The sequence below is a fragment of the Ovis aries genome, chromosome 18 (assembly GCF_016772045.2).
Source record: "Ovis aries strain OAR_USU_Benz2616 breed Rambouillet chromosome 18, ARS-UI_Ramb_v3.0, whole genome shotgun sequence".
Classification (NCBI taxonomy): Eukaryota; Metazoa; Chordata; class Mammalia; order Artiodactyla; family Bovidae; genus Ovis; species Ovis aries.
The window spans coordinates 65,667,289-65,738,513 of record NC_056071.1 but is presented as its reverse complement, the minus strand read 5'-3'; the positions used below and the strand labels follow the sequence as shown (position 1 = coordinate 65,738,513).

The 71,225-nt window shown below is 46.0% G+C and overlaps 2 protein-coding genes, 2 non-coding genes and 1 pseudogene across 4 annotated transcripts; 2 read left to right on the top strand and 3 right to left on the bottom strand.

Moving 5' to 3' along the window:
• Positions 1–2,704: 2,704 nt before the first annotated feature.
• EIF5 (eukaryotic translation initiation factor 5) lies at positions 2,705–11,315 on the bottom strand. Its single transcript, XM_015102061.3, has 12 exons — positions 11,246–11,315; positions 10,902–11,111; positions 9,607–9,886; positions 9,411–9,492; positions 8,744–8,916; positions 8,367–8,478; positions 7,194–7,336; positions 6,773–6,931; positions 6,144–6,305; positions 5,718–5,882; positions 5,286–5,420; positions 2,705–4,907 (listed from the first exon to the last, which is right to left on the bottom strand). The coding sequence occupies exons 3-12, from the start codon at positions 9,676–9,678 to the stop codon at positions 4,818–4,820; spliced, it is 1,293 nt and encodes a 430-aa protein (XP_014957547.1). The 5' UTR covers positions 9,679–9,886; positions 10,902–11,111; positions 11,246–11,315; the 3' UTR covers positions 2,705–4,817.
• LOC114109245 (small nucleolar RNA SNORA28) lies at positions 7,706–7,832 on the bottom strand. The gene has a single exon (XR_003585923.1). It is a non-coding gene; the product is annotated as a small nucleolar RNA SNORA28 (small nucleolar RNA).
• An 8,297-nt stretch (positions 11,316–19,612) lies between the features above and the next one.
• LOC101123501 (heterogeneous nuclear ribonucleoproteins A2/B1-like) lies at positions 19,613–27,039 on the bottom strand. The gene is given in 4 exon segments (XM_042234993.2): positions 19,613–26,682; positions 26,726–26,767; positions 26,769–26,863; positions 26,941–27,039. Coding segments are annotated over 4 exon segments (1,116 nt in total). The 3' UTR covers positions 19,613–25,802.
• TRNAF-GAA (transfer RNA phenylalanine (anticodon GAA)) lies at positions 22,236–22,306 on the top strand. Its single transcript has one exon. It is a non-coding gene; the product is annotated as a tRNA-Phe (tRNA).
• A 27,237-nt stretch (positions 27,040–54,276) lies between the features above and the next one.
• Positions 54,277–61,766, top strand: LOC101123240 (vesicle-associated membrane protein-associated protein A-like; annotated as a pseudogene).
• Positions 61,767–71,225: the final 9,459 nt, after the last annotated feature.

The window sequence follows — 71,225 nt, the reverse complement described above, 5'->3', positions numbered from 1 at the left end:
GAAGCCCGACTGCCATGAAAAAGCCACACACGGTTTTGGTGCAGCCCTGCAGGGCCGGGAACTCAGGTAGTGGAGGCAGTCAAGAGAAACCTTGAGAGCAGACAGGTGAGCAGCACCCGGAGAAAGTGCTTTCTTGCCTAGATGGTATCATCTGTGTCCCCAAGGCTGGACCTGCTATCTTTGGATCTGTGCAAGGCCACGCTTGTGCAATACAACCGTCATAAACCCTTGGGAAACCCGTCTCCCCCACACCATGACTTCGGGTTGTCACCAAATGAACTTGACTACTCATGACTGCTGATCACATCTGCAACTACTTTCCCTTGCTCTGTGAAGAATCCAACACTGCAACCACTTGATGGCTGCTCCCGACTTGGAACCCTTTCCTGGGTGCTGCCCTTACCCCAGACAGGAGATCTCAGTCTCGAGGGAAAATTCCATTACTCCTGCGCTTCCAGATTCTGCTGCAGGTGGGACTGGGGTTTGGGGTTGTTAATCCTTCCAACTTGACACTATGCCCTTAGAACAGCCAAGTTGCTTGGGGACCCCAGCCTTCCTGAGGCAATGTGAATCCTCGTCTGACCAGTCTACCCTTGAGGCAGTTGCTGGTTTTGTGAGCCATGGGATATAGATATCCACTCCCACGTCTCTCCATTCCCAGTGGCTTAGCACTCCCGGCAGCAGGATACAAATGCAATTCCATTTCTGCAGCTTGTAGACATTCAGCCCTCCAGGGCTCAGCTTCCAGGTCAATCATGTCCTCTCCTCCAGCCTCACCACCACCATGCACCACATTCAGCTAAGAGGAGCTTCTACTTCTCAGAAGTGCTCCCCTACTTACTTCTACCAGGCAAATTACTCTTTGAAATGCTACCTCTTAAAGACATTCCTCAAAGTCCCAATCATTTCCTCCCTTCTCCAGAGTTCCACTTCTGTGTGAACTGGGCACAGGGGTCCTGGCAGCTGAGTGGTAAAGACTCCACCAGCCAATGCTAGAGACTTGGGTTCAATCCCTGGTCTGGAAAGATGCCACATGGCCATGGAGTAACTAAGACCATGCATCGGAACTACTGAGCCCACCTGCTGCCAGCTCGTGAGCCTGGGCACCTGGAGCCCACCTGCCACTAGAGAAAGACCACATGCAGCAATGAAGACCAAGTGCAGCCATTAAGTAAGCCTTAGAGTAGAGACAAAGCTGGAGCAAATGTGAAATGCAGGCCAGTATAGGTAGGGCACGTGAGGCTGTCACTGGAAGCACTGATAACTGAAGCTACAGTATTCTGGCCACCTGACGTGAAGGGCTGACTCACTGCAGAAGACCCTGATGGTGGGAATGACTGAAGGTAAAAGAGGGCGGCAGAGAATGAGATGGTTGGATGCCATCACCAATTTCAATGGATGTCAATTTGAGCAAACTTGGGAGAGTGAAGCACAGCAAAGCCTGGTGTGCTATAGCCCATAGTGTTGCAGAGCTGGACAGAACATAGCAACTGAACAACAAAGAATTGGCAATCTGATTTCTGAAGACCTCTTTATTGGGCTAGGGCTAGAATATAGAACCCTGAACTTGAGCTCCCAACCTCCTATGAACAAAGGGCTCAAAAGGACAAATTCTGGAGGCTGTGCACTGGTCAGCCTTAACAACTTCAGCAAGTCTTTAAGAAGTGTCATTTGTGGAATGGCCTATACAGAGTACTGGGGATAGAGAAGATGTGTAAGCATAACTCAATTTAGGAAACACGGAACACAAACCACACAATAGTGAAGGGGCAGAGATTCAAGCGCTACGCTGTTCCTGGGACTGAGAGCACTCTGAAGCTTCGGAATGGTCAGGTACAGCTGAAACCTGTGCAACCACTGAGACTGACACCGCAGGAACTGGACAAGCCAGCATTTTGGAGCTACTTTTGGAATATTGGCAGATGAATACTAGCAATCAGAGTTCCTTGGATAAGGTTTGCCTGGTACAAAAATTTAAACCTCTAAGAGTTTGGTTTCATTAAAAGTAAAATTTACTTGAAATTTAAGTAGATTCCAGCAGAATCTTGTTTGGGCTTTAACCATGTTATCTACGCACTACAAGACACAGGAACCAGACTAGTTGAGTGACCATGGGGCAATACATCTCAGATACCACAAAGATTGAGCTAACTCACAAAATGTAGAAGGCTCATCCACACCAGTACCCTTTTGTTGTTTTTCTCCCCTTTTGGGAAGGCCAGCTTTTAAGTTATGTCCAGGTCAAAGGCTTAGTGCATTAAACAGTGGGAAGCAATCCTAACACAGCTGAACATAGAACACACCGGATTTCAGAGAATACCACTTCTCTCTCAAACCTTTAGGACCCCACATAGCACTTTGCAAGTTCATTACCCTCAGAGAATTATAGAAACATTCCTTTCTTAACTGAAGAGAAATGCTATACTGTTATTTAACTACATACTTGATCCACCTAAAGTCACTAATCAACTAAGAACTCAGATGAAGGCAGATTTTTTCAGTTTCTAATCAATTTGAGATACAGATTAGGAACACAAGATCTAAGGCGAGCCATTATAATTAGCAACATGTGTTTTCTGAGTAGGGACACAACGGCACAAAGAACATCCAACACAAATTTGAAGCAACAGCTACCCAAAGGGAGTTTTCAATTCTCCAACTTTATAAACAAAAATTCAGGTTAATATTAAAGCAGAGACAAAAATAATTTTAACATTGTTTTAATCAAATAACAGCTGTTTGAAACAGGAAATTTTAAGACAGTTGAATAGAGCAAAGTGAAAGATCACTCTATCAGGATAGCTGCTATGAATAAATTCCTTACTATGTGGATTTGAATCCCATTTTAAGTTTGGCACTAGACTGAACACTGGTCTAAGCCAAAATTTTCTCCTTAGTGTTTTAGAAGCCCTGAATGAAATCCTTCAGATTTAAGGGAGGCAAGGGGGACGAGGAAAAGAGGGAAAAAAACCCTTCTAGAACAGAACCTCATTAGCTTGATCATGGGTATCCTGAATCCAACTTGGTACTCCTCCAAATTACAGAAAATGGCAAGACATTTAACACCTAGGTAAGATGTGAATTTACAAAAGCCTCTTCTCTTTGGTGTGACAAAGCACATTCCCTCTACATAGACATGTGACTCTCCTTCAATCTCAACAAAATCTATTAAAAAAAAAAAAAAAAGGCAGCTGGAGACCACTTTGTATCTCCCCAGTGAGAATGCCAGTGTTTTTCCTTAAAGTATCAAGCTAACAAGGTTTTATTATACCAGATTGTATAATTTCAATGTGAAAAAAACTTACATACATTTGTTAACATCTTGTAATCTATGAGATGGATCACAAAGAGATGAATAATAAGCCAGTGTTCCAAACAAAATTCACTCCATGCATTTGATTCCCACACTCTATTTTCTGTGTAAATTTGTACCTTCAAGACTTCTAAGATGTACTCATAAGCCCTTCTGTCAAGTGAGTTTAGATCAGCAAGTTGGGCAAGCAATTCCCAACGATTTTATTTCCAAATCTAAAGCCCAGGACGGGCTGGGTCAGGCCCTAGTTGCCATCACCAGTCTTCTTGGGTATCTCACTATATTCACTATGAAATAAAAACACACCAAGTCTTACACCAAAATATAGGTTATGACTTAGAAACATGCTTTTAGCTTTTTTTTTTTTAAATAACACATTTTTGGGGGGTTGTGGCAGGGAGTTTGAGACACAGTTAATAATTATTTTGGCAAGATAGCAACAAAAACCAAAAAAGCTTAAGTTATGTATCCAAATGCAAAAATAAAAAGAACCATAGTATCCAGGGAAAAATTCACACTGAACAAAAGATACAGTATGTCTAAATATTCTGAAACTGTAATTTGAATCAAGAGTAAATGCTGAGAAGTTACGCTCAGTTTTTGCTTGAGATTAATTGCATCTTTTCCTATTTCCCTCAAATAAAATCATAGCTTATTAGTATTTAATCACTCCCCCATATTTCCATTTTCTTTCAGTATAAAGCAACAGCTACATACACATAATAAAATGCTTTTATGTTAATGTAATAATTCCCCTGGCTCATCCAACGTGCAATGCATACGACTTCGAGACTACAAATTGGGGCAAGTATAGACTTTTAAAAAAACAAACACAATTCAAGTTTGAAAACCTGCTCTTGAATTTATAGACACTCAGGTCGTTTTAGCTTCTTAGTAAGATACAGGTGCTGCACTGTCATTTGACTATCTGTCCACCTTGGCACGGGAAGGATATACATTATCAGATGCCAATTTCAGGGACTAGAGATAAGACTTAGAAAGCACTATGCATTTCCTAATGACTGAGTAAGGTATTTATAAGTTTATGTTCACATTCTGCTAAAGGACCTCTTTAAGTCTCGGCACCTAATATCGAACAGGCTCCAACAATCGTATCAGGTTAAATGATGGTGCAGCATTTTTAAAGGAGCCAATTATTTTAGCTTACTTAAGCCATTCAGAGTCAAAAATCTGAAGAATGACCAAAATCAAATCTTTATTTTTTAGAACTGTATAAATGTGATCCAAATGTGTCCACCACTAATTTTTCAAAAAGAAACATGCTATAAATAAGCAAACTACACCTGTTCACTGATATGTGTATGGACTCCCTAGATGTCTTGCTGGGTTTAAATACAGACCACTCACAGCAACACACTTTTAGTAGGAAAGTGTAGCATGATGTTAAGCCATTTTAGCTTCTGCACATTCATGTTGCACTTCTGGCCAATGATGCAAAAGGATTCTCAGCATTACACTGTTAAGCTAGGCTGCACCCACCCCTTTAAATGGCATCAATATCAATGTCATCATCTTTGTTGTCAGACTTTACAGCTTCAACTTTCGGTACACTGGCAGTCTTTGAATACACCACCTGGTAAAACAGAAGATTTTTCATTGTGAACTTTTATCCCAGCAAAACTGCTTGTAAAAACAATAGTGGTCAACAAAGGAGAAAAACTACCTAGAAACAGCCATTTGTTCATGAAAAATTTTGAATTTATGTAAAAACTAAGTTAATACTCTACATTTACAGATCCCTATATACTGAGGTGAAACAAACCCTCCCTTTGAGAACCCACACAGTATTTATTTGAAATCACGATGTCTGGGGGTAGGAGAGATTTCTAGCATCTTTTCTATTAATGTGATTCCCTTCCTAATTACATTTAATTTGCAATTATCCAATATTGGCACTTTGTAATTCTCACTTACCACTAACACGGTATTTAACAATTTCCCCAATGTTTACCTCAATATTCTCATCTTCATCATCATCTTCACCACCAGAAGATTCTTCCTCTGCTTCCTTCAACCATTTTATAAAAGGTTCCGCTTTAACACGAATCTCTTTGGCAAGTTCCTTTGAGACATATTTCTTAGAGGTCTAAAAAACGTTTAGTAAAACTTTTAGTTCAAACAACTTAACAGTAACTTGAGTTATACATAATTGTCTATACCCATCCTTTGAGGAGACTGGAATACATATTAATCTCAAACTCTCAACAGATTAAACGTATTCAGCAAAGAGCAAAAGATTTTCTTTGGTCATTACTAGAAGCTACCATGGTGGGGATCACCCTACAGGTTATACCAGTCAAGCAAGTAGAGACTAGGTGTTAGAAAACTTTTTCCAAAAAAGCCCCAATCCTAATCTTTAAGAGCTTATCAATATATTCCCCACCTTTTCCGACCAGCTAATGATGACCTCTTCCTCCAAAAGGTCTGCATCATACATCTCCTTCAAGATATGTGGAATCTTGGAAATGAGCTGAGATTGATGCATTGCTACCACACACTCCAAACCATGAAGAAGGTACCGCTGAGCTTTTTTGTTGTTGTGACAAAACTGCAAATAGATATTCTTGGTGTTAACAAGCTTTCTTAGATGCGACAGCCCTATAACAGTAAGGAGTCAATGCTTAAAGATTTCTAATTTACTTCACATATACAGGACCACATGTAGCATTTTCCAGATACTCTCATGCTTGTTAAGGTAGGTCAGTTATTTCCATTTTTTCAGGATGACAGAACAAACAGGAGGTTGAAATGGTGTTTCCAAAGTCACACATCTGCAAATCTCACTATGAACACAGAACAATTCGCTTACTCGTAAGAAATGGCGCCTGTATTTCTTAATTTGTTCTCTAATCTTCTCATTAAAAAGAACTTCAGTCAAAACAAGAGGGCCCATGGCTTTTACATCCAGTCTTTCTGCTTCAGCTACAATCTCTTTGTCAGATGAGTCAATAATACCTTCTTCTTTCTTTTTCTGCAAATAAAAGGAAGCAAGTTTAAAAAAAAAACCAAAAGAAGCAATTCAGTGAGACAGACGCGTATTTTGCACTGTCCCTGGGGCTTCCCTGGTAGCTCTGATACTAAAGATAATCTGCCTGCAATGCAGGAGGACATGGGTTTGATCCCTGGGTTGGGAAGATCCCCTAGAGAAGCAAACGGTTACCCACTCAGGACTGGACAATTCCAGAGTCTGGAAGGCTGCAGTCCATGGGGTCGCAAAAGAGCTGCACACGACTGAGTGACTAAGCACAGCACCATAGTCACTACTCTGATGAACCTTTCCCTTACTTAAGATTCTAGAACTTCTAAATACACACTTGCCAAAAACTGCCTGGAACCACCCTCAAAAAATTTTTGAACAAACAGCTTAAGGTAATAAATATCTAGTAAAACCTCAAGACTGGGTAGAAGCTGACTTACTGATCAACACAATGTTTTTACCTTCACAAAATCAAACAGGATATTGACTCGCTCTTCAATAGTCCTTTCCAAATCATCGCTGAGGGTTAAAACCTTTGCATGGTCACTGATCTCATCCATTCTACGCCTTTGAGCTTCCTCTGTTGTATCCTCCCCCCAGTCGTCATCCTCTTCTTCTTCCTGTTTTTAATAACAAAAATGCTTGGCCAAAGAGACCTTAAAGGTGTAAAAAAAAAAAAAAAAAAAAAAAAATCCAGATTTCTAGTGAAATTATCATTTTCTCACTAAATTTCTATTTACTTCTAATCAACCAATAAGCATCTGGAACCCAACGTACTGGTACGCTGTTCACAGAAAAGCAGTTTGTTTCTGCACACCTCAACCAAAGGTCACATTTCACACAATGTTAGTGCCCACCGCCCCCCTCGAGCCTCGCACTCACCACAGCATGTGGAGGAGGGCTGATCTCATGTGGTGGTGGTGGTGGTGGTGTCTCACTGGTGGAAACGGAGCCATTTTCCTTGTCTTTGCCCTTTCTATTTTTCTTTTCCTTTTCTTTTTTTCCTGTGCTACTGTCACTATTCTCTACACGGATAAAAAGGAAAGTTGAGTACCATGAGTTATATTATACCTCATTGCCCACCATTAACATTTAAAACCCTGCCCTCAGAAAGCCACAGAAAATGCTACCTATAATTCTAAAAGGGTTCATAAATCAAATTCATCCACTATGTTTCATAGGTAGGCAACTGAGTCTAAGAAAGAAAAGCCAGTAAATATCAGAGGTATTAGCTGTTTTAGTAAAATTAAGAGTTGGATGCCATGTAGCAACTCAACAATGAAAAACAGACCACACAAGTACTTGAAAGTTGGCACTCATGACCCTCTCTTTCCACTCCTCATAAACTGATCAACAAGGGTATTCTCAACTATGCTTCAGCCAAAAACTAGAACTGTGTTCAAGTCTATGTAACGGCTAGTCTCACAGAAAAGAGAACACCGGAATAGGTTAGACTTTTTTGCTATAGCAAGCTCAAATTGTGTCAGACAATTTTGATTTATCTGCCACAGAGTGTTGCTTGCATGCTCTAAAGCCACTCTGGCCTACTGAGCCAAGGCCCTCATGTACAAATGAGTATTCCAGAAGCAATCCATGGGGTTGCAAAGAGTCCGACTCAACTTAGCAACTGAACAATTCCAGAAGTAGATCTTTACTATGACCCCATCACAATTTGTCCAATATTTCATACATCCTAAAACGTCTTAAAAATTGAGGATATGGTTGAGTTTAATGGTAGCCTGTACTTGACCTTTAATAGTACATACAACAGCAGGTTCATCAAACAGCTGACTTTTGAATGTTAAGCTGAAACCACACCGATCCATTTACATGGAGTTCCCCACCCCCCAATAATTACATACTACAGTACTACACTATTCACTGTTGGTTGGTTGATCCTTGTATACACAGGGCTGACCTTATTATAAGCAAACTTTCACCTGCACAGGTGTTCAAGGATTAACCTTATTCTATATAGCGGTAAAGACACTTCCACTGTTTTCAACAATCAGTTGCTTTATGTCAAGGTTTTAGAAGTTCATCACACGCACTTACCAGGTGGGTTTTTGAGAATGAATGTGCAGAGTTTATGATGTGTGTCAAGCATGCCTCGATAGCCACAGGCTTTACAAGAATTACCTATTGTTTGCTTCTTTGGATTGACATGCTGTCAAAAAAGTAAAAATATGTCACCCATTAACACATGATGAAAATTCAAAAACAGTGTGAAACTAACCATCAAAAGCCACCTAAACACCAGTTTAACATCAAAAGAATTTTTTTAAACATAAGGTCAGTATGGAAGCATCTGTAAAATTTGAGGTTTTGCAATTTACGTAAGTCTACTCTGCCTTCTTGGAAACATGATTTGGTGACATCACAGAAATAAATACACTTTTTCTCCTACTGACAAGAACCTCAAAGGCACTCACCAGATCTGTTTCAGGATTCTCACACTCAGGACAGAGAACAAATTTTTTAATGAATCCATCCAACATGTCTTGCAGCTTATTCGCCTCATGAGATCCATTGACAATGTAACGGTCATTCTTAACATCAAACTGGGTCTGTGCTCCCAGCTCACAACCAAAATATTTGGTGGGATCTATTTGGGGGGAAAAAATTTTAATTTATTACAATTAACTCATCTCTGGATGAGTGCTAAGTCACTCAAGTCATGCCCGACTTTTTTTGACCCCATGGACTGTACCCTCCAAGGGTCTTCTGTCCATGGGATTTCCTAGGCAAGAATACTACAGTGGGTTGCCATTTCCTACTCTAGGATTCTTTAGCTCCTCACTCTCATTTATAGAATTATTACTCTTTTTAATTTTTATTTTTTTAACTTGTTTCACTTTACAATACTGTATTGGTTTTGCGATACATCGACATGAATCTATCAGTTTTTAAATGGACAAGATTAAGAAAGTGTTGCCCTGGTAATTTTATATACTAACTAATGCTATCAATCAGTTTTAAATCCAAGTTTCCATTTAACTCAAAAGCTAACTCAATTCAGGCAAGATTTGCAGACCAGAGAGCATCACAATTATGTCAATAAAATGCCTTCTCAGATTCCTTTCAAGAAGCATTACTTACACGTTGGAGGCCGATTAAGCGCTTTCGCTACGTCAACCATGTTGACTATAACTGTCTTGATTCCATTTCCTTTGCCCTCAACCTAAAGGAAGTAAAAAGTTTAATTTTTGCATTGTCCACACTGGGGGAGAAGTAACCTTTAATAATCCATGAAAAAAGCTTAGAACTTGTTACTAAAATGAAGATTTAGTATTACCTTGGCAATCAGACGGGGCATCTTGTAGCGATAGAACTGGTCTGACACGCTGCGGTTGACGTTGACAGACATTTTGGCTTATTAGTGACTTTATCAATAAGATGAAGAGATCTTTGATTGCAATTTTTTGGTATCCTCTGTCTGGAGAAGAAGGGATGACATAAACGACTGCAAGAGTTCTCGGTCTCTGACATGAAAAATTTTTCGCCGCTGAGGCTGTAAGCTTCTTGCTTGTATGCTATGTTTCCCCAATACAGGTGCCAGTGGCTGCGCAACAGCTCTGGAAGAGAAAACAAACCAACCCCCACGTTTAACAACTCCTGCAACGAAATCCCTCCCTGTCCGCTCTGTATAATTACGCCTACTTCCCCTACGTTAAAAACATGAGTTTATGTACAAAGAACAGCTACTAGTCTCACGTAACACGGGACACGTGCAGCAACAAAAAGCCTTCATTTTGACGAAGATGCGACCTTTTTTTTGGTCGATGCCTGACTGAAACAGGACAAATTACGCTGCATCAGCTTTTCATCAAACCAGTCATCACGTCGACGGCTTGCTTCCGTGGGTTGGCCGTATTTTAACAGAAGGACCAACCCAGACTGTGGTACCCACAAACTTCTCAGACACATCAACATCACTTCAAGACGGCAGGCTGTGGAGTTGATCTTCGAGGTCGAAGCCTTTGGCTGCAAGCGCTTACTTCAGAACCACACTTCCGTTAACTACGCCCGCGGAGCACGATCTTGCCCGACTGGCGCGCGCGGAGGGTGGACCCCTTCCCCTTCTCTATGCAAACACCCGGCCACCTTCGCGCCGGCCCCCAGCTGTCAGGGCTGACCCGGCGGCACCCGCAAGGCGGGCGCGGCGCCGGCGGCGACATCGCCAGCTCCCACGGCAGCTCCGCCTTTGCGCCGCCCGGGGCGCCCTCCGCCGACGCAGGGCCGCCGCTCCGCCGGGGGAAGCGAAACCGGCCGAGGGGCGCCGGCCCCGCCCCGCCCCGCCGCGGCGATGACTCATAAATGCAGCAATTAGGCCTGAGTCAGCCCCGGGCGGCGGCGGGGCCGCGCGGCGCGCTCCCGGGAGGCCGCGGTGGGGGCGGAGGAGAGGCGGGTGCGGCGAGGAGGGGACGCGGAGGCCGGCCCCGCCGCCCGCCCGAACTGCGCCACACACTCACACACACGCGCGCGCGCGCTCACAAACACTCACGCGCGCGCGCGGGTCACGCGGCGCGCCGCCATCTTGTGCGGCCGCCATCTCCCCACCGGCCCGAGCCCGCCCGCTCGCCGACTCACCGTTTTCGTCAAATAAAGACATAAACCCAACGCTGCTCGCCCGGGACTGGGATGAAGTGAGGCGCGCGAACCCGAGTCCGAGGAGCGGCGGCGGAGGCGGCGGAGGCAGCGCAGCGAGCAGCGGCCGGGCCAGGCGCCGCCGAGCAGCGGGGAGGGGCTGTCCCAGCGACGTCCGGGGTCCACACCCTTCAGCGCCCGGGGCCTGGCGACCTGGCGCGGAGAGACGGCGCAGTGAGCTGCGGGCGTCGGGGCGCCTTCCCCGCCAGCCAGCGGCCCGCGGGGGTCGAGGGGGCGGGGAAGACGGGGGAGGGGGCGCGGGGCTACCGCCCCTCCACCGGACTCACCTCTGGAATGTTCTCGCTCTGACTGAACAACGCCGCCGCCGCGCTCAAGCTACCCTCGGCCCCAGCGCCCGCCCCCCGCGCCAAGCCGCACAGCCCATTGGCTGGCGGTTCGCCCGAGCTCGCTCGTCATTGGCCTGCATGCCGCGTCTGTCGCGTTTTTCCCCGCCCTTTCTGCTTCCTGAGGCTCCACTCGCCGCCTCCGCCCGCCCCCAGCCCCGCGTTCCGGCTTCCTTCTCTCGCTCTCCCTTCCCCCGCTTTTCCCAGAGGCCTTCGCGGTCTCGCGAGAGTGGGCGGGCCTCGGCGGCAGAGGTCCGCCGCTACACTGCGCTTTGTCGGTTTGGGCGCCGGGGAAGATGGCGGTTGGTCCTTCCCCTCCCCCGCTGGCTGCGTCGCGGCTCCCGAGGCCGCGTTCCCTCAGGTGTTCCCGAGACGGGTGCGGGAACTCTCGGGGCTTCCTCTCTGTCCCTTCTTTTCCGGTGACCCTCGTCCTCCAGTCTTGAGAAAGAAGTTGGTTTTCTTCCACAATTCCCTAGGCCTGGGCAGAGGGCGAAGCTTAGAGGGTCTGCGTCTTTCGTCCCACGTGCCGCCTTTTATCCTCCGAAGCTCAGGTGTGCGTGGTCGCGGCGATCGTGATTCAGCCGTCCGCCTCGCCCCTTCCCCGGCGCCCGCTCTGCAGGCCAAGCTTGACTGGTGTCTATTGTCCACATGTTTTCTAAAGAGGAAAACACGAAAGTAATTCTTAACCCCTGGACCTCCTGGAAGTGATGTTGGCGTGGGGAATGTCTCCATGTTCTCGTGCTCTACCAACACTGCTCAAAATAAGCCTCGCATCACCTTACCGTTCGTGGAATCATTGCCCCCACCTCCCTCCCAGTGTTTCCGAATTGTGACCTCCTTGCTGGGAAAGCAGAGACCAAAGTGGGTGTACTAATGAGGTTCCAGGTCCAGTGTATTCACTTGCAAATGATTACAGTTTACCAGAGCTGCTCAAATTTTAGTTTTGGTGATTACAGAAACATTCTCATTCTTTCAGATACTTTTATTTTGTGTAAAATTTCGGTTGCGACTGTAAAAATGCAGAGTCCACCTTGAAATGTGGAAACATACTTCATTATAATAGAGTAAGAGCCAAATAACCGAGCGGTTGGAGCAGTGTCCTGGGCAGCTGTGTGGTTTCCCGGATCTGGATGAAGTAGCAGTGTTGCTGAGGACAGGGTGAGTGGATAAGGGGCCGACCTTTGATTTACACCATTCAAATTTGCAAGGTTAGGATTAAAAAATGTTGATTTTTAAAATCAAAGTTCAAGATTGCTCTTGCAAGGGTTTATAAGCTTTATAAATCATTTAGAACCCGACAGGGTCAGTGGGAAGAATAAATAAAAGGGAGAGAGTAAATAAAATGGATGATCCGGAATTGAGAGAAGTGATCTGTCCCTTGCTGCAGGGGCTTTTATTACAATCACACGATGTTAAACCAAATGCATAATGCTTTATGGATACCAGGATTCCGGTCACACAAACTGGAAAGATAGATCCAGACCTGCTTCTCTGGTTCACGCTGAGGCATGACTTAGCAGTATTGAAACTTTGAGTTTTGCATGACTGCACACAAATGACATTATTTTAGAAACTAGTTTATGAGCATGAAACTAGTCTGAGGCTAGAGGCCTGCTTCCTCAAAAAGTTTTCTAATAACTAAATACAAAGTGATAACTTTTTGGATCATGTTTGATGGCCCTGCATTTAATTTCATTGAAGTTAGTACTAATTTTAATTTTTAGTACATGTGTTATTCATTGTATCTAATCATGGACAATTTTTAAAAATCTCAAACATACCATTTGTTGAATGTTTTTCATAACCTAGAATTTTCTAAGTCCTTTGAATACACTATTTCACTTACTTCTTTGCCTCTGAGGAATCTTTATTCCCATTTTACAAATGAGCAAACTGAAGCTTACTGGAAAAAAGCAGCTTGCCCTAGATATATTACTAAGTGGTAGAGCTAGAATCAGATCTCTCTGCTCCCAGGGTCTGTTCTCTTAACCATCATACCACACAGCCTTTCCAGATGAATATAACCATAGAGAAATGTAGGATGTGTAACCCTAGTTATGCATGTGTAACCTCATTTAATTCCATAACATTCACATGAGGAAGTGTTGTTATGCCCATTTTACAGATGAGCAAAGAGACTCAGGAAGATTAAGTTTCCTCAAGTCACCTGTCTAGTAAATAGTGCAGTGTTTGAACTCCAGCTTGACGCCAAGCTCATTGCACAATTCCATCTCCCGCTTCTGGGTCTCCGCCTCATTTGGCTGCATTCTTTCCCCCAACCAGGTACTCACAGTTTACTAAATAAGGGTACTTGGTGCTATGAAATCCCTGTCGAATGTGTGCCTGAACTATGCATTTCAGGTAATGTCCTGGGCAAACATGATTAGCTACTGAAAAGGTAAATTATTAACTTGGCCTTATGATTGTTTAGTAATTGGTGTCTGTGAATCTGTTTGGCATGACTTAAGCAAGACCAAGTCTGTGTGCCCTGGGAACCTTGTGCTTCTGAGCTGAGGGCCACTGAAGGGATCAAGGCATTGCCCTCTGTGATGGGCCTCCCTCTAAGACATGCCTCTCTCAGCTGTCTCTACCTTCTAGCATACTCTTAAAGCTGTGCATTCGTAGTGACTTAAGCTCCTGCCTTCCCTCCTTGAGGATGGGCTACAGGGTTATGCATTATTCTTTTTCTAGCTCAAGTCTAAATGTATGCAGGCAGACATTCGAAGCTGCTGGAGGAAACAAGGTTATCTGGGGAGTACAGAGGTAGTGCGGGGCGTTGGCTGTGTTGAGGGCTAGCGTCCTAAGCCATGTTAATCTAATGCACCCATGTCAGCAAACATTCCTGGGTTACTAGGCAGAGAGGATGAAGGCCCTGCCTACATCTCAGGCCCTGCCAAGGGAGACCACATGTCAACAAGTTGGGGTTAATACCTTCCTGGTGGGTACCCAAGTGAAGCTTACCCCGCTCCGTGGATTCACCGACCTTCTGGGCAAGGATGTCTCCCTGCCTTTGTGACTGGCCCCACTCCCACCCCAAACCTCTGGCATTCACGGCACTTTATTCCGGTTGCCTGTTCACTTGTCCCTCTTCTTCCTTAGGGTAAGTAACTTGTGGACAGGACGGTTCTCCTTGAGAAACACGGAATCTGGACTTTGGCTGAGGACTAGGGACCTTCAGTTGGGGAAGAGGACAGGTGCGTTTGAGGGGAAGAGGAGGTATCCAGGCCAGCTGTCACTGGAGACTGATAGTCTGACCAGAGTCTATCCTGTGTCACTTCTGGGAAGAAAAGGAAAAGTGCAAAGTGGCATCGAGTCAGTAGATGACGGGGAAATATGGGCGACTTGGAAGGCAGGCCCTGCCCTTGGATTGGTTGTCCCAGTCACACACAACATCTCCGGATGGGACAGTGACCACATTGGTGGCTTCTGGTCACCTCGGGTTCTTTCTTCAGGGAAGCAAGGTGTGTGTGTACTGAACTGGACCTTCTCCTCAGAGATTTTAGTGGCAGTGGGCACAGCACTTGCTCACGGGGTGCCCTGCAGCTGGCTTTCCTGCTGAGACTCTGGGTTCCCATTCTGCTTCCTGACAGCCATTTGCAAACCTTTGTGAGAGAACGTATGTCTTTAAAAAATGTTTATTTTTTGGTCGTACTGGGTCTTAGTTGTGACATGTAGGATCTAATTCCTTAACCAGCGATTGAACCTAGACCCCCCTGCATTGGGAGTGCAGAGTCTTAGCCACTAGACCACCAGAGAAGTTCCAGTGAGAAACATCTTTACACGTTCCCGTTGCTGCCACATACTGCCTCTCTAGCTGGGAGTCGAGTTGGGAACAGTTTATCCACCAGCCGGCCAGTGAGCCCCCTGATTGCTGACAGGCTGTGGCCTAGGCCTTGGATTCAAGCCCTAGACCCACGCCCAGGGAAGCACATTCTTTGCTGAGTCAGCTGCCACTTGCAGTAGGCTTGACACTTAGGACTAGTTTTTGAGAGCAAACATCTGTGCTTACCTTCTGGGCTCTGTATTTCTTGAAGGTTTCTTAAGCTGCTTACCTGTGCATGGCCTGTTTTCCTTAAGACCGTGGTTCCCGAGTAAGGGTGAGCTTTAGAATCCTAGGAGAGCTCAGAAAAACAGATCCCTGGGCTCTCCTCAGACTGGCATTTAGTAGGTGTGGGTGGGCCCGGACTTTAGATTTCGACCAGATTCCCAGGTGCTGTGGGAGCTGCTGGCCTCTGGAAACATGTTACCTTAGAGCCACAGGACCATGTGACTTTGGAGTCTGGGTCCCTCTTTTCCCCCACACCAGAGTCCCAGTAGCTTTCTTCTGAGATAGTCCGTGTGCCCTAATTCAGGCAGTCTATCTGTGAATCAAAATAAAGAACAAAACTGATGCCCCATGACAGCACTGCAGCAGTGGTCACCTGGCCTAATGGTGGAGTTATGAGACTGGCTGTCAGAGACTTTGCCTTATGCTGACCGCACCCATTAGAGTTAGGCTAACAGTTCTGATGAGGCTGTGTTGCTGCTGAAGCCCTATCGCCTGCGTTCTCTCATTGGCATCCTGACACCTCTGGGTGGTGGCAAGCATGCACGGTACCCTCTCCTCGTGAATGAGAGAGGATTTACCTCGTTCTTGGGATCAGGTGTCCTGACTCCCAGCTTTAGGGCTTTTCCCATGTGCTAGAGACTACTTACCCTGCTTGGCGCATCCAGACTTGCACAGTTGGCTTCTCCTTTAGTCGGATTCCAGTGGCTCTAGTGCTGTGTTCTTTAGAGGAGGTGGGATCTATGAGTCGATAACATTTTCTTTATGCCACTCATTTAAAAAAATTTTTTTTTACTATATGAAAAATTTTAATTCTGTTCAGTAAAAGTCACCCTACGCAAAATGAACAAAGAAAAACAATGAACTTTTGCAGATTTTAATACATGCACACGCAGACAAAAGAGATAGGAAGGGACTAACATTCAAAACATAACAAAGAATCTTCTACAAATCAATAAAAAAAAAAAACAAATTGAAAAATGAACTAGAGAATACCAACAGCAGATTCACAGAAGAAATCTAAATGGTTAATAAAAATAGAAAATAAACAGTCTTACGGAAGTGGAGCCCACTTTGCCCGTCCGTCAGCAGAACTGTAAAGTCTGGCTTTGTCAGGTGTTGACCAGATCTTGGAAAAGTGCGAACTACTTTTTTTTCAGGAAAGCATTTTTATTAATACTTCTTGAAGATGGTATTAATTGTCTCCGACTACAGCTTGAAAAGTGCAAATGACTCTAAACCATGAATAGTTGTATAAATTTAATGAACAACATTGGAGATTATTCTGGCAATGACTACTGCAGTTCAAAAATTCCACTTCTAGGTATATATTCTAGAAATATAAGGCAAATGCTCACTGCATCATTGTTTCTAAAATTAAAAATGTTCTAAAATATCCATCGATACAGTATAGGATAATTGAGGTATATATACGTAATGAAGTACTCCATGGCAGTTAATTTACATAATATGAATATGCCTAAATTTCTCAAAAATTGTAGAATAAAAAATGCAAGTTATTATATATGCAAAACATTGTATGATAAATATATAATGTTTAATTTATAACACAGATATGTAAAGAGTAAAGGTAACATCTATGATTGTGGTAGCCCTTGAGATTAAGAAAAAAGATAACACTATTGTTACATACCAAAGAAAGAGTCAACTGAATCTGTATTGTCTGTGTTTCTTTCATGACTAATGGAAAAGATCTGGAACAAAGACTACAGGATATTGAAATACGTTAGTTCTATACGGGGATACATTGATGTTTAATGTATCATTCTCTGTAGTTTTCAATATTTTAAAAATATTTGATTCTATTGGGCAAGTACTTATTAGGTACCAGTTGCATCCTCAGTGCAGGGCTAAGCAAAGAAAAGTAAAAAGAGGAAAAGAAGGTAGTGATAAAAGAAATTTTCACGTATTGAGCTATGGGAAGTCATTCTGGCTTATACATGTTAAACTTTGAGTTTTATACTGACTAGAACAGCCTGTATGTGGCCTATCAAACATACATATGTTGTGCATCTGCTTTAATTATTAAAGAAAAGGGCATACTGACCAGAAGTAAATAATGTCCTGGTTAAAAATAAAGATTAAATGCCTCCCTTTCGGAGACATCCTCCTTTGATAATTAGACTCCCTCCCCAGGTGCCAAGGCCACGCTGACTCATTGGGTATGTACCGATTTGATTTTTGAAACCTTGAGGGATCATATTCTTGTGTGATGTTCTTTGCTCCGACCAGACATAAAACTGTGCTGAAAACCATATTTCTCCCGAGCAGCTTCTCAGAGTAATCAGAGTAGTCCTCAGTTTGGCTCAAACAAAACACTTTTCTCTACCAATTATAAGCTGTTCATTGATTGTTTTTGTCAAGGTCACTTGGCATAGTTGGCGGGATATCAGAAAAACCCACATAATGTCCCCCAGACTCTGCTTTGGACCAGCAGCTGGTACCAAGCCTGGGCCCCTTGCACCCCTGCTGCTTCTCAGTGCCCTTCAGGTGATCCTGTAAGTTGTTCCTGGTATCTGGTTTCTTTGTTGTTGTTGTTGTTGTTTTTTTTTTTTTTTTTTTGCTCATGCCGTGCAGCATACACGTGTCCAACTCTTGGCGACCCCATGGACTATAGCCTGCCAGGCTCCTCTGTCCATGGAATTTTCCAGGCAAGAATACCGGAGGGAGTGGCCATTTCCTACTCCAGGGGATTTTCCTGTATTTCGACCTGTATCTCTTGTGTCTCCTGCCATGGCGGGGAGATTCTTCACCACTGAGCCACTGCGGAAGCCCTTAAGACTTGCGCTTTATAACAAAATGAATCTAAATAAAAGGGAGAGTGCTTCCTTCATGGTCCAGCGGCTGAGACTCTGCTCCCGATGCAGCGGGCCCGGGTTTGATCCTTGGTCAGGGAGCTAGATCTCACATGCTGCCACCAACACCTGGAGCAACCAAATAGGTCAATAAGTATTTTTTAAAGGGGGAAATTGTGTTTCTAAAGCTTAGCAGCAGCCGGACAGGCAGTCATCCATTGGAACTCTGGCTGGCTTCTACAATTTGTATGGAAAGAATACTTACAAGTACTTTCCTAACCCTAACTAGCCAGGATAAAGCTTTTTGACATTCCAGAACTGATTTTTGCATGCACGACTAAAGAAAGCTGGCTTGATAAAAACATCTGTTCAAAATTCTGACCCTGAGAGAACAGAAGTACTCCCAGGAGAAAACAAAACTGTAACTCTTATCATGTCCTTGAAATGCAAACACAGCAGCATCGCCTGAGACTACAGCGTTAGCTCGATGAGTAGAAGCTAAAACCAAAGGGGGAAAGAAGCGGGGGAGGCTTCTTCTCTTTTTAAAAATTAATTGATTTTTGGCTGCGTTGGGTCTTCATTGCTGTGTGCGCGCTTTCTCTAGTTGTGCCCAGGGCTCTGCTTTGCAGCGCTGTGTGGGCTCCTCACTGCGGTGGTTTCCTGTTGCGGAGTGCAGGCGCTCAGGCGCTCAGGCGCTCAGGCGCTCAGGTGCTCAGGTGCATGGGCTCAGCAGTCGTGGTGCATGGGCTTAGTTGCCCTGTGGCATGTGGAATCTTCCCAGATCAGGGACTGAACCTGTGTCCCCTGCATTCCCACCAGGGAAGTCCTGAAGAACTTTTAAAATTCAAGTAGGAAAACTCTGAGATCTCCGTGTCTATCTAGATGTATGTATGTCTCTGTGTGTGTTATGAATGTGATGTTTCTACCTCTGGATGATATCATCAATATGAATTTGTAAAAGAGCTTTATTTGATTGACTTAAAAGTGACCTCTTATACTGTGCTTAGTTGCTCAGTTGTGTCCAGCTCTCTGCGACCTCATGGGCTGTATGTAGCCTGCCAGGCTCCTCTGTCCATGGTATTTTCCAGGCAAGAATACAGGAGTGGGTTGCCATTCCCTTCTCCAGGGGATCTTCCCGACTCAGGGATCAAACCTGGATCTCCTTCATTGCAGGCAGATTCTTTGCCATCTGAGCCACCAGAGAAGCCCAAGCTCTTACATTACTCAGCCATAAAAAACATTAAATAATGCCATTGGCAGCAACATGGATGGACCTAGAGATTAGCATATTAAGTGAAATAAGACAAATATCATGTAATATCACTTATATGTGGAATCCAGAAAAAAACAACACAAATGAACTTATTTACAGGACTGAAACAGATTCATAGACATCGAGAACAAACTTTGGTACCAAAGGGGAAACGGGGGAGGGATAACTTAGGAGTTTGGGATTAGCAGACACACACTGCTGTATATAAAACAGATAAGCAACAAGGTCCTGTTGTATAGCACATGAAACTATATTCAATATTTTTAAATAAACCATAATGGAAAATAATCTGAAAAGAATATATACTGTATCTATAGCTATATGCCTATATCTCTCTGAATATGTATGTATCTTTGAATCACTTTCCTGCATACCGGAAACTAACACAATATTGTAAATCCATAATACTTCAATTTTTTAAAAGTAAGTACTTGCAAATCAGATATTTCTAAATGTAACATAAAAGTAATCCAAATGCTTAAAGGATCATGTGATCCAGGATTAATCAAGATTAATCTTTAATAAATGGAAACAAGTTTAAGTTTTGGGTTTGATTAGTACAGGCATGTCTTTAGGGTCATCAGCATAAAGTATAATACCTTTTATTGTACGCCTGGAGGAGGGCACGGCAACCCGCTTCAGTATTCTTGCTTAGAGAATTCCATGGCCAGAGGAGCCTGGCAGGCTACAGTCCATAGGGTCTCAAAGATTCGGATACGACTAAAGCGACTTGGCACAAGTTTGCTGAAAGTCAATAAGTTCATGTTATCTATGTCACAAAATTTCTCAGCAAGAAAATTAACTTGGTGTGATGATATTTTCACAAGTAATGAAGTACAGATAAATGAGATAAAAGTTTTAGGTGAGCTCTTAAAGAATGATTATGTTTTATGGTATGTCTAAATGCAGTTTCTCCAGATTTTTGGTAATTTGAAACTCCAGAGTTTTGTTAAATTAGGATAGATGATGGGAATTTTTTTTGATATCCAGATCATTTCCAATTAAGATAAAAATACCAAACCTTCATTGCTAAACATGTCTAAATGTACCTACTTTGTTGTCTTACAAGAGAAAAAAACTAAAGATATTCAGGTTTATTAGACACATCTTGCACCACATTAAAGGGAAATTATGCTGTGAGGAAAAGGTATGTTTTTAAAGGTTATGGAGTATATTCTTAGGTTTGCTAATCAGGAAATACTGGTATGACAGTCAATTACTTGCTTCCTGATTTTCACTAAAGTTTTTTAAGGTTTAAAAATTATAATCTATGTAAGTAAAGATACTAAAATAATAAAGTAAGCATTTCAGTTATAAAAAAGTAGGCCATCTAATGTTGACAGAAAATATAAAAAATGAAATATCTTTGTTTAGGAGAAAAAAAGGAGTATAATTTTGTCCAAGAATGAGTTGTTTCTGGATGGGAAAAAAGGACAAATAAATAATGAATACAAGCAGTGATATAAGGTTATAGAAAAGAAAACTTGAGAATTTTGTATGTGGTCAGAATTGATTAAAATTAGATTGCATTTAATTAGGTAAATAAAATTTGTTATTAAAGGTAAGCTGAAGCAAGACTGGATTTGGTTTTCTCTCTGTTGAAAGAACAAAATTCTCTTGCAGTCCCACTCTTGATAACAGATTGTGTGAATTTCCTTGCCTTTACATGATCTATACTTGCTTTTGAAATCTTCTGTCACTTTGCTTAAGTAAATAAGTATTGTTTCACAGTAACCTATGATCCTATTTGATCAAGTGTTTTGAAGCTTTCTGATATTTTTGACAAACTTCTAGAATATCAAATTCTAATTAAAGTTCTTTTGACCTCCAGCTAACTTTGAGGTGCTTCATAGGGCCCCTGAGTCATCTCAGAAAAATATTAAACTAACTAAGCTTATTTGGTAGATTAAATTATGTAGGAAGCACTGTCAAATAAGATGTAACATTAAGCTTTCTTTATGTTATGTCTATGTAAGTATATGTTTTATAAGTGTTTTAGAAATTACATGAAATTCCTGGAAATCATACATGTTCTGACATAAAATGTTATCTGTCATCAAAATTGAGGCTCCCATTAAAGAACTGAACCCGAGTATTTGGGAAATGCCCTCGCTGACTTTCATGCCAAGGCAACGGCAGCCGACCATAGCAATGATGGCACGTGTAGATAGAGTCCGTCCTGCTTCTACAGAATTAACCCCTCATTGTCAGACTTCTGCCATCCTGAGGTCCTTAGAACAGTCTGCTCCTAAATCAGAGAAATTAGACGGTAAACGACAGCTGTGAGTTGAGCAGTTGGGGCTTTGGGAAACCCAAGGCGGCTGCTTGGCTCCTCCTGGCTCCCAGGCAAACACTGCTTTTCATTTGGTGGGTTAAAGCCTTCCTTTGCTGCAAGGCTAATGCCCTCACAGAGACGAATAAGCTGATAGAAATTGTGTTTTCCACTTAGGGTTATGCTTTCCACAATCTCCAGTGATCCAGGCACCCAGTTTATTGGGCAAATCATACTAATCTTGACAAAAGCCTCACAAACTTCTTAAAATGATCCCTGTGAGTGTGCTCCTCAGTGATCAGGCAGGGTCAACACAGTAATGGAGAAACTGGACTCGAGCGGAACAAAAATTAATTACCTTGGATTAAATGAACTGATAAATATGAAATATAGATAAAATTTTTGTGAATTTTTGTCTAAAATATTACTAAATTTTAATCTTCCAGATAAGGGAATCTTGCACTTTAAGCTATTTATGACTTACAGCAATTTGGTAAATTGCACATTTGTAAACAGATATGAGGGTTTCCCAGGTAGCTTAGTGGTAAAGAATCTGCCTGAAATGCAGGAGACACAGGTTCGATCCCTGGGTTGGGAAGATTCACTGGAGAAGGAAATGGCAACCCACTCCAGTATTCTTGCCTGGAAAATCCCATGGACAGAGGAGACAGGTGGTCTACAGCCCATGGGGTCGCAAAAGAATCAGGCATGATTTAGTGACTAAACAAACACACACAGATTGGAAGCATTTATCTTTTCTCTCTACCTGTTGTTTCGTTGCTAAGTCGTGCACTAGACTTGGTCTATAGAAAGGGCTGCTGGGTGAACAACCATGACTGCCTCCTGCTTGCTGTGTGCTAAGTTGCTCAGTCGTGTCTGACTCTGCGACTCTATGGACTGTAGCCTGCCAGGCTCCTCTGTCCATGGGATTCTTCAGGCAAGAATACTTGAGTGGGTTGCCGTGTCCTCAACCAGGAGATCTTCCTGACCCAGGGATCAAACCCAAGTCTCTTGAGTCTCCTGCACTGGTGGGTGGGTTCTCTACCACTAGCGCCATCTAGAAAGACTGACTGCCCTCTATTGATGGGTTATCTTCTTGCTTCTAGGAATGACTTACAAGAAACTCCCATTGACAATGCTGGTCTGATTTGGTTTACTGATGGGTCCTACTTAAAAGATGAACGAGGATATTACCGAGCTGTAAATATAGTAATGTCCAACTTGGACATAACTGAAAACTCTTGTTTACCAGAAATGAGGTCAGTAAAATCAGCTGAATTAACTGCTTTAATTCAAGCTTGTCAACTAGCTAAAGACCAGATAGCAACTATTTATACTGATAGTTCTTGTACATTTGGAGTGGCCCGTGACTTTGGGATATTATGGCAACAATGAGGTTTTTTACCTCTTTGGGACAACCTGCCAAAAAAAAAAAAAAAATGGTAAACAAGGGCTTCCCTGGTGGCTCAGTGGTAAAGAATCCGCCCGCCAGTGCAGGGGACATTGTTCGATCCCTGATCTGGGAAGACTGCACTTGCCGCGGGGCAGCTAAGCCCGTGCACCACAGCTGTGAGCCGGGGAGCCGCATCTGCTGAGCCCACGGGCCACAGCCACTGAAGCCTGCACGCCCTGGAGCCCGTGCTCTGCAACAAGAAAAGCCACCACAATGAGAAGCCCTCGCACTGCTCCCAGATAGCAGCCCCACTCGCCACAACTAGACAAAAGCCCGCGCTGCAAGGAAGCCCCAGCAGAGCCATCAATCGATCAATCAGTGATGGGAAACAGCGTGCAAAGTTATCAAATCTACACAATTACCAGAAGAGTTACCACCTATTAAAGCCCCAGGACATTTGAAATCGAAGGCTATGGAAGCTAAAGGAAATCAGCTTGCTGGTACTGCCACCAACAGCAAGCAGCTCTAAGTAATCATTCTGTCCAGCGTTGAGAATGTCCACCACTCTCTGTCAACCCTGCTCACTCAGTGAAGGATTTCCTCCTGCAAGCTCAAGAAACTGCCACTGAAGAACAGAAACAGATGTTGTAATAAAAAAGGGGAAATTTTTAACCCTGTCACACAAATATGATTTGGACCTGAGAGGAAACCTGTTGTGCCTGCTGGAGCCCAACTGCCACATTCTTTTACTCACTGGGTGCCTGAGAAAATGATTCTGTGGGGAAAACAATATGTTTAGAAGCTTTTCCCCCACAACTGGTTCATAGTGTATTTGCTTGTTGTAATGTATGTCCTGCGTATAATCCAGGAAAGTCACTCTGTGGGTCACAGGACCACTTTCCCCTTCCTAAGGGACCCTTTGACATATGGCAGTTGGATTTTGTCCAGCTGCTGCCATCTCAAGGAAATGAATATATGTTCATAATGATCTTCGGGTTTTCACACTGGCTTGAAGCTTTTCCATGCAGGAGAGCAATGGCTTTAACAATAGGTAAATTGCTATTCAGTTCAGTTCAGCTGAGTCGCTCAGTTGTGTCTGACTCTTCTACCCCATGGACTGCAGCATGCCAGGCCTCCCTGTCCATCACCAACTCTTGGAGTTTACCCAATTCATGTCCATTGAGTCAGTGATGACATCTAACCATCTCATCCTCTGTCTTCCCTTTCTTCTCCCACCTTCAGTCTTTCGCACCATCAGGGTCTTTTCAAATGAGTCAGCTCTTCGCATCAGGTGGTCAAAGTATTGGAGTTTCAGCTTCAAGATTAGTCCTTCCAATGAACACTCAGGACTGATCTCCTTTAGGATGGACTGGTTGGATCTCCTTGCAGTCCAAGGGACTCTCAAGAGTCTTCTCCAACACCACAGTTCAAAAGCCTCAATTCTTCAGCGCTCAGCTTTCTTTATAGTCCAACTCTCACATCCATACATGACTACTGGAAAAACCATAGCCTTGACTAGACGGACCTTTGTTGGCAAAGTGATGTCTCTGCTTTTCAATATGCTGTCATAGGAAAGATAATAATTCCTATCTGGGGAAGTCCTTCTGAATTATACAGTGATTGGGAAACTCATTTTATTGCACAAATAATTAAATCTATATGTGACATTTGACACTTATGTGGCATTTCACTGTGCATATCTTCAGCATTGGTAGAAAGGACTAGCGGTGCTCTCAGAATGCAATTGGCAAAACTTTTGGAAACATTTCATCTCTCATGGCCAAAACTCCTCTGCTAGTGCCTCTTGACCTTAGATCTATGCCTTTTGGTAAGCATGGGCCATCTCCTTTTGAAAGAATTAACAGGATGGCCTGTGATTAAATGAGGGAGTATATGGACCAACCTCACTCCAAGGAGATATATTACATTATTGTCAGGGCCTTATCAAAACATAAGGAAAATGAAAAATTAGTAGCTAACCCCTTTCACTGTGAGCTCTTGGAAGATGAAATCCTTAAAGATCATGGATTATAATCTGGAGATTTTGTTTATTGGAAAGGACATAAAGATCTGTTGCGGCAACATCAGAAAGGATCTTATCAGTTATTATTTACTAATCCATTAGCTGCCAAACTATTAATAGAAGGCAGAGACTCATGGATTCACATCTCTAATTTTATTTTTTATTTTTTTTCCTTTAGAATTATTCTATTAAATCATAAATGTACAACAGCTTCTTAACTCTACACACACTTAAATGTTTTTAAAGGAAAAACATTATGACTTATTACACCATGATCCTGGCTAATAGCTTTTCAAAACTTTGAGAAAAATCTTAAAAAAGGTTTCACATGTCACCTGAAATTTACAAATTTAACATTATCAAAGAAGGAATGCTTCTATACTCTTACAAAGACCACTAGAAAGAACAATTAAAAAGCTAAGAAACTGTCTCAAAGGCATTTTTTTTTTATAATCCTTCCTCCACAGTAAGTTAATGTTATTAAATAATCCAGTCCATTCACAAAATGGCTGTATGCATCTGCTCTGGTGTCTTCTGCCATATCATGGATATTTATGCATGACTGAGATAAGATTTTCCTTACCATTATTATTTTGATAACCTGAAGCTGTTCTGTTACCTTTGAGCGCTCATCCTCTCCTATTTATACAGTGAAGCCCATGGCAAATAGGAAGAAGCTCAGTATCTGCTTCTCCCTCCATAACCCCCACTTCCTCCACTGCCTCCTGGACCATAGTTTCCTCCACCATATGGTGCCCCCACGCTCCTGCTACCACCAAAATTTCCACTCTTCATTGGACCATAGTTAGAAGATTGTTGGTTATAATTTGCAAAATCATTGTAATTTCCACTCCCGTATTTTCCTCCTCCATAACTGCCATAGCCACCTCCATAGCCCCCACCCTGGTTGCCATATCCAGGTCCTCCACCACCATATCCTCCTCTTCCTCCTCCATAACCAGGGCTGCCTTCAAAATTGCCACCTCCAGGTCCCCCTCCATACCCATTATACCCATCCCCAAATCCACGGCCACGTCCATATCCATCAGACCCCCCTCTAAAGTTACTTCCTGGTTCTGGTCCAATATTTCCACCACCACCACCATGAGAATCTCCAAAACCAAAGTTGCCCCCTCTTCCACTTCTAGAACTTTGGACTTCCTGAATTTCTTGTCTGGACAAAGCCTTTCTTACTTCCGCATTATGACCATTGACAGTATGGTATTTCTGCAACACAATCTTATCCATAGGATCATGGTCATCAAACCTAACAAATCCAAAGCCTCTTTTCTTTCCAGACTGCCTCTCAGTAATTATCTCAATGGTATCAATTTTTCCATATTCCTCAAAGTAATCTCTAAGATGATGCTCCTCAGTATCTTTCTTAATTCCACCAACAAACAGCTTCTTCACAGTTACACGAGCCCCTGGCTTTCCAGATTCCTGTCTTGCAACAGCGCGTTTTGGCTCAACCACTCTCCCGTCAACTGAGTGAGGTCTTGCGGCCACGGCAGCATCAACTTCAGCCATGGAAGAAAAAGTCACAAAGCCAAATCCTAAAAAAAAAAAAACAAAACAAAACAAAAACAAAAACAAATCCTCTTGATCTTTTGCTTGCAGGACCCCTCATTACCACACAATCTAAGTTTTCCCCGTTGCTCCTAGTAGTTCCTCAAACTTTCTTCTGTAGTTTCAAAGCTCAAGCCACCAATAATGAGTTTACGGAATTGTTCTTTTCTCTCTCCGTCGCGCACTCAGTCGCTTCAGCCCGATTTCCCCCAGCCGGGCGAGACGAGAGCGCTCTCCGCGGAGGAACCGGGCTCTCCTGGCGCTGTAGCGAGAACTGCCGCTGCTCGAGAAACACCACCGCGGAGCACCTCCACTCCAGACCCGGCGCTGCTGCTACTGCCCGCATCTCTAATTCCAAAATCTCCTCTAGAAGACAGCCCTCCTAAACTGTTGGTGGGAATGTAAGCTGGTGCAACTGCTATCAAAAATAGTATGAATTTTCCTTAAAAACCGAAAAACAGAGTTGCCGTATGATCCAGCAATTACATTCCTGGGTGTATATTTGGACAAAACTCTATTTCAAAACGACACATGCACCCCTATTTACAATAGCCAAGACATGAAAGCAGCCTAAGTGTCCATCAGCAGATGAATGGATAAGGAAGATACTATCTATCTATCTGTCTATACTGTTACTTCAGTCGTGTCTGTTTGCGACCCTATGGACCATGGCCCTCCAGGGTCCTCTGTCCATGGGATTCTCCAGGCAAGAATACTGGAGTGGGTTGCCTTGCCCTCCTCCTGGAGTTCTTCCCGACCCAGGGCTTGAACCCGTGTCTTATGTCTACCTGTTGGGAGGCAGGTTCTTTACCACTAGATATATACACACACACATGTTTCTGTTCTGTAAATAAGTTCATTTGTATCATAGTTTAGATTCCACATATAAGTAATACTAAATGATAGTTGTCTTTCTCTTTCTGATTTACTTCACTTAATAAATAATAATCTCTAGGTCCATCCATATTGCTGCAAATCGCATTACTTCCATTTTAGGGCTGAATAATTTATATATACTTTATTATTCATATATATATTATATAGAATATTATGTGTGTGTTAGTCCCTCAGTTGTATCTGACTCTCTGCGACCCCATGGACTGTAGCCCACCAGGCTCCTCTGTCCATGGGATTCTCCAGGCAAGAATACTGCAGTGGGAAGCCAGTCCCTTCTTCAGGGGATCTTCCAACTCAGGGATTGACCGTGGGTCTCCAGCATCACAGGCAGATTCTTTACTGTCTGAGCCATTAGGGAAGCCTAACATTATATATAATAATATATATTACATTATATTAAAATTATATAATTTATATTTATATTTTATAGTTTATATAATATAAATATATAATTTATATAATTGTATAATTAATAATTATATTAAAATATATTATAATATACAATATATTATATTATATTATAATAATAGTATATATCCATATGTAATATGGATATGGATATATATAATATTATTCAGTCATAAAAAATAATGAAATAATGCCATTTGCAGCAATATGGATGGACCTAGAGATAATTAATTAAATGAAGCAAGTCAGAAAGAGAAAGACAAATATCATATAGTATCACTTATATGTGGAATTAAAATATGACACAAATGAACTTATTTACAGAACAGAAACAGACTCACAGACATAGAGAAAACACTCATGGTTGCCAAGGAGGATGGGGAGTTGGGGAGGGATGAACTGGGAGTTTGGGATTAGCAGATGCAAGTGATTCTACATAGAATGGATAAGCAATAAGGTCCTACTGTAGAGCATGGGAACTGCAGGCAATATCCTGTAACAAGCCATGGTGGAAAAGAGTATGCAAAAGGGAAATATATGCACGTATAACTGAATCACTTTGGTGTGCTTCCGAAACTAAGACATTGTCTATCAACTATACTTCAGTTTTTAAAAAAGAATCTTGAACCTGCACACACACACACACACACACACACACACACACACACACACAAGGCCTCTCCACCTGCGTGGACTTTGTCCCATATTTCTGACACCTGACTTCAACTAACTACGCTCAAATGACACCCTCATCAGGACAAGAAGACGACGGCAAGCATCTGACCAGAGAGCCTGGGTCAGGCCTGTAAGATTGATCCTACTAGTTCAACTGAACTTTTAATCAAACATTTGTCTTCCTATCATAATTGATAGTTATTGCTTTACTTCTAGCTATATTTTTGCTCCAATAGTCAGGATGGGAAGAAAATGCTCTAGTAAAGTTGTCATCACGTAGAGTTCCTGGGATAAGCCCCTCGTAATACCCATCCATGGCCGTTCAGATGTTCCTAACATGACCCCTCACCCAGACCAACTGCCCTCTTGACCTAATCTTTCAGGTTCAGATTCTCCAACATACTAACATGCCCACCCCCGTCTGATACCATCCTTTGTTCTTAGAGACTGGACATATTTACCCCAGGACACCCTCGCCCTGTTCCTTACTTAATTGAAAAATGTCTTAAAGAGAAAAATGCAAGGAAATTGTGCTAGCAACTCCCTTATATCAAGAGTCTAGTTGACTTTTGGAAAACCTATAAGAGAAGTGATCTATAGTTTAATAAAATTGTGTTGACAGAACTCTCAGTTCATGGGGCTATCAATGGGGAGCCCTGGCGGGGATCACCTGTGCTCCCCAGGTTCTATCTTAACATGTGGTATTGGAACCGACCCAGCTTCCCAAGGATGGGAGCACAAATGTCTCAACAGCTGACAAACAGAAGGTTTATGTTTACTAGGACATTAATGTGGTCCACTGGAGAAGGGAATGGCAAGCCACTTCAGTATTCTTGCCTTGAGAACCCCATGAACAGTATGAAAAGGCAAAATGATAGGATACCAAAAGAGGAACTCCCCAGGTCATTAGGTGCCCAATATGCTACTGGAGATCAGTGGAGAAATAACTCCAGAAAGAATGAAGGGATGGAGCCAAAGCAAAAACAATACCCAGCTGTGGATGTGACTGGTGATAGAAGCAAGGTCCAATGCTGTAAAGAGCAATATTGCATAGGAACCTGGAATGTCAGGTCCATGAGTCAAGGCAAATTGGAAGTGGTCAAACAAGAGATGGCAAGGGTGAACGTCAACATTCTAGGAATCAGCGAACTAAAATGGACTGGAATGGGTGAATTTAACTCAGATGACCAGGAATCCCTTAGAAGAAATGGAGTAGCCATCATGGTCAACAGAAGAGTCCGAAATGCAGTACTTGGATGCAATCTCAAAAACAATAGAATGATCTCTGTTCGTCTCCAAGGCAAACCATTCAATATCACAGTTATCCAAGTCTATGCCCCAACCAGTAATGCTGAAGAAACTGAAGTTGAACGGTTCTAAGAAGACCTACAAGATCTTTTAGAATTAACACCCCCAAAAGATGTCCTTTTCATTATAGAGGACTGGAATGCAAAAATAGGAAGTCAAGAAACACCTGGAGTAACAGGCAAATTTGGCCTTGGAATGCGGAATGAAGCAGGGCAAAGACTAACAGAGTTTTGCTAAGATAATGCACTGGTCATAGCAAACACCTTCTTCCAACAACACAAGAGAAGACTCTACACATGGACATCACCAGATGGTCAACACCGAAATCAGACTGATTATATTCTTTGCAGCCAAAGATGGAGAAGCTCTATACAGTCAACAAAAACAAGACCAGGAGCTGACTGTGGCTCAAATCATGAACTCCTTATTGCCAAATTCAGACTTAAATTGAAGAAAGCAGGGAAAACCGCTAGACCATTCAGGTATGACCTAAATCAAATCCCTTATGATTATACAATGGAAGTGAGAAATAGATATAAGTGTCTAGATCTGATAGATAGAGTGCCTGATGAACTATGGAATGAGGTTCGTGACATTGAACAGGAGACAGGGATCAAGACCATCCCCATGGAAAAGAAATGCAAAAAAGCAAAATGGCTGTCTGGGGAGGCCTTACAAATAGCTGTGAAAAGAAGAGAAGCGAAAAGCAAAGGAGAAAAGGAAAGATATAAGCATCTGAATGCAGAGTTCCAAAGAATAGCAAGAAGAGATAAGAAAGCCTTCTTCAGCGATCAATGCAAAGAAATAGAGGAAAACAACAGAATGGGAAAGACTGGAGATCTCTTCAAGAAAATTAGAGATACCAAGGGAACATTTCATGCAAAGATGGGCTTGATAAAGGACAGAAATGGTATGGACCTAACAGAAGCTGAGGATATTAAGAAGAGGTGGCAAGAATATACGGAAGAACTGTACAAAAAAGATCTTCACAACCCAGATAATCATGATGATGTGATCACTAATCTAGAGCCAGACATCTTGGAATGTGAAGACAAGTGGGCCTTAGAAAGCATCACTACGAACAAAGCTAGTGGAGGTGATGGAATTCCAGTTGAGCTGTTTCAAATCCTGAAAGATGATGCTGTGAAAGTGCTGCAGTCAATATGCCAGCAAGTTTGGAAAACTCAGCAGTGGCCACAGGACTGGAAAAGGTCCGTTTTCATTCCAATCCCAAAGAAAGGCAATGCCAAAGAATGCTCAAACTACCACACAATTGCACTCATCTCACATGCTAGTAAAGTAATGCTCAAAATTCTCCAAGCCAGACTTCAGCAATACGTGAACTGTGAACTCCCTGATGTTCAAGCTGGTTTTAGAAAAGGCAGAGGAACCAGAGACCAAATTGCCAACATCCGCTGGATCATGGAAAAAGCAAGAGAGTTCCAGAAAAACATCTATTTTCTGCTTTATTGACTATGCCAAAGCCTTTGACTGTGTGGATCACAATAAACTGTGGAAAATTCTGAAAGAGATGGGAATACCAGACCACCTAACCTGCCTCTTGAGAAATCTGTATGCAGGTCAGGAAGCAACAGTTAGAACTGGACATGGAACAACAGACTGGTTCCAAATAGGAAAAGGAGTACGTCAAGGCTGTATATTGTCACCCTGCTTATTTAACTTATATGCAGAGTACATCATGAGAAACGCTGGACTGGAAGACGCACAAGCTGGAATCAAGATTGCCGGAAGAAATATCAATAACCTCAGATATGCAGATGACACCACCCTTATGGCAGAGAGTGAAGAGGAACTAAAAGCCTCTTGATGAAAGTGAAAGAGGAGAGTGAAAAAGTTGGCTTAAAGCTCAACATTCAGAAAATGAAGATCATGGCATCTGGTCCCATCACTTCATGGGAAATAGATGGAGAAACAGTGGAAACAGTGTCAGACTTTATTTTTTTGGGCTCCAAAATCACTGCAGATGGTGATTGCAGCCATGAAATTAAAAGACGCTTACTCCTTGGAAGAAAAGTTATGACCAACCTAGATAGTATATTCAAAAGCAGAGACATTACTTTGCCGACTAAGGTCCGTCTAGTCACGGCTATGGTTTTTCCTGTGGTCATGTATGGATGTGAGAGTTGGACTATGAAGAAGGCTGAGCACTGAAGAATTGATGCTTTTGAACTGTGGTGTTGGAGTAGACTCTTGAGGGTCCCTTGGACTGCAAGGAGATCCAACCAGTCCATTCTGAAGGAGATCAACCCTGGGATTTCTTTGGAGGGAATGATGCTAAAGCTGAAACTCTAGGACTTTGGCCACCTCATGTGAAGAGTTGACTCATTGGAAAAGACTCTGATGCTGGGAGGGATTGGGGGCAGGGAGGAGAAGGGGACGACCGAGGATGAGATGGCTGGATGGCATCACGGACTTGAAGGACATGAGTCTGAGTGAACTCCGGGATTTGGTGATGGACAGGGAGGCCTGGTGTGCTGCGATTCATGGGGTCACAAAGAGTCGGACACGACTGAGCGACTGAACTGAACTGAACTATGTTGCCCCATTGTCTACACATCAGGGATAGATGAACTTCTTTTCTGTCCTCATTACAGAGTCAAGAGGTCCACGTTAGCAAGACACCAAGATGTGTGCTAAGTCACTTCAGTCGTGTCCGACTCTGTGTGACCCTGTGGACTGTAGCCCACCAGGCTTCTCTGTCCATGGGATTCTCCAGGCAAGAATACTGGAGTGGGCTGCCCTGCCCCCCTCCAGGGGGTCTTCCCAGCCCAGGGACTGAACCTGCGTCATAGGCAGGTGGGCTGTTTACTGCTAGTGCCACCTGGGAAGACCAAGAAACCAGGATACCTGGGGGCACAAAGTTTTCGTTCTGAAAGAAGAATATATGTAAACAGTGAGATAATTAGAAATCTATCAGCTACCATTGGTCAAATAGCTGAAGAGACTGCAAAAAACTCTGCAGCACAACAGACATCCTAAATTCCTTACCCAAAGTAGTGTTAGACAATGGGGTTGCCTCAGATGGTCTACTGGCTAAACAAGGAGTGCATAGTTCTTGTTCTACTTATATCAGTACCTCTGGAGAAGTTGAGACTTGCCTAGAAATAACTTCCCCAAAGGCAAGGTAGTTACAAGACGTAAGGAAAACTGACCCTTAAGTGACCTGTTAGCATCCTTCAGGAATAAGCTGTTTTTTCCCCACTCTGCTTTACAAATGATTATTATATTTATAATATATGCTATCATTGTTTTCCTAACTATCAAGCTGCTCATAACACGTATCACTGCTTGCACTGTCTACTGCTAAGATCATAAGTATTATGTTTGTGTGACAATTTGATAATGGTTGATAATACATACAGCTTATAAAATGCTTCCCCCATCGATGTATAACCATTACGTTCAATTAGTTACCCCCAAATGAGGGATCACTAGGCAACTCTTTTCCTATAAAAAATAAAAATACAAAAAAAAAAAAAAAAGCAAAGGAAAGAGATTGATCGATGATCAAGGGACATGATAGACCCAAGGCAGGCAGAAATCACCCTGGCATTGAAGGACTAATATACTTTAAGTAATCTAAATTGTTTCCTTATTTTTGGCTGTGCTGGGTCTCCCTGCTGCCGGGATTTTTCTCCGGCGGGGATGCGCGGGCTTGTCTTTGCCGCGGCTGCTCTTGTTGCAGAGCACGGGCTCTAGGAATCCAGGGCTCAGTAGTTGCAGCTCTGGGGCTCTCGAGCACAAGCCCAGCAGCTGTGGCTCACGGGCTTCGCTGCTCTGTGGCTTGCGGGACCTTCCCGGATCAGGGATGGAACCTGCGTCCTGCATTTGCAGGCAGATTCTCCACCAGTGAGCCCCCAAGGAGGCCCTGGGGGACAAACCTTTTGGTCGTCAGTGCTTTCCAGAGAAAGATTTACAATCAAAAAAGGGGAAACAATAACAGAAAATTTCACATATTGATGTACAGGCGAGTCATTCTGGCTTATACTTGAGTTAGCTTGAGTCTCATGCTGACTAGAATAGCCTGCTTGCGGTCTATCAAGCGTGCATTGTACGTCTGCTTTAATTATTGAAGAAAAGGGTGCATGGATCAGAATGAAAGAATGTCGACGTTAAAAATAAGAATTAAATGCCTCCCTTTCTGGAGCACCAATGCTTGTATTCTTTTCAATGATAAGACTCCCCCTCCCAGGTGCCAAGGCCATACTGACTCGCTGGGTATGTACTGATTTGATTTTTGAAATCTTGAGGGAATATATTCTTGACTCGTGTGATGTTCTTTGTTCTGGCATAAAACTGTGCTGGAAACCATGCTTCTCTGGAGCAGCTTCTCAGAGTAATCTGGGAAACGGGCTTCTGGGCTGTAGTCCTCAGTTTGGCTCAAATAAAACCCTTTCCTGTACCTGTGATGAGTTGTTTATTGATTATTTTCCTCAACAGTAGGAAGGGGGAAGGAAGGAGGGACAGACTTACCTGTAGGTCCCTATCTTGGTGCTGTTCCCCAAAGATCTGCAAGACTATGAACGATGCCTCTTTCATGCCATTGATTTTCATCAGGCAGACGCTGCGTCTCCTGCCTGAGGCTGAGCCAGACGTGAGAGATGTAGCTGAGTCTCTGGAGGTGCTCATACACTCACTTTGTTGTGAACGAATATATAAGAACTTCGGAGATTTCACCTAAAACCCCAGATTTCTGGTTCTTTGGAAAGTTGGAAGCTTTGGCACGCTGGGACCTATTCCCACGTGGCAGCTTTGCCAGGAACCAACTCTCTGTCATTTGGAGCCTAAGATGGGGCGTGAGTGTTCATGGACGAGAGCCCGTGTCACGCCTGTCCATCCGTGTGTGCGTGGACACCTGTGTCTACATCTGTCCTGTTACTGCCATTGCCTGCCTCACTGCTTTCTTCACTCAACTATTCAAGTGTTCATTCAACTGATATATATCCAATGTCCTCCGTGTGCCAGCGCTCGGGGATTTAAACACTTAAGGCATTTTCATTGTATCAGTTGCTTAGCCTGCTGCACCACAAACTGCCTGGCTTAAATAACAGAGGTTTAGCCTCTCAGAGTTCTGGAGGCCAGAGGTGTCGGCAAGGCCGCGTCCTCTCTCCAGCTCCTGGGGTGGCCAGCAGGCCTCGAGCGGCAGCTGCAGCACTCCAGTCTCTGCCTCCGTCGCGTGACCTTCCCTCCGAGTGTCTGTCTTCACGTGGCATTTTCCTCTCTGTGTGCCTGTCTCTGGGTCTCTTTTTAGAAGGACCACAGGCATGATGGATTAAGGGCACCACCCTCCTTCTCAGTTCAGTGTGACCTCATACATATATTTATTTAGTTTTGGCTGTGCTGGGTCTTTTTTGCTGCACAAACTTTTCTCTAGTTGCGGTGAGCAGGGACCGCTCTTCGTTGCGGTGAGCAGGCTTCTCATTGTGGTGGCTTCTCTTATTGCGAAACACACAGACTCTACAGCACGGTTTCTGGGCTCTAGAGCACAGGTTCAGTAGCTGTGGCCAAGGGTTTAGTTGCTCTGCGGCATGTGAAATCTTCCAAACCAGTGTCTCTCGTATCAGCAGGCGGATTCTTTCCCTTTGGGCCATCGGAGAAGCCCTGACCTCACCTTGATTACATCTGCAGCAAGCGGCAGCTACAAACAAGGCCTCACTCAGCTCCATCAGGGTCAGGACTCAACGTCTCTTTCGGGAGGATGCAATTCAACTCACAACAGATATTAAAAACATAACAAAACAAAACAACAACAACTCGGGCTTCCCTGGTGGTCGGTCCAGTGATTAAAATTCTGCCTTGCGACGCAGGGGACTCTGGTTTGATCTCTGGTCTGGGAAGATCCTACAGGCTGTGGGGCAGCTCAAACTGTGCACCACAGTTATGGAAGCTAGGCTCTGGAGCCTGCGAGCTGCAAGTACTGAGCGCATGGGCTCTCGAGTCTATGCTCTGAAACAAGAGAAGCCACCACAAGGAGAAGCCCTGCACCGGCACTGGAGAGGAACCCCTGCTCACCGCAAGGAGGGGAAGTCCGAGCGCAGCAAAAACAGCCCAGCACAGCCAAAATAAGTGAATAACAACAATGGAAAAACCCACCTCAAACAGCCCGCAGCCCTTGCTCATCATCTGCTTTGGGAGACAAGACTCCTGGAATGTCAGCAAAGCACCCCAGTGACACCCTGTGTGGGGTACGTACACTGACGCGGTTTTGTGCCCTCCGAGGTGGATTGCTGTGACTTTACTTTGCAGATGAGGAAACTGAGGCAGGGAAAGGTTACACTGTGAAGGTCACCAAGGAACCAGAGCTCAGTGTGGAAACAGAACAGAGTTCCAGCGAGTGGGTGAAGCTCAGCAAACTGCTTTCCCTTGCCCATCTGACTTTCCCCCTTGCGATGTGGACATCAGACAGCGTGAAGCTAGCCTGTATCTTGGCCCCCATCAAGAAACCTGTGCTTATCTCATTTACAGTCCCTGCTGCTCCAGGGACTTCCCAGGGCGATTGCAGAGGCTGTGTGTGTCATGTATGAAAGGTCCGATTGTTTTCTTGACTGGAAGGATGATGTCTCTACGTTTACATTTGAACAAAATATAGTCCATATTTAGGGTCAATTTCCTGTGTCTCTGTTGCATTCTCTCGTAGATGGAAGAATCATCCAGAAAACCATAACAAGATGCTCTAAATAACCTTTATTTTGTGGTACTGATCTATCTAAGTAAATATAGTTAGTACCAGATGGGACTTTTGCAGAGCAGAATTCTGAACGAGAGAATGGATTCATTTTGAGTTCCCTTAAATTAGATGAGAGATTTTTTCCCCCTGGGTGATCGACTCCCACATTCAATATTCCCAGTGTGACATTTTGTACTGTTATACTTGGTAAGTTAAGCACAGCTATTCTGAGCTTCATGTGCAAGGAGTCTGAGCTCAGAGTTCCTTTTTTAGTTTAGCTCATAAAGGCTGCTTGTATGTTTGGGTATTTCATGCAGAAAGAAGTCTTCTGAGCTAGGTCACTCACATTTCATACTCTCTTGCTAGGTATATACGAAGTTCATGGCTATTTTTAACACACACCTTGGCTACCTTAAAACCAGTGTCAGAATTTAAAGCCATGACTGACTTTTTCAGTTAGCATAATGTCTAAGTGAAAGTTATGTGAAATAAGCCAGTCACAAAAGGACAAATACTGTGTAAGCCCACTTATATGAGGTTCCTAAAGTAGGCAGATTCAGAGAGACAGAAAGTAGGATATTGCCAGGGCCTGAAGGTGGGGAGGGAGTAGTAAGTGTAACCTTAAAAAATATTCATCACCTACAAGCTGAAACTCCAGTACTTTGGCCGCCTCATGCGAAGAGTTGACTCATTGGAAAAGACCCTGACGCTGGGATGGATTGGGGGCAGGAGGAGAAGGGGACGACAGAGGATGAGGTGGCTGGATGGCATCACTGACTCGATGGACGTGAGTTTGAGTGAACTCCAGGAGATGGTGAAGGACAGGGAAGCCTGGCGTGCTGCGATTCATGGGGTCGCAAAGAGTCAGACACGACTGAGCGACTGAACTGAACTGAACTGAAATGAAAAGTTGAGAGTTATGTTTTATTTGGTGAGAATTTTTAGGACTTCAAGCCTGGGAGATAGCATCTCAAGTAACCCTGGGAGAGCTGCTCCAAGGAGGCGAGGGGAGGAGGCAGGTTATACAGAAGCTTTACGATGAAGGGCAGGTAATCTGAGCATCAAAATACCATTGTTAATTAAAGAAAACCAGATATCTCACGTTAAGGAACTTAGTACTTTTCCATGAATGGGAAAATGGGAGAGTCTGGGCTCACTGAAGTCATTCATTCCGTAGGCATCTCAGCAATCCTGGATCTGCTGCTGCCGCCAAGTCGCTTCAGTCGTGTCCGACTCTGTGCGACCCCAAAGACAGCAGCCTACCAGGCTCCGCCATCCCTGGGATTCTCCAGGCAAGAACACTGGAGTGGGTTGCCATTTCCTTCTCCAATGCATGAAAGTGAGAAGTGAAAGTGAAGTCGTTCAGTCGTGTCCGACTCTGTGCGACCCCATGGACTGCAGCCTACCAGGCTCCTCCATCCATGGGAGTTTCCAGGCAAGAGTACTGGAGTGGGTGCCATCGCCTTCTCCAATCCTGGGTCAGCATTCTGTGTTTTTCACACCCCAAGCTCCCCTGGGCTCACCATAGGGAGTGGCTGCAATCTGATGGCCGTTAGATCACAGGTATTCTCCTTCCCGAGTGTTCTTAGGCTCACACTGGAAGGCTGGAATTGCTGATGACTGTTACATCTTTGTTTACTGATATGGCAAGAACTATTTCCATTCTCAAAAGTTAGTGTTTAATAGGGACAAAGTTTTAGTCGGGAAGATGAAAAAGTCCTGGCGATGGGTAGAGGTGATGGCTACACGGCAACATATATTATATAATGTCACTGAACAATACACTTAAAAATGGGTAAAATGGTACATTTTATGTTACGTCTATTTTACCACAATAAGGCGTAAATGCCTACAATAACCCAAGTCACTATAAATCCATATAATATATATTTATGTTGTTCAGTCATGTCTGACTCTTTGAGACCCCATGGACTGCAGCACGCCAGGCTCCTCTGTCCTCCCCTATCTCCCAGAATTTGCTCAAATTCATGTCCATTGACTCAGGGATGCTATCTGACCACTTCATCCTTTGCTACTGCTCTTCTTTTTTTGCCTTCAATCTTCCCCAACATTGGGGTCTTTTCTAATGAGTCAGCTCTTTGCATCAGGTAGCCAAAGTATTGGAGCTTCAGCATCAGTCCTTCCAATGAGTACCCAGGGTTGATTTCCTTTAGGATTGACTGGTTTGATCTCCTTGCTGCCCAAGGGACTCTCAAGAGTCTTCTCCAGAATCACAATTCAAAAACTTCAATTCGTTGGTTCTCAGACTTCTTTATGGTCCAACTCTCACATCTGTACATGACTACTGGAAAACCATAGCTTTGACTATACCGACCTTTGTTGGCAAAGTGATGTCTGTGCTTTTGAAAACGCTGTCTAGGTTTGTTATAGCTTTTCTTCCAAGGAGCAGGCATCTTTTAATTTCATGGCTGTAGTCACTGTCCACAGTGATTTTGGAGTCCAGGAAAAGAAAATCTGTCATTGCTTCCACTTTTTCCCCTTCTATTTGCCATGGTGCAAGTATGGGACCAGGTGCCATAATCTTAGTTTTTTGAATGTTGAGTTTCAAGCCAGCTTTTTCACTGTCCTCTTTCACCTTTATCAACATATATCTAACAAATCTATATACATACAAAATATAGAAAACCTCACATTCCCACAACTAAATATGATATAAATCATAAATACTGTTAACAATTACAAGTATAGTTTTATAAAATGTCTTCACTGTTTTGTGCTTTTCTATTTTTTTAAGTTAAAAAGTTCCTTGGCAAATATCAATAATTTTAGCTCTCTGACTTACTGTGTGACTTAGTGCAAGTCTTTTTAGCATTCTGAGCTATTATTATCCTGTAAAATAGGGACACTAACTCTACAGGGCTACCAAAGAGGGAGGGAGAGTTACAGACATGAAATAGACCCTGCAACACAAGTGGGAACCAAAGTAAACTGAGATCGCCCCTTAGTAGGGTTTACTGTGTGAAGGAATCAGTGTAATTCTGGAAATTTCTTAGTCCCCTAGAGCGAGAGTGGCAGCACGGTGTGAATCAGCTGTGTATGCTCAGTCGTGGCCGGCTCTTTGCGGCCCCATGGACTGCAGCCCGCCAGGCTCTTTTGTCCGTGGCATTTTCCAGGTAAGAATACTGGAGTGAGTTGTCATTCCCTTCTCCAGGTAATCTTCTTGACCCAGGGATCGAACCCTGGTCTTCTGCGTTGCAGGCAGAGTCTTTACCGTCTGAGCCACAGGGAGCAGTCTTATATTTTTTCAAAGTAGAAAAATTTATTTAATTTCATCTTACTGCCCAGATCAAGTTAGCCCATAGTACAAAATTTTTCTATTTTAATAGTAGCTGCCAGTTCCCAACAAAATCCAATGCTCAACGGTAGGCAGAAATTTTGATATACTTATTATGTGCCAGTAGCTTTTTAAAATTGCAATTATCTGGGGCTTTCCTGGTGGTTCAGTGGTTAAAATCTGCCTTGCAATGCAGGGGGCGCTGATTTGGTCCCTGGTCAGGGAAGATCCCACACGCTGCAGGGCAACCAAGCCTGTGCGCCACAACTTCTGAGCCTGTGTGCCCATGCTCTGCAACAAGAGAAGCCACTTCAATGAGCAGTCCACGCACGGCAGCTGGAGGGTGACCCTGCTCTCTGCTACCAGAGAAAGCCTGTGTGCTGCAATGAAGACCCAGTTCAGCCAGAAATAAACAAATATTTTTTAAAAGCTTAAAGAATTACAATGATCTGTATCTGGTTGTTGGCATTAAAATGCCAAAAGGAGTTCATTGGTGGACATCTTCATGTCTGCTTCTGCTGGCCTTCTGAGAGATTTTAACATGTCTTACGAAAGACAGGTTTTTCTGTGGCTCTTCCGTGATTAACATCTGTTGTGAGAATTTGGATTATTCTAAGAAAACTCTGAACCAGCACAAGCTGGCCTGCCTAGAATACAGATGGGCCCCGCAGGTGTGTTGTGCTCTGAGAGGAGGGGGGGAGGGGAGTGAAATGCCTGAGGGCATCATGCGCTCTGGGAAGACCAGCACACTCTTCCGCTCCCCCACCCATGACTCTTTGTTTATTTATTTATGGCAGTGTTGGGTCTTAGTTGCACACTCGGGATCTTCGCTGGGGCACCTGGACTTCATTGACCCTTGGTATGTGGGATCTTAGTTCCCCGACCAAGGATCAAACCCAAGTTTGAAACTCCTGCATTGGAAGGTGATTCTCAAGCACTGGACCACCAGGCAAGGTCATGATCTGTCTCACTAAAGCAAGATCACAGCGCTGTGCTGTGAAATTGAGATTCTCTAGAAGGAGAGTTCCGAGGTCAAGCGTGTCATCTGACCATGTCTGGACAGCCCAACGTGCGGTCGTTGGACTTGGCCCCCTGGACAGGGAACAGATTCATTTATTGCTCTGCCTCTGGCTGTGTGGCTCTTCAGCCAGAGTGTTGGAAGCCGTGTCCTCATGGGAGGGGTGAGCGCCGAGGAGATACAAAGGAGACCCTCATTTAGGAATGGCATTTAAAACCATTCCGGTCCCCTGCAGCCCAGTCAGCATTTATGGAAGCATCCGCACAGTCAGGTGCCGCAGGGGCCCGATACGAATAATCTTCATAAAGCAGTGGCCCACGTCTATTCAGCTCCTGTGGATTCCGAGCAAGGTTCTTTTCAAGGGTTAGAAGTCAGACTCCATGGTGCTAATGGAGCTTTAGCTGCGGGGGGAACTCTGGGGAACTTGTCCCAGTTTGCTCAGGACTTTCTCCGTCTTCCCACTCCTCTCTGTCCCAGCAAACCCCAGCAGTGAGCCACCCTGGGGAGGGCACTGGTTTTATCTAAATTACCTGGTATAGCATCAAGTGGAATAATTAAAAAAAAAAAAAAGTGGGCCAAAAGCATGATCAAGATCAAGTTCTCTAGGACGCTCACTCTGCAGGTGATGGCCAGGGGTAAAAGCAGTGTAGCGAGGCCAGAAGAGTGTTTAAATGTGTATTTTTAATTTTTTTAGAGCAGCTTTGGGCTCACGGTAAACTGAGCAGAAAGCACAGAGAGCTCCCCGCTACCACTCGCCTGCCACAGGCTCCCCACAACCCACCCCCCAGGCACACCCCGCCAGGTGGGACTTTTGTTCCAGCTGATGAACCTCCAACAACACAGAATTAGCACCCAAAGTCCATAGATTGCTTTGGGGTTCACTCTTGGTGGACATTTTATGTGGAAGAGCATCTCAAAGGAAATGGAAGGACGCAGACTGGATCACTAGTCCCTTATCAAGCACACCTGTGCCAGGCGGTCACACAAGACTCTTTCTAACTGGGTCGTGGTGACAGGCGGTCGAGATGAGCTGCTTAGAGTTGAGGGGCCAGGGGCACGTCAGGCTGGGGAGAACCTGGAAGGCTCCCTGGTGTAGGGAGGAATCCCAGAGAAGGCCCCGGGGAGGGGACTGAAGAGACAGCTGGGAACGTGGAGGAAGGCAGGACGGGGGTGGAGGATCCGGAATCTTGGGGCCTTGGAAATCTGGGTGGGGGGGTGGTCAGGGTTTGATGCCTGCTGTGTGGCTCACTGATGGGTGACCCCAGCACATACTGCAACCCTGGGGACCCCTGCTTGTCAGCCGTGAGGCGGGGGTGGTCACGGTGCTTCCCGGGCAGGTTGCTTTGGTGTCGGGTGACGTGGTGCCTGGAGTGTGGGGAGAAAGTGTGATTTACCTGCTGTTACAGTCAGACTTTGTTTCGGAAGGTTTTGGGGCAGCCAATCCTAGAAGAGCTCATGAAGGTCAGAGATGGCATCTGAGCAGGTGGCCGGCAGGTGTGGGGTGCGGCCGGCAGGTGTGGGGACGCTGAGGGCCCAAATGAAAGATCTGAGGTGGGGGAAATTTGTTTTGGCCATGCTTTTATGTTCTGCTTCACGGGGCAGAGATCACCCTGAGATCACCGTGTTGGTTGTATTGACTTGTTCGTGGAGTGGAGGTTTGACCTCGGGGCCAGGGAGGGATGTGGATTTTGGGGACTCCAAGGAGACTCCTGCAGGACCCCAGGCCTCCCACTGTGGCGTGCCTGGCTCTTTCCTCGTACAGCTGGAGTTCCCCAGGGTGGGCCCAGCACAGGTCAGGATGCCTTCAGCAGTCAGGTGCCACCCTTGGCCACTTTCTCTTTTAAACCAAGTGACCAGGGGTGTTGCTTCTTGGCTGGTTCAGCTTGGTCGCCTTGGATGGAGTCTGTGCTGAATTCAGGGTGCCTGTTGCCCCCGGACTGGAATGGGTGCCACGTCTTCTTCCAAATGATGCTGTGTGCCTTCTCTTTGCCCTGGCACCCCCTCTAGCTCTCGCCAGGCCCCTCCTGGAGAATGCGCACGTTCCCTCCTCCACCTTAGCAAGCCCCAGTTTTTGTGCCTGTTTATGGACCGTTATCCCCTTCATGGATCACAGCCTTGTCATTGTGAAGGAGTTTGGGTAACTCAGTGAAGCTATGAGCCATCCCAGGCAGGGCCACCCAAGGCGGACGGGTCATAGCCAAGAGTTCTGACAAAATGTGGTCCGCTGGAGAAGGGAATGGCAGCCCACTCCAGGATCCAGGACTGTTATGGAGCCCCACATCCACCTAATAGCTTCCTACTGCTTTTTTGGGAAATACCATTGCCAATGACTTCCCAGGCTGAACAACTGAATATGCTGCTTTGAGAGATCTAGACTTTGAAACAAAAAGATCTATTCATCATGCTTCATCCTCCCAAGGGCCATGAGGGGACCAAGGGTCTCTGTGACACTCTTTGGGACACTCCATTGCTTTCCAGCCAGTTTCCTGGTGACCGGATGCTACAGTTGGCATCTGGGCCGCTGTGGCACCCAGAAGGTGTCCTGCCGCATCAGCTACTGGGTGCTGAGTATCAGGGTTGGTGATGAGACGCCATGGCCTCAGGGGATGGGGTGTAGTGATACTTACTACTCACACAGCTGTGGAAAAGTCATCCCCAGCTGTTTTCCCCTCGGGAAAGCAGCTGGTTGAGGGGCAATGGGCCTGAGACAGCATCTGACACTGGCCTTCCAGGATCTCCTCCAGCGGCCCTGACTCTCCATTCATCCAGCAACACACCTTGAGTACCTCCCCCGTGCCTCCAAGAACACCGACTTTCTATGTCTGATGCAACGTGACAACTGCTAAATCCAGAATGCCTCGCGTTCAGAGAAGCATTGTGGGCTAGGCTGGGTAGGAAAGGAGACCCAGCCTCGAAGGGAGAAGGAGGGGGGTGTTGGCGTCTGTCCTGGGGTGGTGAATAGCAGGAGCCAACCGCGGAGGTGGAGGTGTGGAGGCAGAGACTGCCTTTGGAAAGCACGTGAGTAGCCCCAGCTGTGGCAGGAAGGGCTTAAAGTGAGCTGGGGAGGCAGGTGGGACCAGATGCTTGTGGGGCGTGCTGTGTCGTAGCCACCGCTTTTGATTGGCTAAGTAATCATGTTTATCGGCCACCTCCTGAATACAGGCCCTGTGTGAGGCCCCAGGATACGTCGATGACCCGGATGGCTGTGGTCCTTGCTCTTGGGTGTGGACAGATGTAAACCAGAGACAGCGGGAACCTGATGAGCTGAGCACAAAGGGGGACCCAGGGCACTGACTTGGGAAGTGACAGGTTCCACAAAGCCGCACATTCTGAGCAGGAAGTGGCCAGATGAACAGAGTGGGGGACGTTCCAGGCAGGGAACAGCAGGTATAGGGCTCAGAATGAAACAGGGACACGGGCTCGTGGAGGACGAAGAAGCAGTGAAGTGAAGTGTGCCTGCAGGTGTGGGCCTGAAAGCGCTGGAAGGAGAGCTCTCCGGGGCTCCTAGCAGAGCGGCGGCCACAGAGGAGCCAGTGCTGGGCAGCGTCTGCCCTTCTGAGGTCTGTGGAGGGGCAAGAGGAAATGGGCCTTGGTCCGGGTGTGGCGAGGGTGCGGTGAGACTGGTCCTCTGATGTCAGGCTCTGGGAAATCCCAGCCAACTGGCCGCTGTCCCCACTCTCGGGACCTGTGGCCTGTGGGGGACTCTGAAGCCCCCAGGGGCCACCCTGGACCTTGTATAGGGCAGGTGGAGGACAGCTGGGCCCATGGCAGATTTTTTTTTTTTTAATATTTATTTATTTGGCTGCCCTGGATCCTCCAGTTGTGGTAAACTCTAGTGGGATTACCATGGGACAACTTAGTGTGAATTCAGGGGGATCCAGTTCCCTCACCAGTTCCCTGGGCCCCTGCACTGGGGGTGTGGAGTCTTAGCCACTGGACCACAGGGAGGCCCATGACAGGTTCTTATAAAGGGCATCTGTGTGCATTCTTTCCTTACGGGCCACAAAACTCTATGTGTTATCCACTGGGCTCCGGATCTTTTACCTCCATGCTGATTTTTTTCTGTTGGTATCTGAAGGATCAATACCTGAAGGACGAGCTGAAATCTCTTCCTAAGACAGTGGCTCTGTGCCTTTTCCCTTTTGAGTTCTCCGACCTTCACTTTGGAAGTCTTGAGGTGGTGGTATCAGTTACACATTTTGTTTTCATTGAAGTACGGTTGGTTTACGACGTTGCTAGTTTCTGCTGTACAGCAAAGTGACTCTGTTACACACACACACACACACACACATATTCTTTTTTAAAATATTCTTTTCCATTATGGTTTATCATAGAATATTGAATATAGTTCCCTGTGCTCTATGGTAAGACCTTGTTGTCTGGTACACACTTGTTTAAAGTCACATTACTGTCTTGGTGACTTGGTCATTTTTCCATCATTGACTGACCATCTGTATTCCTGGTAAAGCTGAATAATATTACGTGTGTGTGTGTTAGTCGTTCAGTCAAGTCCGACTCTTTGCGACCCCATAGACTGTAGCCCGCCAGGCTCCTCTGTCCATAGGGAGTCTCCAGGCAAGAGTACTGGAGTGGCTTGCCGTGCCCTCCTCCAGGGGATCTTCCCAACCCAGGGGTCGAACCCAGGTCTCTTGCCTTGCAGGCAGATGCTTTACGTTCTGAGCCACCAGGGAAGCCCAGTATTAAGGTATAACTAAATACAATAAACTGCGCATGTTTAAAATGTATAAGATGATAATTTTGATATATGTCTGTGCCTGTGAACACGTCCAAGATGACAGAGTAGAAGGGGGTGTGCGCATCCTCTCCTGCAAGAACCCCGGAATCACAACTAGCGGCTGCACAACCATCGACAGGAGAATGTTGGGACCCACCAAAAAATACACCCCATGTCTCAGGACAAAGGAGACGCTGCAACGAGATGGTAGAAGGGGCACAATCACATTAACATCAAACCCCATACCCGCCAGAGACTCTTGGAAGGCACAAACAAAACCTTGTGTGCAGCAGGACCCAGGGGAAAGGAGCACTGACCCCTACAGGAGACCTAGCCAGACCTGCCTGTGAGAGTCTGAGGGTCTCCTGCGGAGGCATGGGTCAGCAGCGGCCTGCTGCAGGGTCAGGAGCACTGACAGCAGCAGTCTGGGGAGGTGCAGCGTCTTAGCTTAAGTTCTCGTGGAGCGGGTTGCTGTTAGCCTTATCACAGAGGCTGTAATGCTACCGCAGAGACTGCGGACTCCAGGACTGGGCCGCCTCAGGCCAGTCTGCAGGGAGGGAGCGCAGCCCCGCCCATCAGCAGAAAATTGGAAAGATTCACTGAGCATGGCCCTGTCCACCAGAGCAAGACATAGTTTTCCCCATAGTCAGTCCCACCCATCAGGAACCTTGCACAAGCCTCTTATCCTCATCCGGAAGAGGGCAGACAGAAGAAGGAGGAACTGCTACCCCATGGCTTTCCGAATGGAAACCACAGAAAACTAACCAAAGTGATCACATGGATCACAGCCTTGTGTGACTCAATGAAACTATGACCCACGTATGTAGGGCCATCCAAGACAGACAGGATCATGGTGGAGAATTCTGACAAAACGTGGTCCACTGGAGAAGGGAGCAGCAAACCACTTCAGTATTCTTGCCCTAAGAACCCCATGAACAGAATGAAAAGTCAAGAAGATATGAAACTGGAAGGTGAGCCCCCCAAGTTGGTAGGTTTCCAATATGTTGCTGGGGAAGAGCAAAGAAATAGCTCCAGAAGGAATGAAGAGGCTGAGTCAAAGCGGAAACGACGCCCCGTTGTGGATGTGTCTGGCGGTGAAAGTAAAGTCTGATGCTGTAAAGAGCAATGTTGCATAGGGACCTGGAGTGTTAGGTAAATTGGAAGTGGTCAAACAGGAGATGGCAGGAGTGAACACTGACATTTGAGGAATCAGTGAACTAAAATGGATGGGAGTGGGCGAATTTAATTCGGATGGCTATTATATCTCCTACTGTGGGCAAGAATCCCTTAGAATGAATGGAATAGCCCTCACAGTCAACCAAACAGTCTGAAATGCAGTACTTGGGTGCAGTCTCAAAAACGACAGAATGATCTCTATTCACTTCCAAGGCACACCACTTAACGTCATAGTAATCCAGATCTACGCCCTGACCACCAATGCCAAAGTAGCCAAAGTTGAACAATTATAGGAAGACCTATAAGACCTTCTAGAACTAACACCAAAGAAAGATGTCCTTTTCATTATAGGAGATTGGAATGTAAAAGTAGGAAGTCAAGAGATACCTGAAGTAACAGGCAAGTTAGGTCTTGGAGTACAAAATGAAGCAGGGCAAAGTCTAACAGAGTTTTGCCGAAAGAATGCACTGGTAAGAACAAACACCCTTTTCCAATAACACAAGAGATGATTCTACACATGGACATCATCAGATGATCAATATCAAAATCAGATTGACTATATTCTTTGCAGCCGAAGATGGAGAAACTCTATACAGTCAGCAAAAACAAGACCTGGATCTGATTGTGGCTAAGATCATGAGCTCCTTATTGCAAAATTCAGACTTAAGTTGAAGAAAGTAGGGAAAACCACTAGGCCATTCAGCTGTGACCTAGATCTTTTCCCTTATGATTATGCAGTGGAAGTGACAAATAAATTCAAGGGATTAGATCTGATGGACAGAGCACCTGAAGAACTATGGATAGAGGTTTGTAACACTGTACAGAGGTGGTGACCAAAACCATCCTCAAGAAAAAGACATGCAGGAAGGCAAAAGAGTTGTTTGAAGAGGCCTTACAAATAGCTAAGAAAAGAAGAGAAGTAAAAAACAAAGGAGAAAGGAAAAGATATACCCAACTGAATGCAGAGTTCCAAAGAATAGCAAGAAGAGATAAGATAGCCTTCTTAAGTGATCAATGCAAAGAAATAAAGGAGACAATAGAATGGGAAAGACTAGAGCTCTCTCAAGAAAATTAGAGATACCAAGGGAAAATTTCATGCAAAGATGGGCTCCATAAAGGACAGAAATGGTATGGACCTAACAGAAGCAGAAGACATTAAGAAGAGATGGTAAGAATACACAGAAGAACTGTGCAAAACAGGTCTTAATGACTCAGATAACCACGAGGGTGAGGTCACCCACCTAGAGCCAGACATCCTGAAATGTGAAGTCAACTGGGTCTTTTTTTTTTTTAATTTTCTTTGATGTGGACCATTTTTAAAGTCTCTACTGAATTTGTTAGGATATTGTTTCTGTTTTATGTTTTGGTTTTTTGGCCGCAAGGCATATGGGATCCTACCTCCCTGGCCAGGGATTGAACCTGCACCCCTTGCATCGGAAGGTAAGGTCTTAACCACTGGACTGCCAGGGAAGTCCCTCAACTGGGTCTTAAGAAGCATTGCAATGAACAAAGCTAGTGGAGGTGATGGAATTCTAGTTGAGCTATTTCAAATCCTAAAAGATGATGCTGAGAAAGTGCTGCACTCAATATGCCAGCAAATTCGGAAACCTCAGCAGTGGCCACAGGACTGGAAAAGGTCAGTTTTCACTCCAATCCCGAAGAAGAGCTGTGCTGAAGAATGTTCAAACTGTTGGACAATTGCACTCATTTCTCATGCTAGCAAGGTAATGCTCAAAATCCTTCAGGCTGGTCTTCAACAGTATGTGAACCAAGAACTTCCAGATGTACAAGCTGGATTTAGAAAAGGCAGAAGAAACAGAGATCAAATTGCCAACATCTGTTAGATCATGGATAAAGCAAGAAAGCTCCAGAAAAACATTTATTTCTGTTTCATTGACTATTCTAAAGCCTTTGACTGTGTAGATCACAACAAACTGGAAAAATTCTTGAAGAGATGAGAATACCAGACCACCTTACCTGTCTCCTGAGAAACCTGTAGGCAGGCCAAGAAGCAACAGTTAGCACCGGATGTGAAATAATGAACTGGTTCCAAATTGGGAAGGGAGTACATCAAGGCTGTATATTGACACCCTTCTTATTTATCTTCTATGTAGAGTACGTCATGAGACATGCTGGGCTGGATGAAGCACAAGCTGAAATCAAGATTGTCGGGAGAAATATCAACAACCTCAGATACAGAGGTTCCTTGGTGGTGCAGATGGTAAAGAATCTGCCTGTAATGCAGGAGACCTGTGTTCTATCCCTTGGTTGGGAAGATTCCTTGGAAAAGGAAATGGTAACCCATGCCAGTATTCTTTCCTGGAGAATTCCATGGACAGAGAAAGCCTGGAAGGCTCCAGTCCGTGGGGTTGCAAAGAGTCAGACACGGCTGAGTGACTAACACACACTTCAGACATGCCAATGATACCACCCTAATGGCAGAAAGCAAAGAGGAACTAAAGAGCCTCTTGATGAAGGTGAAAGAGGAAAGTGAAAAACCTGGCATAAAACTCAACTTTCAGAGAACTAAGATCATGGCATCTGGTCCCATCACTTCATGGAATATCAGTTCAGTTCAGTCGCTCAGTCTTGTCTGACTCTTTGTGACCCCATGGACTGCAGCACCCCAGGCTTCCCTTTCCATCAACTCCTGGAGGGAGCTTGCTCAAACTCATGTCCATCGAGTCAGTGATGCCATCCAACCATCTTATCCTCTGTCATCCCCTTCTCCTGCCCTCAATCTTTCCCAGCATCAGCATCTTTTCAAATGAGTCAGCTCTTCACATCAGGTGGCCAAAGTATTGGAATTTCAGCTTCAACATCAGTCCTTTCAATGAACACCCAGGACTGATCTCCTTTAGGACGGAGCATACCTGAGGTTATTGCTATTTCTCCCCCAAACTTGATTCCACCTTGTGTTTCATTCAGTCCAGTATTTCTCATGATGTACTCTGCATATAAGATAAATAAGCAGGGTGACAATATACAGCCTTGATGCACTCCTTTCCCAATTTTGGAACCAATCTGTTGTTCCATGTCCGATTCTAACTGTTGCTTCTTGACCTGCATACAGATTTCTCAGGAGGCAGGTAAGGTTGTCTGGTATTCCTATCTCTTGAAGAATTTTCCAGTTTGTTGTAATCCACACAGTCAAAGACTTTAGTGTAATCGATTAAGCAGAAACAGATGTGTTTCCGAAATTCTCTTGCTTTTTCTATGATCCAACAGATGTTGGCAATTTGATCTCTGGTTCCTCTGACTTTTCCAAACCCAGCTTAAACATCTGGAAGTTCACAGTTCACGTACTGTTGAAGCCTGGCTTGGAGAATTTTGAGCATTACTTTGCTGGTGTGTGAGAGAATTCAATTGCGCAGTAGTTTGAACATTCTTTGGCATTGCCCTTCTTTGAGATTAGAATGAAAACTGACCTTTTCCAGTCCTGTGGCCACTGCTGAGTTTTCCAAATTTGCTGGCATATTGAGGGCAGCACTTTCACAGTATCATTGTTTAGAATTTGAAACAGCTCAGCTGGAATTCCACCACCTCCACTCGCTCGTGGCGAATAGATGGGGGGCTCCAAAATCGCTGAGGATGGTGACTGCAGTCATGAAATTAAAAGATGCTTGCTCCTCGTAAGAAAAGCTATGACAAACCTAGGTAACGTATTAAAAGGCAGAGGCATCACTTTGCTGACAAAGGTCCTTTTTTGGTTTGTAATTTCCAGTCACGGCAGCCAATCGGTGTGTCACTCAATACATTACCATATTAAAATCAGGGTAGAGTGGACTCAGGGTCTACTGGAGGTCAGATTCAAGGCCGTATTGATTCCAGTATGTGCCCTCTGGTTTTTGTTTGTCTCTCTTTAGAGCTTCCTTTCTTATCTCTGGAATCTGTGGCTTAAAGATTTATTAACTCACGGTAAAGGTGGGGGATGGTAGGTTTTGAGCAAGAGCCTAGAACAGCTCTGGCAACAAATTGGCCATATTTAAAACATTTCTTTTTTTTGAACAGAACACCATTTAATTAATTAATTAATTGAAAATATTTTCCTTATTTACCTGGGTGTACTGGGTCTTAGCTGCCGCATGTGGGATCTTCCATCTTCACTGTGGCATGCTGGACAGTTTTCTCTTTTCTTTTTTTTCAGCTGTGGCATGTGAGATCTAGTCCCTTGACCAGGGATTGAACCTGGGCCCCCTGCATTGGGAGTGTGGAGTCTCAGCCACTGGACCACCGGGGAAGTCCCTTGCCCATCTTTTTAATTTCAGTCTTTCTAATCAGTGTATAGCAGCACCTCATTGTGGCCTTAATTTGCATCTGCTTAATGACTAATGATGTTGTGCATCTGTTTCTACGCTTTTTGCCATTTGTGCGTCTTCTTTGATGAAGTGTCAGTTCAAATCTGTCGGCCTTATGAAAAATTGTGGTATTTGTTTTCTAACTTTCAAGAGTTCTTTATATATTGTGAATAGAATTCATTTTTATTTTGTTTTACTTTTGTCCCTCTCCAGACTCAGCTTATTCTTTCACAGTGAAGACTTGAGTCTCTTTTCTGCTCTGAAAAGTTTTATTATTTCTTTCTCTCCCCTTTATTTTCCCCTTCTGAAAGGGAGATGATGGTGTAAAGAGGCTTAGCTTTTCTCTCCTCTGCTCCATCGTCCCCTGGTTGAATGCAGGTGCCCTTCCTGGTTCCTGGGGCTTCGCTGGTGAGCAAATGGCTACCCGGCCCACCTTGTTCTTCTGGAGTGGTGAGGCGGAGTGAGTGACGCTGTGAACTGTTTCTTCTGTAACCAGGTATCCTTGCGTGGAGGAAACTGGAGCAGAGGGAGGGGGAGGGGAGGCTGCCCCAGGAGCTGGTGGTCAGGGCCGGTCTAATGAGTGGAGGAGGAGGCGTCTGGGAAGAGCTGCCGGTGGAGGGAACAGCCGTGCAGAGAGACGTGGGCCGGGGGGCCAGAGCAGAGGGAGGAAAGGGGCTGCAGATGATGTCTGGTCAGACGGGAGCAGGGTCAGGGAGCAGGGTCAGGCCACAGGTGGGGCCAGTCTGGTTGCTGCGTTAAAGGACAGACTCTGGGGTTGGGGGGCCAGGAGGAAGGGCTTGGCCACTGTCTGGTGAAGGATGGGGTCAGCTAAGGAGGCGTGAGGCCTGGCAGCTGGTCTCTTTGTTTTGCTTCCCTGATGGTTCAGTTGCTAAAGAATCCGCCTCCAATGCAGGAGACCCCGGTTCAATTCCTGGGTCAGGAAGATCCCTTGGAGAAGGGCTAGGCTACCCACTGCAGTATTCTTGGGCTTCCCTGGTGGCTCAGCTGGTAAAGAATCCACCTGCAATGTGGGTAGACCTGGGTTCGATCCCTGGGTTGGGAAGATCCTCTGGAGAAGGGAAAGGCTACCCACTCCAATATTCTGGCCTGGAGAATTCCATAGACTGTATATAGTCCATGGGGTCTCAAAGAGACTGAGGAAGGGAAAGACTACCCACTCCAATATTCTGGCCTGGAGAATTCCATGGACTTTATATAGTCCATGGGGTCTCAAAGAGACTGAGCGACTTTCACTTTCTGAGAAGCAAGGGGATTAAAAGTTTTAACATGAGGACGTCTGTGGGAGGGAACATGAGGAGGTGGGCAGCCATGCAGGTCCAACCCCAGGGAAGGAGGGGAGGCTGATAGCATCCTGGGAGCCCTGCAGTCTAGGAGAGGTCCTGCCAGGCTATCAGAGGAGCTGGCTCCGAGGAGCAGGCCTGCTTTCTCCACCTTGCTGCTCTAGGTCCCTGGCTGGGAGGGGCTGCGGGGAGCATGAATTTCAGACTCAGCAGCTGGGACCCTGGGTTGATTACCATTCCGGGATCTGCAGGGTCCACACGCCCTTGCCCATGACTGGCCTGGACTGGGCCCCGCCCCTCCACCTCTGTGATCCCAGGTGGCCAGGGGAGCAGTGGCCCTAGCCGACGCATTCATTTGTCGCCAGTTCCTGCTTTGCTGCCTGATGTCTGTGTCCTTTGGAGGGTCAAGTCCCTGTTTAACGGGTATTGGGGTTAAAATGGAACGTGATTCTATTGCTACACGGAGGTCCCAGCAGAGAGAGAATGGAAAATCAGGTCAGGAGATCTAGGAAAGAATGTGGGTTAATTAAAATTTAAAACACAGATGTCTCTGCAGCGGTTCCGTGAGTCAGCGTGGAGCATGGGGAAGGAGGCCCAAGATGCGGGAACCATGATGAGGTCCCGCCTGGGGGTCACGGCCGCTGGCTGGTGCCCACACCACTGTCCCTGCTGGGGAGGGCAGCCCGAGTTTGCTTTTAAGAAACATTTAAATTCATCCCTGTATGTCCTGGCCTGCCTGGGGAACATCCTAATTCAAGCCGAGAATCTGGGTCAGCTGTTTGTAAGAGCAGCATTTGCTGGATGGAGCTAGCAGCTGGGACAGCCAGGGACTTCTTGGGGCGAGGAGGGGCTGGACGGAGGCGGGATTCAGCGGTGAGCTCGCTCTTTGGCCTCTGCTCTGCGCTGCGCTCTTGTTTCTCCTCTGGGGTCTTGATCTGAGCGCCGCGGCTGCTGAGCGCCGCCTGGGAAGGTGATGCAGCTTTGCTCCCTGAAAGGCTTCCCTGGGGACGGGGATGTGGCGGGAGCCACAGGCACCTGCGCACAGTGACGCGGCATCTGTGGCCTGGCCGACACACACGCACACACACGCACACACATGGTTTGCTGGGGCCGGGTGGGGTTTCTCTGCAATGGTTTTGGGTGAGGCAAGCCCCCATACCTTCTTCTTCCAGGCTCCTGCCTTGATGGTCCCGTCTGGGTTTGAGCTTTTCTCTGGGTGGGGCTGAAGTCACATCTCCCGGACTCTGAGGGGTCCCAGGACTCCGTTTTCTTTATCTTTTTTAAGATTCAACATCCATATTATGGACTCAGTTGCGTCCATCCAAAATTGGCCTGTGGAAGTCCAAACCCCCGGGCTCCCAGAACGGGGCTGTATTTGGAGACGAGTCTTGACAGATGCTGTCAGGTCAAGAAGAGGTCACTAGGGGGTCCTGATGGGCTACGACTGGTGTCCTTACAGGAAGAGGGGACGAGGACTCAGCTGCACAGAGGGAGGACCGTGGAGGTGGCAGAGAGAAGATGGGTGTCCCCAAGGCGAGGAGAGAGGCCTCGGGAGAAACCAGCCTTGCTGACACCTTGGTCTTGAACTTTCCAGCCTGTGAGACTGTGAGAAAATTCTCTCGTTTAAGACCCCCAGTCTGGGGTACTTTATGTCGGACCTAGAAAACAGTGTCTGGTGTATTTGGGTAACTTAATAAACATTTGTGGAATAAGAATAGGTGGGAGCAAACTTTTTAAAAAACCTTTTATTTATTTAGTTTTGGCTGCGCTGGGTCTTCGCGGCTATGGAGGCTCTTCTCGGGCTGCGGCGAGCCGGAGCTGCTCAGTACGTGTCGTGGGTCGATGTCACATTGCGGAGTCACCTCTTGTTGCGGAGCACAGGCCCTAGGCATGCGGACTCAGTGGTTGAGGCGCGGGGGCTCTAGAGCTTGGGCTCAGTAGCTATGGCACAGAGGCTGAATTGCTCCGTGGCGTACGGAGTCTTCCTGGACCAGGGCTCGAACCTGTGTCCCAAGCGCTGGCAGGTGGATTCCCACCCACCAGGCCACCAGGGAAGTCTGAAACAGTTGACATACAGCGAATGCACTGTGTGGTGTTAGCTTCAGGTGTACTGAATGAGGCGACATCGCGTGCCCTGTGGCCGTCACAGTCAGTCTAGTAACCATCTGTCCCCACACAGAGTTAGTACAGTATCGTTGACCATATTCTTTATCCTGTGCGTTACGTCCCGTGACTTATTTACTTCCTAACTGGAGGGTTCTGCCTCTCGATCCTCTTCTCCAAATAGCCTCCCTCCACCTTCCAGCAGCCAGCCGCTTGTTTCCTGTGTCTATGAGTCTGTTTTCACAAGGTGGGGGCCATCTTTAGTAAAGTCACCAAGTGAAGGGAAAGTTACTCAGTCATGTCTAACTCTTTGGGACTCCATGGACTATACAGTCCATGAAATTCTCCAGGTCGGAATACTGGAGTGGGTAGCCGTTCCCTCCTCCAGGGGTTCCCTCCTCCAGGTGTTCTTCCCAACCCAGGATTCGAACCTGGGTCTCCTGCATTGCAGGCGGATTCTTTACCAACTGAGCCATCAACAAATCCTGGTGTTACTCTGCAGCAGAGGCAGGTGAGGCCCTGTGGAGGAATGGATGAACCGTTCAGCCTGCCCGCGGCTGAACTGGATGTTCTGGCTGGAGTCCCAGGCCTCGAGTCCCAGGCTACGTCCCCCCAAGAGTCCTTTCTTTCTGAGTGAGGAAAGGAGGGGCCAGGGTCCTTGCCCTCCGCACTTCCCACTGAGCTTGGGGAAGGGGGCCGCCCCAGGCAGTGGGGGCAGGGGTGTGGGTCACACCCGGGCCTGATGGTGTGTGTGCTTGGTCACTCAGTCGTGTCCGACTCTGCGACTTTGTGGACTGTAACCCACCAGGCCCCCTCTGTTCGTGGGATTCTCCAGGCAAGAGAATGGGGAGTGGGTTGCCATTTCCTCTCCAGGGAATCTTCCCTACCCAGCGATTCGGCCTTCATCTCGTGTCTCTCGCAGTGGCAGCCGGGTTCTTCCCCACTGCGCCGTCTGGGAAGAAGTCCTGGGCCTGATCGCTTGAGCTCAAAGCCGCGTCTCCTGTCGCCAGCCCCAAGGGCCCAGTGCTGAGCCCCGAGTGCTCTGGGTGATAATGGAGGCGGGTTTCTTTCCGTGGATCTCAGTTGAAAGTGACGAATTTGCAGAGGGGCTCAGCCTTGGACTCCATCTCTGTGTTCTCCCGCATCTCCTTAAGGCAGAGAACTTTCCAGCAGTTCTCTAGGATGATGAGGGAAAAGTCAGAAGAGCACTGGGAAGACTCACTCACATGTCTGTAGGGTCTCTGTGGCTCAAACTCTTACCACCACCCTCCCCAAGTGTAAGGCTGTTGACATTTAAGGTGTCCTGCAGTGTGGCCCACACTTTGAACCTGACGGATCACTTGCTCGGGGGCCATGGACTTGCCCTGTTGCTCCTGGTGACCGGCTTGGACCCAGGCTCAGTCTCTGCCTTTGGCAGTGCTGGACATGGAGGCGGGAGCCCAGGCGGGGCCCCAGTCGGCTGGGCCCCGGTCGGCTGGGCCTCAGTTGGTTTGAGTGCGGGGTTTTCTCTGGCTGGGAATGACGGCTGCAGGGTCAGGTCTGTAGTCGGGGTTAGGAGCTTTTCATCCTGGTGCTGGCGTGACTGCTTCCTAGTTAGTGTTGGCCCTGTTGGCCTTGTGCACGACCTGGGACAATGTAGTAAGAGTTCTCCTAGGGATGCAGTGAGAAAATTGACTTGAATTTGGGAGCTGTAATGTGGCATTGGGCTTCCCTGATAGCTCAGTTGGTAAAGAATCTGCCTGCAATGCAGGAGATCCTGGTTCAAATTCTGGGTTGGGAAGAACCCCTGGAGGAGGGAATGGCTACGCACCCCAGCATTCTTGGGCTTCCCTTGTGGCTCAGCTGGTAAAGAATCTGCTTGCAATGTGGGAGAGCCGGGTTTGATCCCTGGGTTGGGAAGATCCCCTGGAGAAGGGGAAGGCTACCCACTCCAGTATTCTGGCCTGGAGAATTCCATGGACTAAATCCATGGAGTCGCCAAGAGTCGGACATGACTGAGTGACTGACTTTCACTTTCAAGGTGGCATTTAGGGTGTCAGTGATTCTCCCCCTGCTGCCTGGATGTCAGGACCCCTGTTCCTTCACCCCTTCCCCAGACGGCTAAACCCTGCATCTTCCCCCGCTCCCCCTCCCCTTACACCAGCCTGATCTGCCTGTCCTGGGCACTCTGTGCCTGGGCTCCCGTCCACGGCTGAGCTCAGCCTTGCCCCTCCCACCACCGCAGGCTGTCCTGGGGCCCAGCAGAGGGTCCAGGGCCTGGGCTGATGCCTGGTGGGAGAGCGGCTGGTTGACCTGAAATACCAGAACAATGAGTTAACATCGGGGTGCTTGCTGCTAGATGCTTTGGGGTGAAACTCTTCAAGCCCTATTGTAAAAGGGCTACTCTACCTGGGCCTGCAGAAAGTGAACTTCTGGCTTGTGAGCATGGTATCCAGAGGAAGAGAAGCTTAACTAACTTTCAAAGCACACTTTGGAGCTTTTTACTGAAGTATTGAAGAAAACAACAGAAGGGGAAAAACTAGAGATCTCTTTAGAAAAATTGGAGATCTCAAGGGAACATTTCACCCAAAGATGGGCACAATAAAGAACAGAAATGGTAGAGACTTAGTAGACGCTGAAGAGATCAAGAAGAGATGGAAAGAATACATGGAAGAATTGTACAAAAAAGATCTTAATGAACTGGATAACTATGAGGTGTGGTCAGTCACCCAGAGCCAGACACCCTGGAGAGCAAAGTCAAGTGGGCTTTAGGAAATACTTCTTTTAATAAAGCTAGTGGATGCGATGGAATTCCAGTAGAACTCTTCAAAACCCTAAAGGATGACACCATCAAGGTGTTGCGTTCAATATGTCAGCAAATCTGGAAGACGCAGCAGTGGCCACAGGACTGGAAAAGGTCAATCCTCATCCCAGTTCCCAAGAAGGATAGTACCAAAGAATGTGCTAACCGTCGGACAGTTGCACTCATCTCCCGTGCTAATAAGGCCGTTCTTAAAATCCTGCATGCTAGGCTTCAGCCTTATGCGGACCAAGAACTTCCGGATGTCCAAGCTGGGTTTAAAAAAGAAAGAGGAAACAGAGATGACATTTCTAACATTCGCTGGATCATAGAGAAGGCAGGGGAATTCCAGAGAAACCTCTACCTCTGTTTCATCGACTACCCCAAAGCCTTTGACTGTGTGCATCATACTGTAGAAGCTCTTAAAGAGATGGTAATACCAGACCATCTTACCTGTCTCCTGAGGAACCTGTATGTGGATCAAGAAACAACAGTTAGAACCCCGCATGGAACAACTGGTTCAAGATTGAGAAAGGAGTGCGACAGGGCTGCCTGCTGTCACCCTGTTTATTTAACTTATACACTGAGCACATCATGAGAAATGCCACATAAGTTACAAGCTGAAATCAAGATAGGTGGGAGAAACAACAACCTCAGATATGCAGATGATACCACTCTAATGGCTGAAAGTGAAGAGGAACTAAAGAGTCTCTAGATGAGTGTGAAGGAGGAGGTTGAAAGAGTCAGCTTAAATATTAAAAAAATGAAGATCATGGCATCCAAGCCCCTTACTTCATGGCAAACAGAAGGGGGAAATATGGAAACAGTGACAGATTTCCTCTTATTGGGCTCTAAAATCACTGCGGATGGTGACTGCAGCCATGAATTCAGAAGACAGCTGCTTCTTGGCAGGAAAGCGATGACAATCCTAGACTGTGTTGAAAAACAGAGACAATACCCTGCGAACAACAGTTTGCACAGTCAAGACTAGGTTTTCCCAGTGCTCACATACGATTGTGAGAGCTGGACCATAAAGAAGGCAGAGCACCAAAGGATCGATGCCTTTGGACTGCAGTGCTGGAGAAGACTCTTGAAAGTCCCTTGGACAGCAAGGAGATCCAACCAGTCAATCTTAAGGGAAATCAACTCTGAATAACTCATTGGAAGGCCTGATGCTGAAGTGAAGCTGCAGTATTTTGGTCATCTGATGAGAATAGCCAACTCATTGGAAAGTCCCTGATGCTGGGAAAGACTGAGGGCAGAAGGAGAAGAGGGCGTCAGAGAATGAGATAGCTGGATGGCATCACTGATGCAATGGACATGAACTTGGGCAGACTCTGGGAGACGGTGAGGGACAGGGAGGCCTGGCGTGCTGCAGTCCACGGGGTCACAAAGAGTCGGACATGACTCGGCAGCTGACCAACAACAAAACTGAAGTACGATCTACATGCAGAGCGCATGGCCCAGCGACTGCTCACACACTGACCCCTGTGAGAGCCAGTGCCCGGATCACGAAACAGAGCCTTACGTCTGCACTTTGAAACCCCGCTCTTGCTCGGCTCTGTCACCCCAAAGGTGATATCCCAAGGTGTTTGGAAGGCTGATTTTCTCTAACCATAAAGATGGCTGGATAGCATTTGAAGCAGACCAGTCCTCCACCTCTCCAGCTCTGAACATGCCTCCCTGTCCTTCCCACTCAGCGCCACTGCTCCCCAAAATGCTCATTTTCTTCAAAAGGGAGCCGGCAATGCTTTATCTGGAATGAATTATTTTCTACTGAGATTCAGGAGGCGGACAAGTGGTCACTGCTAAGAGGTTGTTATGGACGGGTTTATAAAGAGGGTAACACTTGCCCTTTCTAGGACATGATTTGGTTCGTGGGTGTGTATATATGTGTCCATCTGTTTGTTTCTCTCTCCAGCACCTGCATCAGCACAGCCAGTGGTTGCAAAGAAGATACTTCTGTGCAAGGACCCACCGTATTGCTAGGTAATGTTTTGTTCACTACTGAATTGAAGTGTTTGAAGCATTTAAATATGTAGTTTTAAAAGTTTAAGAGTTTTTACTTAAACTGGTTTGTCAGGGAGACTGACCATCAATCAAAGAAGGCCCCTGGTAAATGACTGTTAAAATTGACTGGATTTATAAAGGGGCTTCCCTGGTAGCTCAGCTGGTAAAGAACCCGCCTGCAATGCAGAAGACCCCGGTTCGATTCCTGGGTTGGGAAGATTCCCTGGAGAAGGGATAGGCTACCCACTCCAGTTTTCTTGGGCTTCCCTGGTGGTTCAGACAGTAAAGAATCTGCCTGCAATGCAGAAGACCTGGGTTCGATCCTTGGCTTGGGAAGATCCCCTGGAGGAGGGCATGGCAACCCACTCTAGTATTCTTCTGGAGAATTCCTATGGACAGAGGAGCCTGGCGGGCTACAGTCCATGGGGTCCCAAAGAGTTGGACACGACTGAGTGACTAAGCACAGAACATATGGTTTATGAATATAAAAGATTTTTAAGTTGGACATCAGTACTTAAGGAAAAACTATGCTTTTAAATGTAGTATTTCAATAAATTGAATTTAATTAATTTATTGAAAACTTTATTTGAAAAACAAAGTGACTGCTACTAGTTGTTTCTGCACACAAAAGTCATCTTTAAAAAGCCTCCAGAGTGTGCATGGCCACAGCGGCTGGTGTGGGGCTGAGTCAGTCATGAGACCCGGAGCTGTGGACCTGCGGGTGGTCCGGCGAGCCAGCGACAGAGCGGCGGGTGCAGGGCTCAGGCGGCCTGGCCATGCCGCTGCCATCCCCACCCGCAGCCAGCCGCACGCTGTGGGCACGCCCTGGCTCTGCGCTGTTTCCAAAACACAACAGATCCTGTCGAATTCAAAGGCCCCTTCACAGATGGAGTCACTCTAGATCTCACGTCGAGAAATCCATCGGATCGAAAGGTGTGTTTCAAAGTGAAGAGGACAGCACCTCATGGGTATTGTGTGAGGCCCAAAGGGGAATCGCTGACCCAGGGTGGACAGTGACCCCAGTGAGACGAGTGAACACAAGTTTATGGTACAGACGATCTTTGCTCCACCAAGCGTTTCAGACATGGAAGCCGTGTAGAAAGAGGCAAAACCCCATGAATGAATGGGTTCTCAGTTGAGATGTGTATTTGAGATGCCCAGTGCAAATGATAAATAGAAGGACATAGAACCCAGCAAAGCCGCTCCTCTGAGCGCTGCGAAGCCGGATGACCCCTGCCTAAGCCCCGCTGTGTTTCCCTCAACAAGACCGAGACCAGGAAGCTCAAGGAACGGTGAAGGAGGTTCCAAAGGAGAACTGAAAGAAGAAAACCAGTCCCCGAGGGAGGAGGCTCAGGCTCAAGAAGGTAGCACATCCGGAGAAATCTGGATCCACCTCAGCTGGGGCCTCCAGAGAGAGTGTCACCAGTCCCCCGCCTTCACTTCTTGCTGTCACTGCAGTCCTCGTCACTAGATTCTTTATCGGGAAATTCAGCTTGAAGAGTGAGGCGTACAGGGAGCTATTTCTTTTGTTTCCTTTTGACCAGAAAAGATTCATTGCAAAGACTGAAGCTGAAACTCCGATACTTTGGCCACCCGATGCGGAGAGCTGACTCATTGGAAGAGACCCTGATGCTGGGGAAGACTGAAGGCAGGAGGAGAAGGGGACGACAGAGGATGAGGTGGTTGGATGGCATCACTGACTCGATGGCCACGAGTTTGAGCAAATTCTGGAAGATAGTGGAGGACTGGGGAGGCTGGTATGCTGCAGTCCATGGGGTTGCCAAGAATCAGATGCAACTGAGCAACGGAACAACTGTGTTACTGGTTGTGTGGTCCACGGTGGCCACACTTTGTGTGTACAGCTTTGTGTGTCCTGTAGGCCTCGCCAGCAACGGTCTCATGGTTAGAAAGAGACATGGAAGAGCGGGGCTTCGGGTCCCAGAAGCACCATTGCCACCAGACCATCCCTACAGGGTGTCATTGCACATTCAGTCCTTTATGAAATTCACACGTAAAGAATTGCTCTTTCTTTGTGGTTTTAATAAGAGTTCAAGAATTCTCCAGAGTCTTGCAAATGTTATTTTAATGATCCTTTAGAATTTTATCTGTTGCTGTTAACTCTTGAAATATGATCTATTTAGATTGCTAATCCCATTCATTCAGGAAATGCCAGGAGGTATTCTGTGGGGAAATGGTGCCTTGTACAGTGTAAATTTTCTCCTTCACCTTTGCTCATATCAAGGCAGGATTTTTCTTATCCCTTGTAAAGCAGTTGTTGACTGAGTTTTTCATTTTTCCAATCCGGCCTCATGGTATTTAACACAAAAACAATAAAACTGTTAACAGATTCTTGCTTGATTAAAACAAACAAACAAACACAAACCTTTTACTGCAGCAAGTGCTGGCCTTTGCTGGGCTGGGGGTGGGGGAAGGGGAGGAGAGTGTGACAGCTGGGAGGGGTGGTGCCCACGGGCTCAGAATCTAGTTCCTGCACTTAACTTGGTTTCCCCATAAAGAAAGAAGTGCTGTGGTCCTGTCACCTAAGGGGCCCAAGACTCACTAGTGACATCAGGTTAGGGGATTGTGACCAGCATTTTAAAGCGTTGTCAGGTAAAATACAGGACCTCTGTTAAATCTGAATTTCAGACAATAAAGGCATTTTTTTTCAATATAAATATATCCCCAGTGTTATACAGGGCTTACACATACTAATAAAAAGTCTTTGTTGTTTATCTTAAAGTCAGATTTAACTGGGAGTCCCATATTTTTATGGCTAAATCTGGCAACCCTAAGTGGTGTAGAAGTGAAAGCCTCAGAAAGGGCCTCACAGTGTGGGAGTAGATGTTACTTCAGCTGTCTGTGTGGGTGTGCACAGGGTCACACCTGTACCGTGGACTGGGGTGTGAAAGCCTTTGTCCCCGGTGGCCATGTTAGTGTCAGAGAACCAGAGAGGTAACAGCGCCTGGTGATAATCAGGGCACTGCTGCTGCTGTAATAATCAGTGTTGCCCCATGCTCTGCCCTACTCCACATTTTTGTTACTTTGGAGAACATTTCTTTCTTAAAAAAAATTTTTTTTTTAATTTGGCCGCACCAGGTCTTAGTTTGGGCATGTGGGATCTTTTTTTTTTTTTTAAGTTGAGGCCTGTGAACTCTTCGTCGCAGCATGCAGGATCGAGTTCCCTGATCAGGGATGGGAACCCTGGCCCCCCAGCATGGGAAGCTCCGAGTCTTAGCCATGGACCACCAAAGAAGCCCCCAGGAGAGGATTTGTCTTGAAAGAACTCTAAGCTTTCAAACGTTTACTGCAATAGCACTCCGAAAGGGGCCCCTGTTGATCAGACTCCCGGCTCTCTTTGGAAGGAGAGACCAGTTCCACGCTCTGGGCTCACCCGGGAGCAGGCGCCCCCAGGCGGGCCGCGCGCAGGACCACGAGGCGGCGGCCAAGGGCAGCGGTCTGCGCGAAGCGACTCGGCCCGTCGGGCGCCGGCGCTGCGGTGACGCGCTTCCGGTCGGCGCCCGGTCGGTGCCCGCCCGCGCCCCGGGGCGTACCCTCTGCTCACCCGGAAGCTACGGCCCGGGGGAAAGACGGCCTCCGGTGTCGGGGCCCGTCGGTGAGCGTGGCCCGAGGGTGCCAGACCTGCGGGCACTCCAGGTGCCGCTCCGGGACGGTCCGCCCCAGGGCAGGGCGGCTGGGGCCGGGTTAGAGCGAAAGGCCGCGTAGCCGAGAGGAGGCGCCGGGGCAGCCCCGCGCCGGCCCTCGCAGCCGCGCCCCCGGCCCCGGGCGCACCTGCTTCCCGCCCAGCCGCCCTCTCTTTTCGCTGCTGCTCCGGTTGGTCTCCCCTCAACGGATCGCCTCGCCGCGCGGAGCAGCAGGAAGAGGAAAGAGCCCACGAGGAAACCAGAGCTCCAGTCTAGACGGAACACCTTCAGAATTCACTGCAATCTTCGCCGAGTTAAAGTGAAGCTTGCTGAATTTACTTTACCCTCGTTTGCTATTACTCCGAAGTGTAACCATGAACGTGGATTATTGAATCATCTGGTAGCAAGTCTGATGCTCACACTTCCCGCTTCCTTCACTTTGTCGTCTCTCCTTCTGTCACGTAGTTGGTTTGAATAAACCCTCCGTGTCACTCACTGCAACCTTTGCGTATAGTGGTTTTTGGTTTTTGTTTGGTCTTCATTTTAAAATCTGGTGAGTTGAATCTTTTCTAACTTTCGGCTAAAATAGTTTACAGATTTGATTCAAGTGACCAAATAGCCAACAAAACATCAATATTGTGTTTGATTTATTTAACTGTTGAGATAACTAATGGCCCGGCTACTAAACACTGCTGGAAGAGGAGCCGCCTTGAGATATTCAGGTGTTTTGTTGTGGGAGGAGGCCTTTTCCCTCATTCCAGAGCTGGGCTCCCATCCTCCACACCCTAGTCATGCGCCTGCATCTGCTCTGCTGCCGGGCTTCTGAGAGCCGAGGCTGGGTGAAAGTCTGGGCCTAGAAGAGAGGCGGTGGGCTTCTGGGGGTGGGGGGAGGTGGGCGTCAGTCAGGGTGCATTCACGCTCTGATAGGGGTGGGGAGGGGGTGCTGGAGTGACTGCCCACCCAGTGGTGCCACCCTGGGGCCACAGCCTGGGCCCATGCGGGCCTGCAGGTGGGCTCCTCTGCAGACATGAGGGTGGATGAAGGCTGGAGCGTCCACCCCACCCTCTGGGTGCGTGTTCTTTAGGGTCTGAGGATGGAGAGGGGTGTTTCCTGTGGCCTCAGCCTCTGGCCATGTGAGCTGAGCTGGATTCCTCAGAGTCAGTTCTTGCCCGGGCTAGGCAGACTGACCCCGGGCACCCGAGGACTGGGCTTACCTTGTGTTTCCCACCTGTGCCCACCCTCCACTACCCACAGCCTTGCCTCCACTGGGCCCTACTCACATGGCCGGGTGCTGCCCTGCTCACAAGACGCCCGCCTGCCTCAGGCAGCAGACCCAGGCAGGGGCGGGGCCGGACAGTCAGGTTTTGGAAAGGAAAGTGGGTGTCAAGATGAGCCTTGAGATCTGACAGTTCTGTGGCAGGCCTGCTGTATAGCTTTATGTTTCACGAGAATTTAGGATGTGGGAGAGACGATCCCAACATGGTTCCATCTTCCCCTTTCCGGGAGAGGCCCATCTCTGAGTCCTGTTGGCTGTTGTAACTGAGCGCACCCCACGGGGTCTTCCCTCTGGACCGCCAAGGCCTTCCCTGGACAGACCCCTCCCCCAGGCCCTCTGCTTTAGCTCCTCTGAAGTACCCAGATAATAGTATCTGATGCACATTTCCTGAGTTGTTTTACAGGTGCTAAAATCACCCCCAATGGGCGAAATTAACTAATAATACTTGATGACCATGAGCACATAGCTCTCAGACCTCCTGGAGCCTAAGGATTGATAATGTTAACCCCTGTGACGTCACCCTGCTCCCTCACCATCTACCAATCAGAGAATTGCGCACGAGCCATTCACATACCCTGCAATTTCCCTCCCCATCTTGCCTTTTGAGAGGCCACCCTAGGACTTCCAGGGTGGGACCGTGGATAGGAATCCGCCTGCCAGTGCAGGGGACGTGGGTTTAATCCCTGGTCCAGGAAGATTCCACATGCCGTGGAGCAACTAAAACCCGTGGGCAACAGCTACCGAGCCCAAACTAGAGCCCACAATCCACAAGTACTAAAGCCTGCAGGCCTGGAGCTGGTGCTCTGCGACAAGAAGGCCACTGCGCCGAGAAGCCTGCATGCTACAATGGGGAGCAGCCCCTGCTTGCCGCAACTAGAGAAAGCCCGCACACAGCAACGAAGACCCAGCGCAATGGAAAAGAAACACATGAATAAATTGCTTTTAAAAATGACTTTTAGAAACGGCTGCCTTGAAACTCAGTGGGGAATTTGGGCTTTTAAGCATTATCTGTACCCCACTCCAGTACCCTTGCCTGGAAAATCCCATGGACGGAGGAGCCTGGTGGGCTGCAGTCCATGGGGTTACCAAGAGTCAGATGCGACTTTACTTTCACTTTCACGCATTGGAGAAGGAAATGGCAACCCACTCCAGTGTTCTTGCCTGGAGAATCCCAGGGACAGGGGAGCCTGGTGGGCTGCCGTCTATGGGGTCGCTAAGATATGGAGATGACACCACCCTTATGGCAGAAAGTGAAGAGGATCTAAAAAGCCTCTTGACAAAAGTGAAAGAGGAGAGTGAAAAATTTGGCTTAAAACTCAACATTCAGAAAATGAAGATCATGGCATCCGATCCCATCACTTCATGGGAAATAGATGGGGAAACAGTGGAAACAGTGTCAGACTTAATTTTTTTGGGCTCCAAAATCACTGCAGATGGTGATTGCAGCCATAAAATTAAAAGACGCTTACTCCTTGGAAGAAAAGTTATGACCAACCTAGATAGTATATTCAAAAGCAGAGACATTACTTTGCTGACTAAGGTCCGTCTAGTCAAGGCTATGGTTTTTCCAGTGGTCATGTATGGATGTGAGAGTTGGACTGTGAAGAAGGCTGAGCGCCGAAGAATCGATGCTTTTTAACTGTGGTGTTGGAGAAGACTCTTGAGGGTCCCTTGGACTGCAAGGAGACCCAACCAGTCCATTCTGAAGGAGATCAGCCCTGGGTGTTCTTTGGAAGGAATGATACTAAAGCTGAAACTCCAGTACTTTGGCCACCTCATGTGAAGAGTTGACTCATTGGAAAAGACTCTGATGCTGGGAGGGATTGGGGGCAGGAGGAGAAGGGGACAACAGAGGATGAGATGGTGGGATGGCATCACCGACTCAATGGATGTGAGTTTGAGTGAACTCAGGGAGTTGGTGATGGACAGGGAGGCCTGGCGTGCGATTCATGGGGTCGCAAAGAGTCGGACACGACTGAAGCGACTCAGCAGCAGCAGCAGCAGCAGCATCTGTCCGCAGCTCCTTGTCTGAAGCCCTACAGTAAACGCTGTGCTCTCCTTCGCCGCCACCTGGTGTCAGTAGACGCTTTACTGCACATGGGCAAGCAGACCCACACCGGTTCAAAAACAGTTCTGGTGTCCAGTGTGGAGCCTGTGGCCCAAGTGGACATTCCCCCTGGTGGCACACTGGCCCCTGGGCACTGGCTCGACAAGGAATTACTCCTCATATACAACGCCTCATAGACGCTGGGGTCCTGAAAAGGTGCCGGTCCCCATGGAACACTCCCCTGTTGCCTGTGAAAAAGCCTGGGGGAGCTGATTTTAGACCGGTTCAAGATCTACGAGAAGTCAACAAACTGGTGAATGATATTCATCCTATGGTTCCTAACCCTTATACATTGCTAAGCAACTTGCCTCCAAACTACATTTGGTACACTGTTTTAGATTTAAAAGATGCCTTTTTCAGTTTGCCTCTTGTCCCTGCAAGGCCAAGGATTTAACTCCCTGAGAGCGGCCATAGATGAAGACATTACCCATATAGAGCAATCTATTAGTCATTTAGAATCGTCTCTAACTTCTCTATCTGAAGTAGTTCTGCAAAACAGGAGGGGATTAGATCTGCTCTTTCTGCAACAAAGGGGACTCTGTGCTGCCCTAGGAGAAGAGTGCTGTTTCTATGCGGATCATACAGGAATAGTTAGAGAATCTATGGCCAAAGTGAGAGGCCTAGCCCAACGTAAACGAGAACGTGAGGCTCAACAGGGATGGTTTGAATCTTGGTTTCAACAATCCCCTTGGCTGACTACCTTAATCTCCACCTTGCTAGGACCCCTGCTAGTACTTTTACTGATGCTTACCTTCGGCCCATGTATTATCAATAGACTTGTAGCCTTTGTAAAGGAACGCATAAATACTGGACAGCTGTTTGTGCTTCGACAACAATATTAAACTGTCTCAGGACCGAGAGGAAGATTCCTCTATATGATCTAAGGACGAGGGGGAATGTTAGGGGCCAAACGACGGGCTCTAGGACCTGAGTCATGTTTACCAGAAAGAGACAGGATATGCGCTCATCCTGCCTGGCCAATCATGTAACGCCAGCTACTCCTGTAACTGAGACAAAGAACTGCCTGTATATAAGCCGCCATACTCCTTTGTTCACGGCTCTTGTCAGATTCCCTTGTGTGGGATGAGACTTGGGCCCTAGCGCGCTAGGAATAAACAAACTCCCTTCTTGCGTTTGCAATACTGTGGTGGACTTGCTCTCTCGGTCTGTTTGGAGATACGGGCTCGGAGCATAACATTCAGAGGCTTATATCTTTCCTTTTCTCCTTTGCTTTTTGCTTCTCTTCTTTTCACAGCTATTTGTAAGGCCTCAGACAGCCATGTTACTTTTTTGCATTTCTTTTCCATGGGGATGGTCTTGATCCTTGTCTCCTGTACAATGTCACGAACCTCATTCCATAGTTCATCGGGCACTCTATCTACCAGATCTAGGCCCTTAAATCTATTTCTCACTTCCGCTGTATAATCATAAGGGATTTGATTGAGGTCATACCTGAATGGTCTAGTGGTTTTCCTACTTTCTTCAATTTAATGGCAATAAGGAGTTTATGATCTAAGCCACAGTCAGCTCCCAGTCTTGTTTTTGCTGACTGTATAGAGCTTCACCATCTTTGGCTGCAAAGAATATAATCAATCTGATTTTGATGTTGACCATCTGGTGATGTCCATGTGTAGAGTCTTCTCTTGTGTTGTTGGAAGAGGGTGTTTGCTATGACCAGTGTGTTCTCTTGGCAAAACTCTATTAGTCTTTGCCCTGCTTCATTCCGTATTCCAAGGCTAAATTTGCCTGTTACTCCAGGTGTTTCTTGACCTACTTCCTACTTTTGCATTCCAGTCCCCTATAATGAAAAGAACATCTTTTTTGGGTGTTAGTTCTAAAAGGTCTTGTAGGTCTTCATAGAACCGTTCAGCTTCAGCTTCTTCAGCATTACTGGATCTTCAGTTACACTTCCACAATGACAGAAGATGATACTCTGATTGTAATACTGTTTGGGTTCAGTACTCCCTGATACCTGCAGAACAAAGACCCCCAGTAGCTCTGCCGTTACAGCAAAGTGAGTCTTTTGGAACTGGTCTGGCTTTCTCTTGGGGGTGTGTGTGTCTCTGCACCTGACTCCATATCCTGTTCTCTCTTCCTGGTTTGACTTTTGTTAAGTGTCCCGGTAACTGGAATGCTGATTCATGTTCCTCTGAAAGTGAGGGATGTGGATGTGAGTGAATGACGTGTATTATTGTTTATTACTGTCAGACAGTAATAGACATATTTGGAAAGTGGGAAAAAAATCCCTGAAAATGGCCAAGGTGGCTAAGTTTTGCCTAGGCTGTTAGAAGAAGCCGGTTTTCTAGGATGAACCTGCTTTTGGGGATATAAATGGTCTACCTGGCTCTCAGGAACTTCTGTTTAATTATCTATGATCCCTGAGACTGCAGAGAAAAATAAAGGACTTTTAAAATTTAAGCGGGAATATTTTGAGTTCTTTGTCTATATGGATGGATGTCAAAATTAACTCGCAAATGAGCCTTATTCCATTGCCTTAAAGGAAACTGAGCACATATATAAATTCTCAGAAATGCAAAAGAAACTGGCCAGAATGAATTCATTAAATTAATACCTTGTATTCAAGCTAGCTTAAGCTCATTGGTTTGATTAATATGAACATGTCTTTGGACTCATTAATGTTAAATACAGTACCTCTGTTGTACCTAAATTTGTGCTGTACTGTTCTTAGTTGCGTCTGACTCCTTGTGACCCCATGGACTGTAGCCCATCAGGCTCCTCTGTCCATGGGGATTCTCCAGGCAATAATACTGGAGTGGGTTGCCAGGCCCTCCTCCAGGGCATCTTCCCAACCCAGGGATGGAACCCAGGTCTCCCATATTGCAGGCAGATTCTTTACCATTTGAGACACCAGGGAAGCCCAAGAATACTGGAATGGGTATCCTATCCCTTCTCCAGGGGTATCTTCTCAACCCAGGAAGCAAACCAGAGTCTCCTGCATTGGAGGCAGATTCTTTACCAGCTGAGCTACCAGGGAAGCCCTGTGCCTGATCGCTAAAGGTCAAATAAGACCTTATATCTGTTGAGAATTTGTCAGCAGGAAAAGTAATTTGATGTGATAAAACTCAAGAAAATTATGTGTGAATGAGATAGTTTTGGGGGTAACTCTTTTGGAATAATCACGTTTTAGAAATGTCTACTCAAGAATAGTCTCCCCAGATTTTGGCAACTTGCTAAATTAAGTCAAATAACAACATTTCTTTGACTGTATGGATCACTTCAAAGAGGACAAAATATTGGAACATCAATTGCTGGGTGGTTCTAAGTTTACTTACCTTTGCCTTCTGATGAAAGGAAAACTAAGGATGTTTGCGTTTGTTAGACACACATCTTTTATCACATTGGGGAAAGAAATTGTATACGAGTAAACATATCTTTCAAGAAGTTAGGGGATGTGTTCATAAGTTCCAATCAGGAAATGCTAGTATGACAGACAGTTCACAATTGCTTGCTTCTTGTTTTTTTCCTGGAGATTAAGGTTTTTAAGGGCTAAAATGATAGTCTATGTAAATAAAGCTACTAAAATAATAAGAGAAACATTTCAGTATGCCAGGAAAGTAGGATGTGTAAGGAAGCATGAGGAATGAAACATACATTCAAAAAATATGTCTTTATTTATTTTGGGCACAGTAGGTCTTCGTTACTATGTGCTGCTTTCTCTAGTTGTGGAGAGTGGGGCTACCCTCGAGCTCTGGCGCACGGGCTTCTCAATTTGGTAGCATCTCCTGTTGTAGAGCGCAGGCCCCAGGGGGTGCAGGCCTCAGAGATTGCTGCACACGGGCTCAGCAGCTGGGATCTGCGGGCTCCAGACCCCAGAAGGCGTGGCACACAGGTTTAGTTGCCCTGCGGCGTGTGGGATCTTCCTGGACCAGGGGAGCCCGTGTCCCTTGCATTGCAAGGTGAAGTCTTAACCACTGGGCCACCAAGAAGGCCCCAAAATACATTTTTCTCAAAGGAAAATGGGTAATTTTATCCTAGAGCTAGTTGCTTCTGGAAGGAAAAATAAGGGCCAATTAAGATGGACACAGAAAGTTGTGAAAGGCTTGTAGAAAGAGGAGCCCTGCAAAAAGAGTTTCATGCATGGACAGGCTGGGGTTAGATGGAATTTAACCAGGTAAATTGATTTTGTTATTAGCAGTAGGCCTGTGCAGGACTAGATTTGGTTCAAAGTTTTCTTAGAATGCTGCCTTTGATAACAGATTGTGTGGACTTGCCTTTAAGTGATCTGTATTTGCTTTTTAAATCTCTTGTCACGTTGATTAACTGAATAAATATTCACAGTGACCCATGATTCTATTTGACCAAGTGTTTTGAAACTTTGATATTGTTTGACAAACTTCCTATTAAATTCTTTTAAAATATAAATTTATTTATTTTAATTGGAGGCTAATTACTTTACAATATTGTATTGGTTTGGCCATACATCAACATGAATCCGCCACGGGTGTACACGTGTTGCCTATCCTAAACCCCCCACCCACCTCCCTCCGCTTACCATCCCTCTGGGTCATCCCAGTGCACCAGCCCCTAAATTCTAATTAAAGTCTCTTTTGACCTCCAGTTAACTTTGGAATGGTTCAGGGGGCCCCTAAGGCACGTCAGAGAGAAATATTAAACTAACTAGGATTGGTTGGTATGTTAAATTAAATGGGAAGTTTTGTAAAGGAGTGACAAGCCTCCTCAGATTATACTGTATTGGTAAATGTATTAAGATAGACATTCTAGAAACTGTACATTTCTGAAATTCAGATATGTCCTGGTATAGTGTTACCAGTCAGAATTCTAATTGTTATCTTAAA

Bases quoted from the DNA above. Each gene is read 5' to 3' on its own strand.
- EIF5 (XM_015102061.3), bottom strand. From the start codon at position 9,678: ATGTCTGTCAACGTCAACCGCAGCGTGTCAGACCAGTTCTATCGCTAC. The intron at 8,917-9,410 runs GTAAGTAATGCT...CCCCCCAAATAG, and splicing joins GCTTAATCGGCCTCCAACGT to ATCCCACCAAATATTTTGGT. The intron at 4,908-5,285 runs GTAAACATTGGG...CTGTTTTACCAG, and splicing joins ATGAAGATGAGAATATTGAG to GTGGTGTATTCAAAGACTGC.